We start from the raw sequence: 58,853 nt of genomic DNA, 5'->3' as shown, positions 1-58,853 counted from the left end.
ACACCTATACCCAACTTATGACATATTTACGTACTTGAAATGAGGAAGCTTTGAATTGAGAAATTAAAGAATATAAGAGAGAATGAACGAGAATAAAATCAACTACTCTTCCGAATCAATTTATTACATGGGTTTTCAAGTTTTGAATTACAGACCGTAGGCATGCTTTTTCAAAAAGTAAAAATGAAAACAATTTGTGGGTGTTAACCCGCGTTTTTTTGTCAAAAATACAATTTTTTTATTTTAGCGAAATATTTTCCGTGACCATTAAGGAAATTTGTAACGCATTTGGAAACGGTTTGATAACTTATTGAGCAACAATTGTATATTTAGTTGAATATTTAAACCGAAAACAAAAAAAAAATGAAAAATATAGTAGTGAGTCCCAAAACGTTGTCAAAAAGGGGTTCCACCCTCAAGAATACCAATGGAAAGTCTTACATTAATTTTCAAAACTTCACGGTGAGGCGAAGGTAAAAATAAATATATTGAAGATGATTTAGTACGATCATGAGTGTTAACAAACAATTTTTTTTTTGTCAAAAATACAAATTATTTATTTTTGTGAAATATTTTATTGATCGTTAAGGAAATCTTTATAAGGCATTTGGAAGTGAATTTATGATTTTTTTTTCTTTATTTGTCAAAGAAGTGGATTTATGATTGATTGAGCAACAAATGTATATTTAATAGAATATTTAAGTCAAAAACTAAAAAAAAATACGTGAAAAATATAGTAATGAGGCCCAAAACATTGTCAAATAGGGTTTTACCCTCAAGAATCTCAACGCAAAGTTTTACCTTAATTTTCAAAACTTCACAATAAGGCGAAGGTGAAAATAAATAGATTGAACAATGATTAAAGTACGACTGGCGAGAATTGGTAGCATGGTACTGATCTTTCCCTAAGACTATTTGAGACTATTCTGCTATCGACATAATGATACAATATCAGCCATATCGAAAATGTATTTAATAGTTCTTCATTTAAAACATTGTCTATATTGCTACTTAGTACTACTGTGTGATATTCCTTTTTACTTGCAAATAAGAGATTTTCGGTTTAATTCTCGCCAAAGGCGAATTTGTATTACATTATTGCTAGCATTATTGTGAGACTAAGTTTATCATCTTCTTCTATAATGTAGATAATATCGTTTGTTAAAAAAAAAGAAAAAAAAAAGTCTATATTCATATAATTTGGGCCTCATATTATATTGAACCTTGAAACCTAATCCACCTTGACTCAGTGGGCCATAAAGTAAGTTCCAAGAACCTTCTCGAAGTCGCCCCACCGCCGAAACATCCAAAACGTCCTTCTTCCCGTCTCCGTTATCCATCACACGAAAACCAAAAAATCCCCTCACGGCGTTCCCGTTAACGGTGTTAGTTCCCGCTTCGTATTCGCCAAGTAGTCAACGGCGCAACGTTGACGCCAAACATAACCAACTTTCACGCGGAGTTGGATGTTGGTTGGCTTCGCCACCGATCATTTCTTAAGCGCTAAGAATCAATATTCGGTTTTCTTCCTCCTATAAAACCCTAGTCATCGTCCTCCAAATCTCCAACAAAATTACAGCGAAACCCAATCATTACCTTCAATTTTCAGTTCCAACCAACGAGAAAGAAAAGTATTCGGTTATGGCCCAGGAAGATTTGAGCGTGCAGGTGCAGCAACAGATGGTATGGACCATCAAAATTCTCTTCTTCCTTTTTTTTTTTTTGGTTATGTTATTTCTTTTTTGGTTTTTGGTAGAGATTTGTAGTGTTTGGATTGCCCAGAAAATTTTGGAATTGAAAACATCTTGGGGTTTTGAGATATGATTTTGAGAAATACCCAAGTTCTGAAATTTCCCCTTTTGTCGTTGTAAGCAATTTCTTTGTTCATTTTTGGTAGAGTTTGATAGTGTTTGGCTACACAGAAAATTTTGGAATTTATAATATCATGGGGTTGGGTTTTAAGAAATAACCATGTTTTGTAATTTCTTCGTTCATTTTTTTGGAGTTTGACAGTGTTTGGCTGCCCAGAAATTTGATTGTGGTAAAAGTATTTAGGCTGAGTAGCAGTTGCCATAAACCTTTATGATATTGCTTTGTTCATTTGTGATTGGGATTGGGAGTGTTTGGCTGCCTAGAAAGTTTGGAACAGAAAATATATGCGGATTTTAAGAAATAGTGAATTACCCAAGTTTTGTAATTTGCTCCCTTTGTTCTTATCAATTTCTTAAATAGATAAACAAAGAATTATGTGTTAGTATTTATTGATATGTGTTTGTAATTTTTTAGACTGCGGAGGAGGAACAGAGGCTCAAGTACCTCCAATTTGTTCAAGTGGCTGCAGCTTATGCCGAGGTTTGCTTCACAAACCTTTACGGTTATGGCAAGGAAAGGTCAGGGCCCTTGAAGCCTGGCGTTGAGTCCGTGGAGGGAACAGTGAAGACCGTTGTTGGACCTGTCTACAACAAGTACCATGATATCCCTGCTCACCTCCTCACCTTTGTGGATCGCAAGGTACTTATGATTTTTTCATGTTTCAAGGCTTTTTTGGCGCTATTGTGGCGCTTGAGTTATGTTGGAATTCTTGAACCCAAGAGTTAAGAATAACAATGTTCTTCATTACCTAGAATAGAATAACCACGTAGATACTGAGGTGCTTTTATAAAAAAGTGAGTATAAAAAAAGTTGAGCTCAAAAAGGTGTTTGGTAAACACTTAAAAATAGTTTATTTTCACAATTTTGGGTGAAAAAAAACTGAAAATGTGAAGCAGCAAAAATGAGTTTATTCTCACAGCACAACAGAAGCAATTTTTTTTCAAAGCACAACAATACCAAACCAGCCCGAAAAGTGTTAATTGTATGGATGTGATCCTCATCGTGCATCTTGATCAATTGCATCGTGTCTTTGTAGATTTCAATGTGTCTTATGTTATTCGGATTATTGTGTGGCGCATTCAGTTGTATTGAGTTAATCCAAGTCGGGCTGAGGCATCTGCGTTTTGTTCCTTGATAGGATCAATGGTTGCATCTAATTTTCAGTTTCATACTAGCTTTAGTTAGATTGGTGGTTGTTTTACAAATGTGCGAAGCTTCGTTGTGCAAGTTGCTAATTATGTTGGAATATCTTCAGGTTGATTTGTCTGTTACCAAGCTGGACAGCCGTGTGCCACCAGTGGTTAAGCAGGCCTCATCCAAAGCTCTGTCCGCCGCTCAAAAGGCCCCAGAGGCAGCACGAGTGGTTGCCTCTGAGCTTAAGCGTGCCGGGGTTGTAGACACAGCCTCGAGCTGTGCTAAGTCTGTCTACTCTATGTGCGAACCCACGGCCAAAGACTTGTATGCTAAGTACGAACCAAAAGCCGAGCAGTGTGCTGTTTCTGCATGGCGAAAGGTGAATCAAGTCCTCCCAAAGGCGGTTGATGTTGTTGTACCAACCGCAGCATATTGTTCCGAAAAGTACAACCAGACCGTGCAGAGCACTGCGGAGAAGGGCTACCGGGTCTCCTCCTACCTGCCCTTGGTTCCCACAGAGAAAATCGCCATGGTTTTCGCAGAGAAAGCGCCCGAAGCAGAGCCTTTGGTTGCAAGCCACGGTGAAGCTGATGTTGCCATTCATTGATGGATTTTCAGGGTTGATTATGTTCTACCCTTCGGGTTTGTGATTTTATGTAAGAATTTGGGCCATCCTTTAGGCATGGTTTTTTACTCTCTGTCAAATATTGAATATGTATTACATGTTTACTAATTAGAAAATACATTATTTTTTGTATAAGATGTCACTAGTACTCAAAAAATAGTTATTCTGCATTAATATAAGTGCAGGTTACTTAAAATAACGTTAACTTCCAACAAATTTTCTTGAAAATTTATAACTCGAGGCGATTGATCCAAACATAATTCTGATTAGTAGGCTATTGATCCTTGACCCAGAAATGTAATGTCTAGATTTGGTTTGTAATCACCAACATAATGGTAAACTATAACATTTTAAAAAATTTATATGTTCGGATGATTCATTGAAACGCAACTTTGTTCAAGAGAAACTATAATCTTTCTTTTTCTTTTATTTGATTGAGAATTCGAACTTAAACCCCTTCTAACAATATGAAAAAAGAACAATTTCACTCGACTAACAAACTCGTTTGGAAGTGCTCATAAAATGACTGAAAATGCTTATGGTGAAAATGTTTTTGAGACCAACATTTAGTAAACACACGAGTAAATCTTGAAAAAACACTTTATGTCCTTTAGAATCCAAAAATATTTTGTTTAAAAGTACTTTTGAATCATTTTAAAAACACTTTTAAACAATCATTAATCTGTGCATTAGCCACGCAATCTCTAAGGTGAAAAATGCACGTCAAAAAGCATGTGAGGTGTTCATGGTGCCAAGTATTTTTCTTTTTGGGCCATTTTGTGGGCTCTAAAAGAACTCAACAGTCAACACCAAATTTGTCTGGGCCTGAAAGGGACCCACAAGGCCACAACAACATCCCCCCAACTTCTTCTTCTCCACAGTTCCCATCTCAACCCGAAGCTTCAAGCCCTTCTTCCTTCAACTTCAACGAACCCATCTCAAAACTTTCACTTCAGTTTCTTCACCAAGTTCCTGCAGAGAAAACCCAGAAAAGTACTCTAATGGCGAGCAGTTTGCAGCTGCCAATCTCCATATCGTCAGCTTCTACGTCGTCGTTTAGACCCAGAAATGCTCGGAAGTTCACAGCTTTTTGTTCCGTTAACGCGAAAGCAACGGCCAAAATCCCGATTCCTCCGATAAACCCCAAGGACCCCTTTCTTTCGAGGCTCGCTGCGGTGGCTGCCAAGTCCCCGGAAACCTTGCTGAACCGGCCGCCTCAAAATTCCGACTCTCTCCCGTACTTGGATGTGTTTGATGAACCTATTCTCATGGCCACTCCTGCCCAAGTACCTCTCTCTCTCTCTCTCTCTCTCTCTCTAAGTTTTTACTTAAAGTATGAATTGTTTATGTTTTTGAAGGATTGAAGTGAAATTTATAGATTAATTTGATGGGTACCATTGATATTATGGAAAGAATCTTAGTTTTGTATTGGTTAAGCAGGTTTTTGTTCAAAAATTTTAATTTTCAATTAGTTATTTGCATAGGTTTTAATGATATGGTAGTGCTAGTAGAATTTTCAGGTTTTTTCACTGTAAATTTGACTTGTTATTCTGCTTGAACTAGGTGGAAAGATCGGTTTCTTACAACGAGCATAGGCCCAGGAAGCCACCTCCAGACCTGCCCTCATTGTTACTCCACGGAAGAATAGTTTATATTGGCATGCCTGTAAGTTTTTAATCCAATATTTATGTTGTTGTAGATGCCATCTTATGGAAGTATCAAATTCTGCTGTGTTTTCATACTTATCGTGTTATTGGGGTGATAGTTGGGAGGCCAGAGCATGTCTTCGGGGATGAGATGCAAAATCAAAATGGGGAAGTGTTTTTCTTGGTAAAGTAGTGGTTCCGAGTGTATGCGTTGAGGGTGTTCTCGGGGTAATTCAAAAGGGGAAGATATGACTAAACTATTCATAATAGGTTTCAATCAATCTTATTGTCACTTTGTTCGTGCATTTTGTGAAATCTGTTGAAAATTGCTCTTATGTTTCAGTTAGTGCCAGCAGTAACAGAGCTTATTGTTGCGGAATTGATGTATCTGCAATGGATGGATCCTAAACAACCAATATATATTTATATTAATTCGACGGGAACCACTCGTGATGATGGTGAAACCGTAAGTCTGGTGTTTCTGTTCAAAGTAAGATGCATATGAAATGATGTCCCTACCAATTATCTATATCAATGTATTCCAAATGCTTATTTTTCAGGTTGGCATGGAGTCAGAGGGATTTGCTATCTATGATGCTATGATGCAGTTGAAAAATGAGGTGATTCTCTTTAAGAATTGTTGTACTTTGCATAATTATTTGCTCTAACTTGGTGGTGGCCATGATGTTAGTGTTTTGGGTGTGGGTTTGGAGCTACTTGGGGTGTTTCTTGTTAAGTTGGAGATAATGCCATATGCAAGTGGTGGCACCATAGCAGTGGTGCGATGTGATGCTTTACTAATTGGTGCTTGTGGTGATTATTTGGTGGTGAAAAAGTTGGGATGCAGTGAAAGTGAAAATTGTGGGGATGGTTTATAAATTCTATGTAGTAGTGTATATTGAGTTTTATATGCAGATTTATTGATTTTTTTATGTTCCTCTTCCTACTCTCCGAACTACATGTGCGAAGGGATTTGGACATTGGAAAGTAGGGAAATGATTTGCTTTTGGTTATGATATGAATGTTGTACGTTTTACCTTATTACATACTTGTTCTTGCTTATTCAGATACATACAGTCGCCGTTGGGGCTGCTATAGGTCAAGCTTGTCTATTGCTTTCAGCAGGAACCGAAGGCAAACGATTTATGATGCCACATGCCAAAGGTATGACGCATTTGTTTCCAAAAAAAAAAAAAAAAGGTATGACGCATTTTTCTTTAAAAGGTTGCAATCTCAGATCTTTAAAACTTTCATTAATTTCCTTCAATCCTGCTTCAGCAATGATCCAGCAACCTCGTGTCCCATCATCTGGACTGATGCCTGCTAGTGACGTTCTTATTCGTGCAAAAGAGGTGAATTCCTCTTTCATTTATTTCCACCATTTAATTGTTCTAGTCCTAATCACATATTTGTGCATCGCCTCTTTATCTTGGCCTCTGAACTTATTTGGAGGATTCAAAATAGAAGGGTTTCTTTCATTCACATCTATTTTATCTTTTCATTATGCAAAATATAATGATAGAAACTTTGTCGGGGGCTGTGAATTAAGCTTTCATTTCATTTATACTGTAACAATCTTTTGAATTTAATTTATTCTGTGCATTTTGTGGAAACATTGACATTGTGTGAAGTACTTTGCAGGTAATCACAAATAGGGACATTCTCGTAAAGCTTCTGGCCAAACACACAGGAAATGTAAGCTTTATTTATAAGATTTAATCAGTGTACGAGCAAAAAGTAGGGAACTTATGCTATCGTGTTATTTTGTATTAGTCAGAGGAGGCTGTTGCTAAGGTGATGAGAAGACCATTTTATATGGATTCTACAACTGCTAAACAATTCGGGGTGATTGACAAGGTAAGTCCTTTGACATAGTCTTCATGTACCCTTTTTCTTCAATATTTGTGGAAAGTTGACTGTTCTAGGGCGGCAATACCTGGTGCAGATCCTTTGGCGTGGTCAAGAAAAGATAATGGCAGATGTAGCCTCCCCTGAGGAATGGGATAAGACAGCTGGCGTCAAAGTTGTAGATGAACTTGGTGGTCTGTAAGGGAAGCAATGTGGTCATTATAGGTGAGTTAACCTTTTCTTCAGTATTTAACAACTGTCAGTCATGGCTCAGTAATAATTAGGTGCACGGGCATGGCAGGTCAATCAGTGTTTATTTTAAGTGGGAGATTAGTATACGTTGTAGAGTTTCTCCATTTGTTTAGGGGTAATGGTATGAAGTTATGAACGTCCATGTATTGATTAGAAACCTGAGTCACGATTAGAAGAATGTTGTATTTAATATTTATGCATACATTTTTCTGGGTGTGATCCGAACAGAATTTCCACAGCAGAGATTATACGACAGGCGCAGGCTACAAAGCCATTACCTAGTTGTATCTGGGTATGATTGTTGACGAGATATGCATGGCAGGCTGTTTTGCATTTGAATAAAACGACATGAACAACAGATTAAAGCATGGTTAGAATAGAAAGTTGCAAGACACAGTGCAGATTGTTTTGGTTCCTGTATGTTCATAATGTTTATGGTAGCAAGATCCTTTCGGGTAGATTTCTGATCGGAATGCTTTTCTTGTTGTAGGAGTTATCACATGGATACTGTAGGAGTTTTTACATGGTTGGTTGCTTGTCAGGGGCTCTTAGGTTATGGGTCGAAGCATTAATGTAAAGAGCGCTAAATTGTCTAGCGGGGAGTTTAAAGATGGAAGGAACCAGACAGCGACCTGTTTACGTGCAAGGTTTGGATGGAAGAGATTGAACAGTGATGCCAAATTGAATTGCCTCCAGAACAAATCTGAAGGGTGCAAAAAACATGTACTTTTTGAGAGTTGAAGAATGACGACACTTTCTTATGTTCTATATTATCTTGGTTAAGTTTTTTGCAGGACGGAATGAATCCTCGTCTTTTTTTTCCCTATCAAAAAGAAGAAAGCTGAGTTTTTATGTTTGATGTCTTGATGATGGATGACCTAGTGTTCAAGTGAAAAATTCGACGGACAAAACGCTTGGCAATCCAATTTGTGCCGTGTATAATGTGTCACGTCCAAACGAAGTTTCACATCGAAGAAACTTACGATGGTGAAAATTTGAAGTTATACAAACCAAAGTCTTTTCGATGTGAAACTTCCTGTTAAATTTGTTTTGTTTCTCAAAGAAATGGCAACATTTTTCAAACTTCTGGAAGACATGGTGGTGGAAATCCTGTTGAGGCTGCCTCCGAAATCTCTTATGCGATTCAAATGCGTTCAGAAGTCGTGGCACAATTTGATCAATAGCCCTAGCTTCGTGGCCATGCAGCTTTCCAATTCCTTGACGTCCAGTATCATCGTCAAGCATACTGTCCTCAACAACACGAACATTACCGGTGCGCGGGAAATACGAAATACGATTACCCTCGGCGACACATGCAGTAACGAGTAGGAAATCAGATGACGATGATGGAGTAGATAGGGATCAATGTCGTCGGATGTGGCTATGATAGGACTGTGTTGTCTTATGGCTGCCACTGATGGACGTGTTGTCTGCTATAACATCGATACACGAAAGCTCAGGTATCTTCCCGTTCGTGGCGCGGAAAGTCCAGGTTAATGCTAGCTTCTGTTTATGTGAACAGTAGCGTTTCAGTTAAGGGAGACAAAAAGCTTGAGGGCATTGATATATAATTCCTCCAGATATTGATGAATGCGATATGCAGCGGATTGATGTCCGATAAGGATGACATTCTGTATCCCGATGTTCTCCATGGGGTCTCTCTTCTACTACTCATTTTGTATTACATTTAACCTTCAAAGTGTATAATCAATGTGTGTTAACACACACAAAGTTGCACAGTTCCAACATATTTACATGGAATAAAACATATGGAAGCCGATGGCTTGGCTAAATCGAGTCTCTCCTCTGACTTTGGATGCGGTTGGTTTGAGCATCCACCCCTTGCATCTACTCTATTTTTTTCACATATGATGTTTCTGAGATTTTTGGACATAGAGCTACGTTTCTGTACGTTCTCTCGATTAAGCTGTGAATGAGAGAGTAAATGATGGCATCAGCTCTCTAACGGTTACATAGCAGTGGGAAGGTTCCTATGAGCACAGCCAAGTTAACATTCTAATTTACTTAGGAACCAAAGAATTGCTGGTTTGTCATAGATGTGATTGCCTTTTGTGCTTAAATTTGGAGAAAAATTGTAACTTTTGTGTAGCATGTTGATAAATTGTTGCAGAATGATTGCCAACTGTTCCGAAATCAGTCTTCATTGTGTTTGGTTTTAGTTAATTTGGAGATGGAACTGAGATTATGATGAATTTAAGTAGTGTTTGGATTGTCTTGCTGTTTTCTGTACACTAGTTGTAACTGGAGGATGTTTAGTTTAATGTATTAGGCACTTGATGCTGAAGGGTCGAAAGAGGACCGATGCGAGCTTACTAGAACCCCATATGGGAAACGATTCAAAAGTGCGGTTTGCATTGAAAAGAATGGAACTTCGACTTCTGTCTTTCACAGTGACTAATCAGAAATAAGCTACACTGAAATCCTCCTTTGAGGATTACTAACTTCTTCCTCAAATTTTTAGTTCCTCAGTCATATCAAGCAATTATAATTCGTTATACGTTGTAGCGAAACATTTATGTTACACCTGTTGTTCTAATATCACCTCTTTCAGGGTCGAATGTGACTTATGACGATTCAATGAACTCGCCAAACATCGTCTGGCTGGCTCCATTGCCAAGCAATTCAACTAAAGCTTGGGCAGCACCAGGTAACTTCGCCTACCCAGTTTAAAGAAATTAGCTTCAGTGGTTATCATACAGTTATGTAATGCCGCTTGTTGATTTTCAGGTGTTCTTGTAGCGCTGGATGCCCGTCCAGACGGAATCATATATCGATATCTCATAACCGAATATGTAAATACGCAAGGGCTACATGCGAAGGTGCGAAGATTTAACTTATGAAATGCCAAGTTCCAGAAGATTACGAAAAACAATCTTTCATTCGTCGTCAGATGATCTTGGGGAAGTTGCAGTTGATGTCAACTACTTGGATGTGTCGAATGCGGAATCAACGTTCCAGATTTTCATTTGCCGTTGCTCTTTTCAAGGTTCTTAATCTTACCACATGCTTTCCTTTGGTCGCCTTGTCTGTTCTACAGTACCAAGTAACCGTGTCTCACTTTGCTTTGTTCTGTACAGCATTATACTATAAGTTTTCCTTGGTCGTCTTCTTTTCATGGGGATAGCACTAGCGAGGCATGCAAGAAATTGTTTTGATATATTTCAGAAAATAAGATCCGAGTTTACGCAAGAGATTGCTTTGGTTTCTTCCGGGAGCAGATTGCGAGGCATGCAACCCGACTTTGCTGCTGTTGGAGTACTACTATTTTAAAGCAGTCATTTCAATAGTACCCTGGTTTCAACGCTTTTGGTTTACTTGCTTGTGTAGTAAGAAATCCCTTAAAAGTGCAGCATTTTACCGTTGTGCAAGTAACGAGAGTTCGACTTCTTCTAATCATGATGAGATTCTCGTTCTGCATGAAGCATCACATGAGTGCTTTTGGTTGAGAGCAGTCATGGAACATATTTGAAGCACTAATGGTCGTACTTCCGTCTTCAACCTTCCTACGACCATCTTTGAAGACAATGCAGCATGTATTGAGTAGTTAAAAAAAGGATACATCAAGAGAGACAACACCAAGCACATAGCGCCGAAATTCTTTTATTCTCACCAGCAATAACAACATCAGAACATTGAAGTCAAGCAAATCCGTTCTTAGGATAACTTGGCCGATCTCTTTACTAAGTCATTGCCCAAGTCTACTTTTCAGAAGCTCGTCCAAGGAATCGGTATGCATAAATTTTCTAAGTTGAATTGCTTGTAGTTCTCTTATTTGGAAGTTATATCTAACTTAGGGGGAGTATTCGGAAGCATACTGACACACCCCGATCGAGATCAAGGCATGCTGGCCGTCACGTGGGAGTGACGTAGCCATGTGCACAATGCAGAAGCAATATTGAAAAGAAATATGTGAATAATCAAAAACTGAATTACTAGAGTGCACTACTAAACAAGAAGTGATAGTAGTTAGTTACAACAGTAAACACTACTAAACAGAGCATAAAGTCTAAGTACAGTCCAGTAGGACAAGTATTAGTTATACAGTACCAGGAATGTCCTATTATTATTTAGATAAGTCAGAAATGCCGACGTCCTCAAGCCACCAACAACAAGCTTACTTAAAACCTGGAAAGGCACAAAACAGAAAACGTGAGTGGGCAAAAACAAATGTTTTACAAAATCATTTTCATTATCAACATATTTAACCCCTCGCTGTAAAACATGTATAATTTTTCCCAGAATCAGAATATGAGCATATACATAATATATATATATATATATATATATATATATATATATATATATATATATATATATATATATGAAATCATATCAATTCAATTCATACTTCACATAATCATATTCAAATATAAGTCATGCCAATATATACCAGAGTAAGCAATTCAGGTAAGAATAAATTTATAGGAATATGATATGTTAGCCGGAACCCCTGTGATAGTCTGTACGGCTGAATTCATAGCTCTAAGTCCATCTAACTGGAGTCACTACAATGACCTATACGACAATATACTACACATAAGTCGGAACCACTAAAAAGGTCTGTACGACAAGATTGAGTGTAATATAGTTATGCTCAATTTTACTCTATCATAATAGCCGGGCGATAAATCCCTAGTCATCTACTAGTCGGAACCATAATTAAAGTCTGTACGACAAGACTGTGCACTTAAGTTGGATCCAATATGAGTATAAAGTGCGGGAGGTGACATAAATAAACAGGCTTGTACTTCATATCTCTGGCTAAATCACAATCACCCTAGGTGCAGTTTTATGAGCTCAACATCCATCCATCACATACCACATCATCGATGATTCACATAGCCAAACATAACTTACCTGAACTTACATGTGCCTCCACAGCACCACATTTATATATATATATATATGTAACCATGAATTGCGTATTCAGAATATAAAAGCATTTGGCACATTATTTCAAAGCATACTTTCTTAAAAATAATGCATTTCTGGGAAATATATCAAGTATATAAATTTATACTGAAAACAAAAGCCCACTCACTGGTATGTCGACGGGTCGTAACCCCCGAGTCGCCCGTGGATATGCTCATCCTCAGGATAAGTCTCACCTATATGCGAATTAACTATAAAAACGTTATTTTAAAGCACATAGACAAAACTAGCTAATAACTTCTCATACATAGCTCAAAATGGGTATATGAATATACCACAGTAACCTACACAACCTCATGATCATCCCCAAATTTTTAGATAAATTTTTTGAGCTCCTACGCGCCGACAAGGGCATGGCAAAACACGCGGCCACGCGCAGGGAATCCTGACGGATTCCCTAACTGCCGTTAGAAATATTCCCTGGAATATTCCATTAAGTCCAACGGTAACCGTCCAAACTAACTAATGGTGTCAGAATATTCCATCAAAACTGACGGAATATTCTGTCTTCGTCTCCGGCGAGTTGCCGATCGCCGGAAAACTTGGTAAAACTTTAAACTCACTATTCTCACTCGTTTTTCAACCATTTTTCATGAAATTTGAACCATATGAAAGCTTAGAGTGAGAAGAATGGCGTTATACCTATTTGAAGCTTCAAATCTCACGAAATCACGTCTGGGAAGCTTCGAAATTCCGACCAAAACTGCAACTCTTCATTTTTCACGATCCCGACGTCCAAATTCCTCGAAGAACTACCCCAAGACTCGTGAGGACATCATTAAGCTTCCTATGAGCTTAGATGTCCCTAAAACACAAGGTTTTACATGAGTATGAATAATGCATGAAAATTGGGTTACGGGTTCACGAGTTTTCAAATGGTTCCTTACCTGAAACAGGTACCAAACGATTCGTAGTACCACGAGGAACACAATGGTGACAATTACACCCTCAATCTGCAAGGTTTGGGGTGAGTTGAAGCTTGTCCGTACGAAAGAGGGAAGAGAGAAAGTGAAAACCGAGAGAGAGAGAGAGTACGGGAGTGAGAGAGAGAGAGAGTACGGGAGTGAGAGAGAGAGAGAAGGGATGAGTGATGTGTGTGGTCCAAAACTAGTCAACAACCCAATCAGAACCAAAGCTTCTTAGTTCCTAAGTGGTTCCAAAAACCTAGGAAAAGCTTAATTAATCATTTTCAAAACAAATCATGCACCACACATTTTAACGTCCAAGGGTAAATTAGTCTTTTCACATCAACGATAATCATATATTTGGGACGGGCTGTGACACATACTCACTTGATCTTAATGTACTTTTTTTCTACAATTAGGAGCATTTTTCTCACTGGATTTTTGCTACCTGACGAGGTTTTGATGAGGCACCCATCATGGGATGATCATATTCCGTTGAGTTCACTACTTTTGTCATATTTGAAGTTTGTTTTAGACATTATGCATACTTCTCACTTTTCTCCTTAGTCTATGAGTTTTTACCCACCTTAGGTTTTACTATAGCGAGGTTTTTGTGAGTTTTACTATCAATGCATACTTTCCTTTAAATTTGAGACTCGCATTCACTCGTTGTGCCGAGGACTTCATCAACTGTTCTAGCTCATCTACTGAATACCTGATGCGAAGTTTTGTTTAAGTATGTACATAGTCAAGGGGAAGTGTTGCAGTCCTATTAGATTATAAATGTGATTGTATAAATCCTAGTATATCTAGGGATATCTTGATTATTCCCTTTAGTAGTTAATATCCTATTAGAGTTGTAATCCTATAAGGGTAAGGATTTAACATATCCTAATAGTATAAACAAAGGCACAATAGGGTGATACAACACACACACCTCAGAATTACATCTCTCTCTTGCCGTCGGCCCTCTCCCTTTATGTCCTAAATACAATTCAGTCAAATAGGCTTACAACAATTAGATATTTGTAGGAATTTTTAATTAGTTTTTTAATAATTTCGATAATTTTTTAATATTTTTTAATAATTTAAATTGTGGTTGACGTCATGATGACGCCAGCCTTGCGTCATATAAGCAGGGTGCTAGGCTAGGCAATTATTGTCTTACTTCTCAATTGGGCTTGCCTTGAGCCCAATTGCCCAAATGGGATGGAGTGTTTTGGGGAGGGAAGAAAGTGAATTGAGTTGCCTATTATCAAAGCAATAAGCAACGGTGAAGTTGCTCTAAGACTACTCAAAGAAACCTTTGAGCCTGGCAGTTGAAGTTGTACTAGTCATTCTTTACCTCTTTGTTCATGCACACTTATCTCTTCTCACCTCCTTTAATCCCTTTGCAAAAACACTTTAATATGCTTCCTATATGTCTCACAAACAATGTTCAATCGAAGACCCTAATTTGACACCATTTATTTTGTCTTATTTTTTTCGCTTTAACAATCTTTTATTTGAGGAAATGTGGGAGGATAAAATCCGGTTTCGACTCATGGGCCCATACCGATCGTCCAAAGTGTTGTGCAAGACAAAAAGCCCACAAGGAATATACGTTAGGGAACATGCCTAGATAACTACCCCACTACGGAGGAGAAGTGGGAGAGGAAGGCGGGTCGTGTTGTTTGTTCCCAAAACATACAGTTATAGGACGAATGACCACCAAGGAAGTGGGAGGAGGATTGATTGTGGCACTTGATCCTCAAGTATGCAATCCTATAAATAGGGACAGGAGCCAAAGAACCAGGTACGCAAGAGAACCCGAGAGAATCCAGAGAATAGAAAACCAATTAACTGACTTGAGCGTCGGGGTATCTTTTGCAGGTACTCCGCCTGGGCAAGCTACGGAGGAAGATTATTTTGGGACACCTCAAGGAAGGATTCGGTGAACGTGAGGATTGCGGTCAACAAATCTGTGGAGGTATTTCTTCTCGTAGGAAATCTCGCTCCAACAGGAAAGTTGAAGATGTTTTCTACTATATATTCATCAATTGCCAATCATGAAGTTCATTTTCTCTCAAGGTTTGTGATGATTTATGAGTTCATGAAGGCCACTTTACATATTAAGCGAGTCATGAGATTTGCAGTTGAATGTGGCCTTTTTAGTAGATAAAAGTCATCAAATAAAAACAAGTTGGTGGGTTCCATTTTGGTTGCCCTCTACCTAACTCCATAGCGTGAAGATTCTTCTAGATGTAATTAAGAAGAAAAATACTAAGAAGATTATATTTTGTAGAACATATATAACTTAGTTTTCGAGTAGAGGTAGATTTACATGTATTGTAGACTTCATCACTCATTGTAGAAATGTTCAATAAGTCATCAAGTGACTAAAAAGAATGTATGGTTACTTACCTTTGGGTTATTCATGGTGGATAATAAATGAGCGTACGTTTAATGTTTTAATATCAACTCTTAATATCAAATTTAAGGGTGGATGACCATAATTTCTTGGTTATCAAGTGACCCAAAGAACATAATTTCAATGTATTGCTACATTGCCTTGTGGGATTCTTTATTGCCTTGTGGGATTCTTTAAACTAAATCGTTTAGATTAGTAATGAAGAACTATTCCATGATGAATTTGAGACATTGATACTCATTTCATGCGAGTCTCTCACCCTCGGAAGAGTGTGATGGCACCAGGTCTCCAACCGTCATAATTGCAGAGAGGAATGTACAAATAGAGGGGACCATCACTTTCCCATGTGATCTTCGGAAGCCAAAAGCAAAACATCAAGAAAGTGAAAAATAATAAGATCTTGATGAGTGCGAAATTATGGGATGTTTTAAAGTTGGTTAGTGACTGCTTGTCCCTCTCTCATACTGTATCAGCAGGAAGTTTGGGGTCAGGCGCAGAGGATGAGCCATTAACATGAGAAAAAAGATCATGATCAACAAAAAAAGGGACGCATCTGACACGTCCAATTGAGAAAATTGATCTCTGTAAGCTTGAAAAAGTGAGCCACATTAGGTCCGGAAGGAAGAGATGGAGCGGAAGAGAGAGAGGAAGCCGTTGCCATGGGAGAAGGAGAGAGAAAAAAATTTAGGTTAATACCATTTAGAAATAATAATTCCATTCATAGCACAATATATATACAAGCGTGTGTACTAGACAATTAAAAATCTCTACAAATCAGAAATACAATCAAAATCAAATTACAATATTAATTACTAAACCTTAAGAGATATTATTTCCTTAGACAAGATTCCTTCTCTAAGTAGCTACCATCCTGCATCAAAGACAACAAACACTTCTAATTTACATAGCAGATGGATTATTTACCATAACTAAGCGACACTCTTGAATTACCAACCCAGTAGAGATCAGAAAGCGTCATTGACCTAGTTCATTACCCCAGCCCTAATTGCTACATGCATACAGGGTGTCTCGCCTAGTTAATTACTCTCTCAAGCACACACACCACGGTGGAGTAATCACACTGGTTGTAAATCAATCTCTTGAAAACGCATTGGATCGTTACATGAAAAGGAGCCAGTGGCGATCATGTTCTTGAGAACTGATTTTGTCCTGAAGTATTGAGGCCGCAACCTCTTCACCACCCAAATAAGAAACCGAATAGTGTGAAGTACACCGACTATGACCAGCAACGCAACCCAAGTATAAAAGCAATTCTTGCAAATGATTCTATATGAATCGAAAATGCCGTTAACAGGGATGATCAAGAGCAGCACTTGTAGGTAGGTGAGTGCCAGGAATGTAAGGGTGACGCACATGGACATCGATAAGAGCCACATGCACAACCGATTGTGGAGAGGAAATCCACTAATGAGCAAAAGTGTGACACACAAAGAAGCAAGGAACGAGGTGGTATTGTATTTTATGAAAGTGACGAAGTCGTCTTCCCAAACGTAGCCTAACACTGCAGTTCCAGCAGTACATATATTCTCTGCAGTGCAACCAGCTTCGGTAGAGTTGGTAACATCATTTTGCCAAACACCACCAGGTGGGTTAACTACGGCTTGAAAAGTCATGGTCGAGATCATCGTAGCCACAACCATCAGCATGCCACGTGTCTCGACCAACCAATCACTCGGATATCTCAACCATTTCATCAATTTTATCCCCCACCGCCTTGCTGGCTTTGATCCCTTTTCCGATGATGCTCCTTGTTTGTGAAGCTTCTCTTTCTTCTTTACCCTTCTTGGATTTGGTGATACAACAGCAGCAGCGTCAACATCTGAGTTAGGCTTATCATTTTCATCATTTTCTCTTCTGATTAATCCGGCGTCTATCAGAATCTGTTGAATTTCTAAGCTTCTGCTAAAGTCCTCTCTTGCAATGCTGCTGTACTCTAAGATATCTAACATGGTCAGAGACATCCCATTCATTCCAATTGCTTCTGCTCTTATAGCATCAACGGAAAGCAGGTAACGTATAGTCTGTAAATAATACATACAGTTTATTAATTTGGTGGAAATTATGCTCCTAGGGGAACAAACAACAGAAACGCACACATAAATTTGGGTTAATCTCAATTTACTATTCTGTATTTTCTGTTGTGCTAGGATAGCACCAAACTCGTTGGAACCAACTCAAGCTAACCCACAGAAAATATATCAAATGAAATGCAAGAACAAAATATAAAAGAACACCAAGATTTTAACGAGGTTCCTCAACAGTCAGTATAACTGGAGTACGTCCTCGGAGCAGTAGGAGCTCACCCAATAATCCATTATCAACCAAATAGGAGTTTACAAAGTATTGGCAAGCTCACAACCCAAAAACCCCAATACAACCAATAGCTCTCACACACCAAAGAAACAAATATAGAAAGAAATATAGTGATTAATTTCTTCTCTATACAAAGCTTAAAGCTATTACAACAACAACTACCTTGATAGATGATTACTAACCAAAGAGATGAGCACTTTCTTCTTCTCTTCAAAGAGGGGCAATAGCACTTCTATTTTTTCTTCTCTGTTTTTCTGGTGCACTCTACAACTACAATCAGAAATGCTTTCTATTTTTTGCACCTTTTTCAACTCTCGTTCCATTTCTCTCATTTTCAAAGGCAACAAGTGAGGGGACAAAAGCTGAATTTTCTACCTTTGAAAAAAGCCAAAGTAAAAGGAAACATAATCATTTGTCTCCTTATAATGATGTTCTCATATCATTATGTCTTTCATTTTTTTCTTACATGCACCGAAATTTTTTTGACCACTTGGTCACCAATTCAACATTTTCTTGCTTTTTAACATTTTATACATCAAATTTTTTTTCCTAGTTTGGTACTTAATTAAAGTTATAATTATGGGACTCTTTCAGAGATACGTTAAGTTTTTCATTAGAACGACATGTGGCCCATGTTGACAATGAATAAGCGACACGTGTCAATATAAGCCCACATGGAAATTAAAAATTTTAAAAATAATAAATAATAAAATAATAAAAAATATAAAACTGAAAACCTACAAACCTAAAAACCTAAAAGGGTAAAGATCATTTAAAATAAAAAGGAGGTCGTGCAGCTGACCATGAAGGTCTCCAACGACCACCACGGCAGATTACAGGCCTAACTGATCGACGTTGGCTTCTTTGTGGAGGATCTTGGATGTGCAGAGGACCAAGCTATCGAAACCTCTACGGGAAACACGTCTGGTATTTCGGTCGGGTCCAGATTTCGAGATGCCCATAAAAAACAAACATGAGGTTCCTAACCCATTCGAGACTAAGCTTTCCGCCGGCCGGCCAGCCAACTGAGGTTTTTGGATTAGGCCATGGCGACGATGGGTTGTCTTCGGATTCGGAGTTGGTGACGGCGGAAGACGCCGAATCGATGACCGGTAACGATTCTACTGCTAATACTTCTTGCAATTTTTTGAGACGCAGATGGACAGGGAAGTGAACCCATATGCAGCACAAAAAGGGAGTGGATTCATTCCACCGCCGCCCCATGTGCAGTCGAAGGGAGGGAGATAGAGGCTCAAATTTGCTCTGCAATTCCTCCTCAATGTTGATCAGATAACTTAGTTTTTAATTTTTTTAATATTTTAGTTTTTTTTAATTATTTTTGACATGTGCCACTCGTAGGTGCTATGTCATTAACGGAGATTCTACCGCAACCTTAATAAACATATAAAAGTGTCACATAATTATGATTTTAGATATTAAATTAAGACGAAAAAATTTCTTTATCCCCATAAACTATATATAAAGGGGAACAAACAAAAGAAAATTTACACGTGAACATATATTAATTAATATGGTAAAAACCTAAGAATATCCAGTATAGAAAATGGAAATATATATACGTACCTTAATTTGCCTTAGCATCAATGCTAAGTGCAGGATGGTCACACCACCATCACAGCCGGCTCTTGAGTTGAGGAACTCACCATTGTGGTCGTCTCTTGTAATCAACACTTTCAAGCACTCTAACTGGTTGTGTTTAATACACAAGTGCAAAACTGTTTCTTTCGATCCGTTTTCAACTTTGACATAAATGGACTCAGGATTCTTATCAATCAACTTCTGGAGCACCTCAACTTCTCCTCTCATGGCTGCATAGTGAAGTGGGATTCTTCCATTTTCATCAAAATGCAAGCACGCATCAGCATACACAGATAACAAAGCTTCGACCGTGTCCTTGTGGCCCTCGGCAGAAGCCAAGTGCAGGGGCGTGCGTCTGTCGGCATCCACCCGCTCTGCAAGTTTGGGATTGTGAGTGCAAAGGGCTTTGGTAAATTCAGCGTGGCCGAGCAAAGCTGAAACGTGCAAGGGCGTTCCGGTTTCGCCGGCCTGCAGAGATATTCTCCTTAGAATTTCTGGGTCATTTTCAATCAAAATGTTTAAGTATTCTACACCCCCAGTCCGTGATGCCTTGTACACTTCATCTTCATCATGCCGTGTGATCTCCATTGTGTTTTTTCCCTCTCTTTATGAACTTTGCTTCACTTACAAAATTTTTTAGAGAGCAATGATCTATAATAGCGAACAAGACTCCTTTTTGGTTGTCAGAAGAGCACTTCTAACCCTGTCGTAAAACAATTTTATAAACACCCTGCCTAAGGAGATTACTTTAAGGTGATTCGTGTATGTCCATAGACTTATTCTAACCGTTGAAGCTTGTGTGGAGCTCTCAAATTATTGAAGACCAAGACCAGTCCCCATCCTGCATGTTAGTGCCCAACATCTTATTTGTAATGTAGCAAAAAAATTTATAGTGCCGGAGAAATTTGTATGGACTACAATACACTTTGAAGTACCAAAGAAATCGTGTTGATAAGGGTGGGCACTCGTGGAATCGAAATGTTAACAATACACCAACAATAATTATGTTGATTATAAATAGGTCAATCATGTATTATGATACTCAAATACATTGAAAATAGAAGGAACTAACAAAATCTACCACTACAACTGACACTAGCCACTAGGGATGAGCAAAGTAACCATAAGCACGAATAACCACGGTTATCCACCCATTTAAAACTCATGGTTACGGTTATGAGCTATTTACCCATGAAATTTAAATGGGTAGTCATGGATATTACCTGCGGTTATAAACGGTTACCCATTTACCGTTTATTTTAAACTGTTGTTTTTTACATCCGAATGTCCCTGGATGCTATTATTTGCCGCCATGTACCAGTCATCTTCAACCTCCAACATAGATTTGAAGGAAAATTAATGAAAATGACTTAAAAACTTTAAGTTTTAACGATAATGACAAAATAAATGGTAAAGTGAATAGTATCAGGTTTGACTTTTTGGTGTAAAAATATGATTTTTCGTTAAAGTAAAGAGTATTGCGGGCTTTTCGTTAAAATTCCCTAGATTTGAAGGTGGACAGAGAAACCCATCTCGTTTTGTTCTCGGTGATGTTGGGGGCAGCCGCGGCGGAGGTTGTAGTCCAGGAAACAAGAGTCAATGTCCTCCCTGTCGTCCATCAAAACACAACCGTTCAGCCTCGGCAGCATTCTGAAACGGATTTTCCTTTCCCGGTTTTTCTCGGGAAAGTGACGGAATCAGCAGAAACCGAAGTGGTCGGTTGAGATAGAGAGAAATACAAAAGTGAGAGAGCTTTTAAGGGAGGAAGAAATGGAGGTAGCAGAAGGAAAATGGCATAGCTTTATGGCAAGTTTAAGTAAACTACACAACTTTAACAACTAAACAGGGTAAACGGCTTGAAAAGGGGTGAACGAATAAACGGGTATACAATTACAGTTAAACGAATACACAGTTATGGTTAAATGGGTATGCAGATATGAGTATGGTTAATCGTTTATAAACGATTATGGGTATGAGTATAACCGTTTAGGCTTACCCAATGGATAAGCGGTTATGCGGGTAATATTACCTCTTTTAGGGTCAAATGTGACTTATGACGATTCAATGAACTCGCCATACATCGTCTGGCTGGCTCCATTTCCAAGCAATTCAACTAAAGCTTGGGCAGCACCAGGTAACTTCACCTAACCAGTTTAAAGAAATTAGCTTCAGTGGTTATCATACAGTTATGTAATGCCGCTTGTTGATTTTCAGGTGTTCTTGTAGCGCTGGATGCCCTTACAGACGGAATCATATATCGATATCTCATAACCGAATATGTAAATACGCAAGGGCTACATGCGAAGGTGCGAAGATTTAACTTATGAAATGCCAAGTTCCGGAAGATTACGAAAAACAATCTTTCATTCGTCGTCAGATGATCTTGGGGAAGTTGCAGTTGATGTCAACTACTTGGATGTGTCGAATGCGGAATCAACGTTCCAGATTTTCATTTGCCGATGCTCTTTTCAAGGTTCTTAATCTTACCACATGCTTTCCTTTGGTCACCTCGTCTGTTCTACAGTGCCAAGTAACCATGTCTCACTTTGCTTTGTTCTGTACAGCATTATACTATAAGTTTTCCTTGGTCGTCTTCGTCTTCTTTTCATCGGGATAGCGCTAGCGAGGCATGCAAGAAATTGTTTTGGTATAATTTCAGAGAGTAAGATCCGAGTTTACGCAAGAGATTGCTTTGATTTATTCCGGTGGCAGATTGCAAGGCATGCAACCCGAATTTGCCACTGTTGGAGTAGTACTATTTTCAAGCAGTCATTTCAATGGTACCCTGGTTTGAACGCTTTTGGTTTACTTGCTTGTGTAGTAAGAAATCCCTTAAAAGTGCAGCATTTTACCGTTGTGCAAGTAACGAGAGTTCGACTCTTGCCTCGCCCTCGGTGTCTGCTTAAAGCAAATGCTTTACTTCAAAAGTGCAAGTTCCATAAAATTTAGAAGTCATGCAACAATCACTCTTCGATGGCAAAGTAAAGTGTTTTATTTTCATGAAAAAAACTTTTAATTTTTGGTTTAAAGCTTTAGAAGTGATTTCAGCCTCTTTCACAAGAGAAAAACTTACATGAAATGAGTTCACTGCGTTTTATTCAAATAAAACAATGATATATGCAAGTTTCTCAACACTTAAATTTTATTATTGAATTGAGATGCCACGTGACAATGAACTCGTTTCATATAAGATGTTATCGTTTCTCAAACACACCCAAGTGCGGTGTAATTCAAATTGAAAATTACATTTCAACGCCGGAAAGTCAAGTAATCCAACAACACGGGTCGGGTCCGGGTTCTATCCGGACTCCCAGCCTAAACCCCGGCATAAAAGAGGAGAAAAAACCCAGAGGGGATTATTCGGATTCACCAGTCCACCATTTTTCTCGCCCATTTTTGCACTTTCCTAGCCACCAAACACATAAAAAACCTCCAGTCACCTGATCGAAATCCGTTTAGTGTTTCGTCGGCAAGATTTAATTTTCGAGGTAATTAGTTAACTTTCTCTTCTCTCTCAATTTTCTCAGCAACCAAACACAAACTTGCACTTTAAATTAGCTGAGTGACATTTTTTTATTGCTGTGTTCTTGAATTGCATAGACCCACGACTTTGATTTGGGAAATTTTCGTTTTTTCTTACTCGGGTGCTCTTTTTGTATTTTTCCGATTTGTTTAATTGTGATGCAAAATTTGGTGTTCTAGGGCTTGATTTTGGGATAATTGTCTATTTATTTGCCCCAATAATTTCTTTTTTGGTGAAATTTCCAAATTTAAGTTTTTCTGCATAACTTTTAGAAAGCATTGGATGAAATTATGGATTGAAGAAATGTTTTGTTTATGGTGTGGCCGATGATAAGTGGGATTAGGCATTGATGCACTTGATTAAGTTTTAAACTTTTCCATTACCACCATATTTTGTGGTTAATTTTCTAGTGGATTTCTATTTACCAGTGTTTTCTTTGGTTGGCGTACGACGTTCAAATTCAAGGTTGTGCAAGCTCTAAAGTGAACTGGTTTACAGTCATGGCCTCCGAGGAGCCAAGGGACCCGTTCAAAGGGGTGGATTGGAAAGCTGTTGGCAATGACATGCAGAAGGACCCCGGTGTTAAACCGGGGATTAAGAAGCGGCTTCCCAGGAAGATCAGGCAGATTCCGGATTGCTATTTTCTTCCTCGAAGATCCCTACCCTATAACATTGCGTTTTTTGGAGCGTGCATTGCTGGTGGAATTGGTGCTGGCATGCTGTTGGAGGTCTGGATAAACAAGAAAGTTAGAGGTATGCCCTGTAATTCCGATGTTGGTTTTCTTTCCTTAAGGCAGGGGTTCGACCTCTAGGGCCGAAAACAAGTGTAGGATTGAACGCCTCGTGTTCTGCATAGTGATCACAAGTTCTGGTCTGGTCAAGACAACTATAATTTCCACCTTTGCAAGTTTAGTAATGCTTTTGGTTATCTGCAATGCTAACATTAGACACTGTATCTTTGAGCCTTTTGCATGATGCGGAATTATGCACTTACGGGTTCTTGGTTTGTATTGGACATCTGAACATTAGGAAATCACGAACGATGTTAAAGTAAGAAATATGTGATCAGACTGCTGACATTCACGGCATTGTTTGTTGTAATACATTACCAAGACATGTACAAGCATTTTTTGTTGTATATACGAACACGTTCGATCTCTTTTGATCTGTGCTATCAGTTTTGGCTAATCTTGGTTGTTCTGAACTGGCTTATACATTTCTGATTGTTTTAAGTTCCGTACTTTGGTTTTTAATCATTTCATTTCGTTTATAGAGCTTATGCTAATATGTTCCTGCTTCGGTGTTGCAGAGGATGGAGGCGTTGTATGGGAGTTTGACAAAAAATAGCCTTAGATGGATGGAATTGTGAATGTGACGGCATTAAAAATGCCCCACCTTCTTTCTGTGCCTCTTTTCTCTTTTGGAATTTGCTTAACGAGTCGTAGGCTGTAAAGACATCGGAATTCGGTTTCTACGCTGAGCGGCTGATGTTTGCTCGACATTTTTGTGTCATGACTAATGAGCGTACGATGTTGTTCTCACATCTTCTTACGGTTTGTTTTACACAATGTTCTGCATACAAGGATTCAGATTTATATAACGTCGAACGAACTGAGGGGCAATATACTTGGGCCTGAAATGGGCCGAGTCTTAGGTTTGTTTGATGCTGGACACCCCCAAGCACTAGGCGGAAAGCCGTTTGTGAGTTTGCCCCATGTTTTGGCTATGACTCTTTCGCTCATGTACTAGTTGATCTAGCGACACAATCTCAAATTGATTCTGTAAGCATTCGCTCATGGACTAGTCGATTTAGCAACACAATCTCAATTTGATTAAACGATTCTGAGTTCAAATCTTTTCATATTATTTGATTGATTAGAAAATTATACACCAATAAAAAAATTCAATGATAATTGTTGTTTCAAAATTACAAAATTGGAGTGAGTGAGTTTATGTAAGGGTTAACAAATTGTTATTTTAAATTACTCTAATCTATACAAACAATAATTCCAAATTGAGTATAGGGGTACACCGCGATTAACTGGCTTAATACGTTTGCTTAGAGCACATATCGTTCATTTACGAGCAATCTTAGTTTGAATCCAAAACACATTAAATTAAAAATAAATATTTTATTCACCAAGACAATCCCTCTCTTGATAAGTTTTTTTTTTTTAAAGGCTATTTTATTTAGACTTGGGGAGAAATTTTTGGGATAATGGATAGTTTGGAAAGCGATCCTCTTCGGATCTTTTCCACCAAATCACCTAATCAGGGCATTATAAATTTGATCTAATTAAAATTATTATAATTTTTAAAGATGTCTCCTATTTGTAATTATTGGATAAAATTGCAAGGATCTAGATTGATTGATTTGGTGAATTTGATGGAACGGAGGATCCTCTCCGGATAGTTTAGGTGCGTACTGCGCACCCGAACACATCGTACAATCCAAACACAAAACAAGCTTTGCCGCATGCTACTTTCCTAACTCTCTTTACTCTCTCTCCTCCGTTTCTCTCTCACTTTCTCTTCGATTTCTAATTCAATCTCTGCAATTCATTCTGCGTGCGTGTGTGGATTGTAATGGCTGCTGCGAGGGTTGAGCGTGGCGATCTATGGAAGAGCAAGGCATTATCGGTACAGCTCCGGCTCAGGCAGCGGTTCAGGGTGGAGGTGGATCGCCGCCTCCGTCACCACCCCATTTTTTCCAACGATGGTTACTTCTCCTCCACGTTCCAGCGCTGGCTCCAGCGCTTTCGCGACTTCCGCCGTGACTCCCTCCCTTCTTCCACCACCTTCTATCTCAAACGAGGTCCTTTCCTCCTCTCCTCTCCTTAAATTAATCAACTTTTTTTCTCTTTTTTTTCGTTTTCGATTGATTGAAATTTTGATTGATACGTTTCTGTGAAGGAATTTCAGTTTCTAAATTATATTTATTAAAACGTTGTGTCTTACTGTTAAAAAATGTTAATTAGCTAACATAAGTGGCAAGATTAGTTACGTTTCAAATTAGAGAAATTTAAAGTTGTAGATTGTGGGCAATTTCGAGCTTGTATCAGTATTGGCTTGCATTTCGTTACGAAATTTTACTACTTTTCTATTTTTTTTTTCATTAGTAAACTGAAAATCTTTGAGCTTGAAGAATTTGCAAATGCTTTTAGGGGTAGTTTATTAGTTTGTGCTTTTGTAATCTACCCGTGTGAAAATTTGTGGCGGGTTTTCGGAGAGGACTGTAGTAAAAGGGGGATTTTTGTTTTTTTTTTGGTGCCTGCAGTGGGTAAGGAATTCAATGCTGAAGAAGAATCAATCATTCTACGCATGCTTCAAGCTGTGGCTGTTCCGGTCATTGGCAATGTTTGTCATGTGTTTATGAATGGATTGAATCAGGTTCAGGTAGGTGAGATTGTGTTGAATTGATAATAACCCGAAGATGTTTTTTGATTAGTATTTTGAGGGCTGCAAGAATAATGTGGGTTTTCGGGTGTCGTAGGTGTATGGTGTAGAAAAATTACATGATGCCGTGCTACGCAGACCCAAGGGAAAGCCTCTTATAACGGTATAGCCCCGTCATCCTATTTTACGTGTCTAAAACTTAATGCATATGAATCTATTGGCATCACTACCATTTGCTCCTTCACTATTTCTGATTTCCTGTTGGTAATTATGGCTACTTTTTTATCTGTTCTCATTTCAGGTGAGCAATCATGTTGCTTCTATGGATGACCCGCTTGTCCTCTCCACATTACTTCCTCGACATGTTCTTCTGGATGTTCAGAACTTGAGGTGGACACTTTGCGCGTCTGATCGTTGTTTTTCAAATCCTGTAACTTCAGCATTTTTCCGATCTGTCAAAGTGCTGCCAGTTTCTCGTGGTGATGGGATTTATCAAAAGGTAATCTTTTAAATATGTCACTAAGTTTGTCGAAAGTGTTGGTAGTTTGTTAGGAGTGCTGTCGTGACTCATATAATTGCAAATAAAACCAAACGTCTGCAGCATGTAAGTAGTGTTTTGATGTTTTATTCTTTTTTTTCACCTGTTTATAGAAATGGGTCTTTTTCTTGTCATAATATGATAAATTAAAAGATAAGATGCTCTATCCTTACTTGTTTTGAACATTTCGTATCTACCTTGGGACTACAGAAGGGCTGAAAGCTATGACAGTGTGTGATAACCATGCCACATTCTCATCTTTATTCTTTATTGATTCAGGGAATGGACTTGGCTATTTCAAAGTTGAATCAAGGTGGTTGGGTTCACATCTTCCCAGAAGGTAGTCGTTCTCGAGATGGTGGAAAAACCATTGGGTCTTCCAAGAGAGGTGTTGGGAGGTGCGGGTCTGATCCCCGTTTTCTTGAAAGATATATTTTTGCTAGATGATTTATATTTGGTTGTGGAGAGGAGTAGGATGAGAAGGAAGAGGAGGAGGGGGGAGTGCTCCCATGCTTTTGTCTGTAAGCTTTTTCAGTAAAGAGAGTAGTGTCCTTTTCATTGAAACACTTTTTGGTAACTATTGCATATTCTTACTTGGCAGGTTGGTCCTTGACGCTGACAATATTCCCATGGTTGTTCCATTTGTGCATAGTGGGATGCAGGACATCATGCCTATCGGTGCTAGCATCCCAAGGATTGGTAATACAGTAAGTCCAATACTTGTTATTGTCAATACATGTTCAGTTTTGAGCAGCTCAGTGTCCTTTCAATAGGGTGTAATCCTTCCAGTTAGATACTCTTGATGCTGTAGCAACCATATGAGTGAGCAGATAGACCTTCTCACCCAGTTTTATCTGCTGTAGGATTTGATTGTTGTATTTATCATTACAGTCCGTGACGCCTTTCACACTTTATGCAATGTTTTGTTCTTTTATAATATGTATTGTCCGGCTTACTGTTTTTGGAAAATGTAGGTGACGGTAGTTATTGGCGATCCAATCTACTTTGATGATTTGTTGAATTCTGAAGGAGCTAAGCATGTATCAAGAGGAAAGTTGTACGATGCAGTATCTTCAAGGATTGGTCATAGACTACGCGAACTGAAAGTTCAGGTCGACAAGTTGGCTCAAGTGACTCAGCCACAAAATCTTCCTGTGCAGGACACAGACCGAGCTACAGTGATTCTGCAGCAGGTTGATTGGGAATCATTCGGAATGGGGAACCTTACATATTCCGAAGATGATGGTTCAGCGGTGCAAGAAACTGAGATCCAACTAGCTGCTCCTCCCTATACAGAAGAACCCCAGTCTGCTGATTGGAGTTACAGAGTGGGTTTCTCTCGTGAAGGTGGCATTGCATCACGGATGCGTTGTTTCATGGACCAGAGTGAGTTTATGGGTTTCGCAGCCAGAGGCATATTTATGAACCGTAGAGCCGAAGAACCCTCTCCGAGCGGTAGAGGGGTTGCCCCCTTGAAGGCGTGGAGACGATACTTGGAGGCCAATGTATTACCACAATGGAATTAGATCTAACATAAATATAGCAGAGGCTTATGTAAATTAAAATTTTGGTGTTCATCATATATGAACTGAAATTTTGGTTGAGATTTTTCCTTTTATTTTAATGTATAGACGGAAGATTCTATGATAATTTTACTTGACCTCCGTTTTCTGATTTTCATCTTTTCGACACAAATTCTAATAAAACTCGTTTTTATCAGTTTGTTTCATTTGGATTGGATAATTATTATTTAATTGTTTTTTTGGAGATTTTGAGTAAGGTCGGAAATTTCATATAAAATCTTCTCAAAAATAATAATTAGAGAAGCATATGGTTCTTTCTTTAGGTTCAACCTGAAACAATTTTTTTTTTTTTTGTCAAACGATAGATTTTGTTAGATCAGTCACCTACTGGATTTGAATTCACATCATCATGCAAGAGCTCAACACATTTCCATCATTGTAGTTAAGAGCCGCTTGCCCCCTCTCTCTCTCACTAAGTGGGTATTTTAAACCACTAATTACTAAATTTAGCTTTTTTTCTTCCGCAAAATTTCATTTCTTGCAACAAACCAGCTGACTTCCTCACTACAAGCAATCGCCTTCATTTCGCAGCATCGAAAGAGTCTGAGACGGCAATCTGGAATCTACACGAAACAAACAAGGTAATCGCTTTTTTTGGGTTTTTAGATATTCGTCTGTTGTTTTATTATCATGTTGTTATGATCCATTTTGTTCGTAATAAGTAATTATAATGCTTGTGATGAATGAAAAGAGAGGAGAGAAGCAGAAAATGGCCGGGTTTTGCGAAATGCCGGAAGCAATGGTGCTGCAGATCTTGTCATGGCTCCCTCCGAAATCTCTGATGCGATTCAGATGCGTCCGCAAGTCGTGGTACAAGTTCATCAACAACCCTAGCTTTGTGGACGTGCACCTCTCCAAATCCATCGACAACAGTTTCCAATCCTCCACATGCATCCTTTTCAAGCGTTACGTCCTCAACGATGCAGACAATGGCTCGAAGAAAATTTTGCTGTCACTTATAGATCTTTGCAACGTCAACAACAGTGATGTCTATTACCTTCAAGATCTCAACCTCAATGTTCCAATTTCTCTAGGGCTAAGGCATGAGTATCTAGACATTGCAGGCCACTGTCACGGAATTATCTGCTTAACTGATTACTCCGAGAAAGTTTTTCTATGCAACCCGGCTCTAAAGGAATCGAAGCTTCTTCCCAAGTCGTGCCTTCGTCTACCTCCCCCGAAAGAAATAAACATATTACAGTCCACAGGAATCGCCGTGGGATTTGGCTACGATCGCAAAGCGAAGGATTACAAAGTCGTTAGAATCGTAATGCATTTCGAGGGTTTTTGGATTTTGTTTCACCCTCACACGGCAGAGGTATACACTATGAGTTCTAACTCTTGGAGAGAGATCAAAGTTGATATACCTAGTAGTGTGGTTTGGTGTCCTTCTTCTCAAATGTACTTCAAGGGTTTTTACTATTGGTTTGCCATAGAGCTGGACAAGCAAACCCTAGACGAAAACAAGAAGGTCATCCTTTCATTCAACATGGATGACGAATTATTTTCTGACATACCCGTGCCAGAAAGTTTACAGGATACAAAAGAATGTTACGGAAGCCTTGCAGTATGGAATGGATCTATCGCTCTTTTTTCTGTTCACGTAGAAAGCGGGGTTCGTAAATCGATTGGTATATGGGAAATGAATGATTTGGATGGTTCTTGGACGAAACACTTAACCATCGTGCCGATTGCAGGATTTGGAATGCCATTGACGTTTTGGAACAGTGACGAACTTGTTATGGTTGCCGCAGATGGACGTGTAGTTTCCCACAATTTCGTTACCAAGATGCTTAAAGAACTTCCTGTTAGTGGCGTGTTTTTAGAACGTTTCCAAGCGTTTGTGTATGTGTATAGTCTCGTTTCAGTGAAATGAGAGCTCATCCTCCTGTTTCATTCTTAAAACTATCAATTCAAATTCATCGCAATTAGACTTTTGGACCATGAGATATGTTTAATCACTCAATATCAATTATTGACATGTCATCCGTATTGTTGAGATTATCGATACTAAGATCATAACTCGATATGATCCGTGAAAGTTTTCAATATAAAGTAAATTATGACAAAGTGAAAATTTTAATGGATGGTCGAACAAGATACGAAACTAAATCTCATAATCCAAGACTTATACATGGATTTGCGTCTCAGACTAATAATGCATCATATGCCAAAAAAAAAAACGAAATTGGTTGATTTTCACGTGTAAAAGTTAAAGAAAAATTAACATTGCTTTGTTGGTCATTTATCTTGATAAGGTGTAATGATCGGACGGACCAGATCATATGAATCATTAACCCCACCAAGTTTTGGTGGTTACAAACCCATCCCCACCACTCAAAGTCGTTTCGGACTCAGAGTCACCGCCTCACACCTCCCAAAGCCCCACAAGCGAACCTTTACAGAGCACACCTCAAACGCTATCCTCTACGATGCGTTCCGGTTCTATCAAATCTTGACTGTCAATTTATGTAGGGCCCGTTAAAACGAACGGCTAAGATCCATCCAGTTCTTCGTGCTTCGCTGAAATCACGTTTCCCTCTCCCCCTGTATACCAGTTCATTTCCCATTCAAATCTCAGAGGAGAGAGAGAGAGAGGAGAAAGGAGAGAGAGACTGAAAACAGAAAAATGGCGGACGAAGAAGAAGCAGAGCTAAGCGAGAAGCAGAAGAAGGAGATAGCAAAGTGGTTCCTCCTCAACTCTCCTCCCGGCGAAATCCAATTCGTCGCCAAAGGTCTCACCTTTCACCCCCAAAAACTTCACATTTTTCTCTAATTTCTATTGAGTTTCGTAAAATTTCAAATTTTGATCGATCGCGCGTATCACATTCTGTATTTGATTTTATCTTCTGTGTTGGCAGATGTGAAGGCGGTCATCAACGACGACGTTTTGTACGAGGAGGCTGCGTCGGAGGCGTTCCCACTGTACAACAAATCCCACTTGATTTCCATCGAAATGCCGGGCCGAATCGGAGACGTAAGTTTTCTTTTTCTGACGAAATATCGGCATTTCGATGAATTTCTCGGGTTCCCAATTGTGAAATTTGCAAACTTTCATTGCTTCTTGATGTACTTTTTGTTCTGGAATCTGACAATGTATGGGGTTTTGCTTCTGTTTGTGTGAGCAGGTTATAGTTACATCATATGGTGAGCTCGCTAAGAACGAGTTCATTGATCCCAGAACGGCTCAAGTTGCTGTAGTTGACCACATCAAACAGGCAAGTGCTTTATTTTTCTTCTGCTATATGAATCCGATGATACCGAAAATGGTGGTGAAGAAGAGAGTTTCTTTTATTTTATTTTTAGAAGATTGGTAATTGTTGATACGAGCGATATTAGGGGAGGGTCGAATTGAACTGGGGAGACTCAGGTGCGAGGGTGAACGCCCTTGACCAACTGAGCTACAAGACCCTTTCTAGGATAATGGTAATTAAGTATTAGCAAAGCATGAACCTTGAAAAGGGAATAGGCTGATCTTCTTTACAGGGAACACGCTGATGATAGAAATCAAGCATCCATGCATTTGTTCCATTACAATATTTTGAGACAATTGATGGGCAAGCACATGAGTGCATTCTTTTCATGTATCCTATTTTTCTCAGTCATTCACCATCTGGACTTGTCCATGCATGTATGAAATGACGTGCCTGTTACTTTCCTTGATTGTTACCCTTTATTAGCATTTTCATTTAAATTGTTACCAATTATTTCATTAAAATGTGCTAAAATTGGTTCAGGTTTGTACAGAGGTGAGACCTGCACTGGATGAGGAACTGCCATCTGCATATGTTGAGGAATTTCGGTATGCCTTATTTGCCACGAAACTTTGCATACGTTTTTTCACTCCTACTGAAATGAGCATTTGCTTGCTCCAAGATATTTGGCTTAATATTAGGGGTTTTAAGTGTCGCACGGGAAAAGTTTCACATTAGCTTCTCTTGAGTAAACTATTCAGCCCTGTAGGATTTACTTTATCTGTTAATTTTAAAGTAACAAACCAGTATTTACTTTACTACAGAATGTTGATATTTAAGAATGCCCTTTCCATAATGGCCGAGAGAGAACGATGAAACAAATGTGTCACTTCTCATCTAGTTATCTTTTGAGGATGCTCGTTTAGGAACTATACAAGACAGAAAATCATTGGCAGCTTGCGGAAGCACCACACAAGTAGAATTACAGTTGTTTTATATATGTGCAATGCATACATTTGTGTGTTTGTGTCTGTGGGAGTTTGGCGGGCTTGTGTATAAGTCAATATTCTTTCCTTTCAGGTGTGCTATGGATGCAGAAATACTTAAATATGTTGGTGAAGCTTATCCAAAAGGAGTCTGCTCAGTGTACTGTGGTAATGGTAAAGATGTGGAGGGCCCAGGATTTGACTTTGAGCTTGTAGTGGTGATTTCAGCTGCTAGACATAGCCCACAAAATTTCTGGTATGTGAAGTTAGTTTTGTGCCCTACCCACGAGCTTGTTTATTGCTCCTGAGCATTGTATTTCAGTTGGAACAGATGTATATATAGTGTATATACTATCCAAAAACCTGTCCTGTTATTATACCAGGTCCTTTCTTAGTTGCATAAAAGAAGAAAAAGTTGATTTTCTTTTTCTTGCCTCTTTTTATGTGGGCATCTTGTGATATAAGTTAATTTTTCATGTTGCATAGCAACGGTAGTTGGCGTTCAGTATGGAGCATTGAGTTCAAAGATGAAATACAAATGCTGGAATTAAAAGGCAAACTGCAGGTATTTCTTATGTTCTCTGCGTTCAGTATGGAGCATTGAGTTCATAATATAAGAACCTAATCAAGAACTAACTGTTTCTCATCCATGTCCTCCTGTTCTTCACCGTCTTTCAGGTGGGTGCCCACTATTTCGAGGAGGGCAATGTGCAGTTAGATGCCAAGCATGAATGCAAAGATACAACAATTTTTCAGGTTAATGTTACGATAGGACTATCTCCATTTATTATCATTGTTATTTTGGTATTGCATAGGATGATCTATCATGCAAGATCATTGTACCTTCTCTTATTTAGACCCTTAGGCCGCGTTTGATAGAGAGGATTGGCTGGGGTAGGACTTTTCACTATATTGAAGGCATTTTAAAGGAACAAATGGATGACAAATTCCTTAGTATGTCCAAGTTGAAGGTTACTCATGAAGAAAAGATTCCCCTACTAATGCTCACAAAAATGGTAGGATTAAAAGGGACGACTATTCTTCATGAGTAACCTTCAACTTGGACAAAATAAGGAATTTGTCATTCATTTCTTTCTTTAAAATACCTTTAATATAGTGAGTAGTCTTATCTAAGCCAATCTTTTCTATCAAACGAGGCCTTAATATATTGGTTTTAGTATAACTTTCTACATAAACTTTTAAAACGAGGGTATTAATCATAACATGTGAACATAGGCACTATATATGACTCTTTTTTTCTAGTAGGTATAGCTAAAGTTGGTAAATAGTAAAAAGTTTATGTATGGATTAGCTAACTTTTCGGTGTGATATTCTTAGTCATCTGACACTTTTTGTGTTTAGAAACAGAAAAGCTATAGTTGAATCTTACGAGATCCCGTGTCATGTTAATGATACATTATCGATAAAACATTTCCTGTGGCTGTATGAACTTTTTTGTTTTTTGTATCTTAACATTGCCTATGATTCATATTTGTTGCAGTCCTCTGAAGATAGTGCGATTGCCATTAGCAACATTATTCGTCAACATGAGACAGAGTACTTAACATCTCTTGAGGTTCAAAATACATCAATTTCTCTAGTTAATAGCTGATGTTTTTCACTTTCTGAGCTCTTCACTAACAAATTTACTTCTGCAGGCATCTTATTCAAATTTGCCCGATACCACTTTTAAGGTACTATTGACTTCCATCGAGAATTGAACTTTTGTATATTTGTACAGTTCAACATATTCGAACATGTTCAATATAAACATGAAACACATTTGCAGAAGAAAATTGTTTCTTTACTGTGCTTAACCCGAACCCAATCCAGTTTTTCACTTTGTTGAATTATTATTATTCTTGATTCCAGTACTAACCTTCAAAACTTAATGAATGTGATACAGGATCTTCGAAGAAAGCTTCCAGTTACTCGCACCCTATTTCCATGGCAGAACACCTTGCAGTTTAGCTTGACAAGAGACATTACAAAAGAACTTGGGATCGGAAAGTGAATTCACCCATTCAACCGAAGGTGTTCAGCCGAGAATGAGTTTCTTCCCATGTGACCCATAGCATGAGTATGTCGCTTGTACTTGGGGTCGACTTTCTGTGGTTCTTCCCTTTTGCTCGTCTCCATACTGAGTCGTGTCTCCGCCATTGGAGCTTCTCTCCCTCAGTTTTGGTACACTGTAATATAATCGCTGTTTATGTTGTGTATAGTAAAAGGGTTGTGGCTGTTTCTCATTGTGTTATGAACTTGTCACTGTGGACGACGTTGCGGAGTTTGTATTTGTATGTGTTATGAAGCGTGGCTTAATTTGTGCCCTTCCTTCTTTTTATCAAATCGAAGATGTTCGTTTCAACAGTACATCAAAGATGTGTATAAAAGTCTCGATAAGACTATTAGAGCAACAGCCTGAAAAGGAAAAACTAAAATGATAAAAAGCTGCACAAATCACATCACGAAATCTAACATAAGCTGTATTCAAGTTTATGTTGTCTAGGCTCTCACATGGAATGACAATATGGGGCTCATTTTATTAAAAAAAATTTTGAAATGAATCATTTGTAAAAATTCAAGTGGATTCTAAAAAACGTTTTAAGTGCTGCCTATAAGAAGGATCATATCACATATATGAGCACTTAAAATGTTTTTGGGACCAAAAATCAATTTTACCAAATCGCTTTCAGTTATTTTAAAAACACTTCCAATCATTTTAAAATCACTTTCAAATGAGTTCATAGTCTACTGCTCGAGAAGGATAAAAATTTCACATGGAAGCTTTCACACAAAATGACACCAGCATGGGTCAGTGGGACCATAATGCAAGAGTTTATGGTTGTGAGAGGTGCCCTATGAATTATATAATCCGATGTCATTACTCAAGTTTTTCTCATCAAGTAATTATCGAGTTATACCTACACGCATTGAGCAGTATCACATAATTTATAAGAAGTTTTTCTTCTCTCTTTTAGGAGAACAACTTACATAAAAATGAGTTTACCATCACATGGTGTCTCAATATATTAGAACAATGATATGTGTTAGAAAAAACTTATACATCTGATTATTTTATTGAAACAAAATGTCATTCCGTGAATCCGTTACATATAAATTATTCTCTTGGCGCAAACCAGCACTCTATAAAAATCATCACTTATTAGTTGTTAGTGAGCATTTGAAAACATTTTCTCGCCGCAATGCTTTTCTTGTTCATAAACTTCCCCTATGATTATTCTCCCTGATGAATGGTGGTGGATGACGATTGGGTTGCATGGCAGTTTGCATTTGCTAGCCTTTCTCACTTTATGGCTTAGAAATTGGTATGCGAGTATTTGCTCTGATTTTAGGGATACGGTTTTGTATTTGATTCTCTATATTCTCACTCAAATTTTGAAACTTTCGTCTTGTATTTGTGCTGAAACTGTTATAGCTGTTTTGTTGGTTTGATTGCAGCTTCCATTTTCTCTGCTTAAACTAATGCAGGGCCATCATGTGATTAGTAAAGTCAAGATCTTTCTCTCAATTTCTGTTTGGTTGCTGAGAAAATGTAGGGGGAAAAGAGAAATCAGGTGCATTTCATTGTTTTGGAGCACTGCAGATAAATACAATATACAATCAAATTAGGAAAAGATAAAGGAATATACTTGATGACTGATTGGTTTAGCTGAGGTTAGTGTTAGACATCATATAGATTTCAGAACAAGATTCATCAGATCTGAGAATGTAACATATTTATATATATACACACATATACAAATTTATATGTAGCAATTAACTAGCATTCAGTTTAACAGCGAGGTTTTCATTAGGAAGCAAAAACCACAGGGGATTACGGTTTAGTTGGCGGATTGGTAGTCTTATTTGTGCTGGAGATCAAGGTTTTCCGGTCTTTTACAATTATTGGTTGTACGTAAGGGTAGATGATAATGTTGGGTGGAGATAGTTTTCAGAGAATGCTGGAGTTACATTCGTAGGAGTACATTCAAGTCGTTTTCTGTCCCTGATGAGGTATTTGTTACCCCTCATAGTTTCGTTCTTGACCATATTCTTCGTTGATAAAATGTTTCCTTCAGCATCTTCTTTGAATTGTCCTTTATGTTTGATCCAGTTTTGACTTTCCCTATCTTTGTGTGCATGTACTGGTTTGAATTTATGTCTTTTTGTGTATGCGTGATTTGTTTCTCTGGGATGATGCAAATTAGCCAAATCATATGTTGATGTGCTCCATGAGGCAATTTTTCCGAAGCACTTTAACAGTCTCGTCTATAGACTTGGCAAGGTTTTCGATGAATTTTCCTTTCGTAGAAGCGTGTCTATCTGATGATACAATAGAGATAGGGTTCCCTGCTGACCAGAATTTGTGTCTATCTGATGATACAATAGAGATAGGGTTCCCTGCTGACCAGAATTTTCCTCTCTTTCTTTGTATTCTGTTTGTTTTGTGTTCAATGGTTTTTAGTTTTCCTTTTGTCAGTTTAAGTACTTAAAACAACTGTATCTATCGGTATTGCAGTGTGAACTAGAGCTCGTCGCCATCACCATAGCCATCGGAACTGCTCTTTGAAACGAGGCAGAAGTTGATGCGTTGAAGATTCAAAAGCTTTGAGCGTTGTTTGACAGATGGTGCCACTGAAAGACATAGTGCCAGCAGCACAGAACAACATAAACACAAGGTTCATACTTTTGGACAAAGGCATCGTCAAGACTACAACTACTACTTTATCACAAGCCCAAAACAAGACGTGCTTGGCGCTAGTGGCAGACGAGACTGCGGCGGTTCACTTCCAGCTGTGGGGGAACGAGTGCGACGCCTTTGAGTCCGGTGACATCGTGGAGTTGAGCAATGGCATCTTCTCTTACTGCAGGAACAACCTTTTGCTCAGGGCAGGCAAGAGAGGCAAAATTGAGAAGGTTGGGGAATTTATGATGGCGTACGTTGAGACCCCAAATTTGAGTGAGATTCGTTGGGTTCCTGACCCTAACAATCCCAAGAAGTACATTCAGGAGGCTGTGATTTCCCCACATTCTCGTATATTTCCACCCAAATACTGATCCATGAAGGTGAAGTTGACGCGAGCGTAGTCACATTGGTTCCCTTCGGGTTCACTTGTATTAACGAAAAAAGTATAAAGTCATCGTTTTGATGCGCTGATGTGAAACTGCTGAAAATATTAGAACTCGTTGTCCTTCTCTAACAGAAATAACATTAATTTGCACTATCTGAAACGGATTTTCTGTGAATACAGATGAAATTACAAGCAAACAACTATTTTCTTTTTAACGTTTTTATTACCACCCCTCAAAGTTTTCGTCTTTTTAACGTTATCCTTAATTTTTCCTTGCACTCGAGGTCTCAAGTTCGATTATGATTTCCTTATCCCGTACATCTCTAGTTTAAAGAAAAAACCAACAAAATTGAACATCAAGTGGCATTAGAGTTATTGATCGGTGATGGAGCGTAAGCTACCTAAAGCATCTCCAATGAAGTAGGCAAATAGGTAGTCGAACCCATTGTGATGAATTATGTAAGCAAAAACATGCTCCAATGGTGTAGTTAATTCAGCAGACGAAGTTTGCCTATACCTACAAAGTAGGCAATATTGTCTGCTTTCGACATTATAGGCAAATGGGGTCACACGTCTCTATTTATAGTAAAATATTCCATGTGGAGGAAGAAGACAAAAATTAAGGATAAAAGTAAATGTTAAAGATGAAAATTTGCCTACTTGGTTTTTGTATTTCATCGGTGTGACATACTTTTTATATGAGACAATTGAGTAGACAACTTGTCACGTCAACCATTATAGTATAATTTTGCCTATTTTTTTTTCCTACACCATTAAAGATGCTCTAAATAAGTATGTCGATTGAAATATGTTCCCACCGGTTGGTGTCTTCCCCCACCAGGGGGGATCAACTCTTCAAAGCTATATGAGTATTTTAGTTTGCTGACCTAACGCATAATTGCATTAATTGTCTTGTTTTTTATCCGGATTGAGATTAGAATTTATTAATGGAATTGAATGGGGAATTCGATCCCAAATTAGGTTACCCATTGTATGACTTAGCCGAACTTCCTCTTTTCTTAATGTGAAAATATCGATGTACTTAAAAAAAAATATTAAAAAAAAAAGCATCTTCGTTCCGACTTCGATTCCATTGCTTCATCAATCTCTTGTTGTTTTGGGCCGGGCCCAACAGCTTTTGAGGCCCAACATTACATAAACAAAAACCTTTCTTTCTTTTTCTCAAGAACCTTTCTTTAAGAACAAGCAGAGAAGCATTCTTCGTCCCACCAACATTCCTGCAGCTGAAAACTCTTGATTTCTGAGAAGAAAAAGTAGGACTAAACGGAATCCGATGGCGAACGTCATGGTAGAAGACACGACCTTTGAAGATGATCAGCTCGCCGCGATGACCATCGAAGACATCGTCAGAGCCACTCGTCTTCTTGACAACAAGATCCGAATACTCAAGGTCCCTTCTTTTTCTCTCTCGCACACTGTTTATGGTTGCGTACTACTAATCGGTGCACAATTGGGATGAAAGACTTGATTTTGATTTTAGGGTTTATTTGTTATTTGAGGTTCGGATTGATTTGCTTGGGAAATTTTGAATTTTTAGTTCTGTACGTTACTTGATGCCTTTGCTCGTGTGTGGGTTTTTCGGAATTTTGGGGATTTGGGATTTTAATATGTGAATGTTTGTGTTTTTTCTGATTTTTGTTTGTGGGATTGAAGGAAGAAATGTCAAGAACGAATTTGGAGCTGGACTCGTACAAGGACAAGATTAAGGAGAATCAGGAAAAGATTAAGCTCAATAAGCAGTTGCCTTACTTGGTGGGCAACATTGTTGAGGTATGTGTGTTTTCATGTATTCTTAATTGTTTTTGTTCGAAATGTCCGTTGCATAAACAAAATTTTGGAGAAAAGTATTGATTTCGTATTGTTAGAGTGAAGTTGAGGTCAGTAAAGTAACTCTCTTTAATGAAAAATAGAATTCGCTGAATATGAGAACCGAAATTGGCATAAGATCTTGTGTTATAGTTTGGGTTTTGCCTTGTTTGAGTTCAGAGTTTGCGGTGCAAGCAAGTTTGATAAGGGAGTGACCCTGCCTTAATATCTCGGAAACAGAAGTAGTAATGATGACTGTTACTAAAGTGCATTGAATTGGAGGACTTGGCTCCTTATGCTTGCCATTTAAACAACACACCTATTTATGGGGAACCCTTATTTTCTAATTTTAGTAATATGATGAGTCTACGAAGATGTGATTTAGATTGTTAGTGGTTAGTCAGTCGTTATGTTTTATTAATGTTGATAGACGATGTTGAGAACTTTAGTCTTGGATGGTGTGTGGACTTAGTTGTTCTGTTAGCCTTACGTTCTTATTGTATTTTTCTATTTTCTCTTTCAGATTCTTGAAATGAACCCAGAAGATGAGGCCGAGGAGGATGGTGCAAATATTGATCTTGACTCCCAAAGAAAGGGAAAATGTGTTGTGTTAAAGACATCTACTCGCCAGGTAAGCCAGCAACTAATGCTATGCACTTATTCTCTTATATCACCAGCAAAGCAAATGACTGCAGTTATCTGCATCATTGCTTTTCTTTTATATTCACGAATTTTAATTTTGTGATATATGTGTCTACGGCTAAAAGAGACTAGTGTGAAAATAATATTTGATGCATTATTCAAAAGCCAAATTATGGGGTTTTGCTTTACTGCAGACAATCTTTCTGCCAGTTGTTGGGCTTGTTGATCCTGATAACTTGAAACCTGGGGATCTTGTTGGTGTGAACAAAGATAGTTACCTGATCTTGGATACTCTACCGTCTGAGTATGATTCTCGGGTGAAGGCTATGGAGGTTGATGAAAAGCCAACTGAAGACTACAATGACATTGGAGGGCTGGAGAAGCAGGCAAGTTTCATACTTTGGACATGCTCTTTTTTGAGGCATTCATGGTTCTTAGATACCAAACATTTGGATTTTGTACCCTAATTTGTTTCTAATGCAACAGATTCAAGAACTAGTTGAGGCGATTGTTTTGCCCATGACCCACAAGGAGCGTTTTCAGAAATTGGGGGTTCGTCCACCAAAGGGAGTGCTACTGTATGGACCTCCGGGAACTGGTAAAACTTTGATGGCCCGGGCTTGTGCTGCGCAGACAAATGCCACTTTTCTGAAACTAGCTGGTCCACAACTGGTTCAGGTACGGTATAATTCGATTTGATTATTACTGGTACCATTTTTTTTTTCATTCAATTGAGAATGTATGTACATGTTGAGCATGAGTAGGTGTTTTTTTAATGGTTTTGAGAATCGCTCTAACTTACTCTTTTAATTTTGACATACTAGTGCATAATAAATTTGTTTGTAAACTTTGGGGTTCATTGATTTAAATTAGTTGTTCCACCTGTTTCTGATTAGGAGGAACTGATCTTTTTTGGTAGAGTAAATAGTCTCTGTATTAACAAGCTCTCTGTATAAATATGCTCAACGATTGTAACTTCAGATTTATAACTGCGTCCTTAATAAAGTAATTGTACTTGAATGGATGTAGATGTTCATTGGGGATGGAGCAAAACTTGTTCGTGATGCCTTTCAGCTCGCAAAAGAGAAATCCCCCTGCATCATTTTCATAGATGAAATTGATGCAATCGGCACAAAGCGGTTTGATAGGTATGCTGTACTTCTTGAATTCAATTTCATAATGGATATCCAATTTGATCGTTGCATTCTTTCTTGATTGAAATATATCCTCTCATTTATGGTTACAGTGAAGTGAGTGGAGATAGGGAGGTGCAGCGTACAATGCTTGAGTTGCTTAATCAGCTTGATGGCTTTAGTAGCGATGATCGAATTAAGGTTTGTTTCCTTGTCTACAAGTCTATTTGCTTTTCCTGCAACTATGATGGATTTGGAAATACATCATAGATGATCCAGTTCCAGTACTTGGTTGGAATCTTAAATGCAGGTGATAGTAACAACCAATCGTGCTGACATAACCAACTTTATTGTCTTAAATGCAGGTGATAGCAGCAACCAATCGAGCTGACATCCTCGACCCTGCTCTTATGCGTTCTGGTAGGTTGGATCGAAAAATTGAGTTTCCACATCCCACTGAAGAAGCAAGAGCTCGAATTTTGCAGGTTTGTCTCTTACAATTGCATGGGTTTTGTGATTACTTTTGCACTACAACATTCCAGTCTGTTAATATTTTTTTTTCTTAATTTTGTAGATTCACTCAAGAAAGATGAATGTTCATCCGGATGTCAATTTCGAAGAATTAGCTCGCTCAACCGATGACTTCAACGGAGCACAGCTAAAAGCTGTATGTGTGGAGGCAGGCATGCTTGCCCTTCGTCGTGATGCCACAGAGGTGCTTCTCTCTCTCTATTAAACTGTTCATACTGAAAAAGGGTTTTCACTCCTGTTTTCTCCTTTTGCACTCCGTTTGTTTCTGTCCCTTTAATTTCACATTATTGCTAGCCCATTATGAGGTTTAGCCCGTATGTTTCTCTCTCTATTAAACTTTGTGTGTATGCTTAGAAATGCTTTAGGAAGTGTACTAATCTTTGAGTATTTGTTTTGATTCTACTCCAGGTGAACCACGAGGACTTTAACGAGGGCATTATCCAAGTTCAGGCAAAGAAAAAAGCCAGCCTCAATTATTATGCCTAGATTGAATCACGGCAAGTTTTCGGTCGGAAATTCGACCATCTGTGATTTGTTTCTCATTTTTTCTTCGACAGACTTGTATAATTTGTATTTTGAGTCGTCGTATTTCTGCATTTGTTTTTCCCTTTCTGTATCAAGTAACGGATAGGCCGCTGCACCAAGGCGTTCAGCAGTGAATACTTGAAATTTAGTGAAAAGATATTACATCCTTTTTCTCGACTCTCTCCCTCCCCCGGTTTCAAGCTTCTTTCCCGAGCCTCGTCTTCCTTTCCGTCACCTGTATCGCGATGACGATGCAGTAACAGCAAGAACAACTGACGATGACGCCCCTTCATTTGATCTACAAGGAAACGGTGAAGGGACGAACGATGTCGCCCTTTCATTTGATATGCTTTGAGGAGTTATTTCGTGATATACCATTTCCAGGCAACTCCTATGGAAGAAGGGATTGGCATAGGAGCCTTAAGGTTTGGAACGAATCCTTTGCTCTTTGTTATCTCTCATAACCTACTCACAGAGAAAATTAAGTCCCTCCCAAATGGAATTGGATCTCTCTTGAGCAGGAGCAGGAGATCAGGATCCTTCTGACCTAATAACACGGGATGTTGGATTTTGATTTAACGGCTATAAACAGAGAGTCTCTCTAAAAGTTATAATAATAATAGTCGTTGGATTAAAATTCAACGGTCTATGTTAGTGGATCATGAGGATCCTGATCTCCTGTTCAGGAGAGGATCCAATTCCCTCCCAAATGATGATTCAAAGAGTTGGGTATGTACATGGCATTGATCTGGGGCCAAACTAAGTCTGATTATTTTAGTCCGAGTCCTTTTAGCCCTTCTATTGGTGGTGGATTTTGTCATTTTTAAGACAAATATGGCATATAGCCCTTAACTGAAGATGGTGTTGATGGAAGATTAATTTACGAATCATTTGGATATGCTTTTAAAATAATTAAAATTAAAAGTGTTTTTAAAGAAAATATTTTTAGATTTCAAAAGCACTTAAAGTACATTCTGGAAGAAGTATCAGTTATGTGCTTCTTTCAGAGTTTTTTTTTATAGGATTTACTTGTATCTTTACTAATCATTGGTTTTAAAAATATTTTTATTAAAAATACCTTCAGTTATTTTAAAAACACATTCAAACAAGTTCTTGGTAAATTTTAAGACCAAATGTGACTTTAAACCTTGACTGGAGATGGTAAACTTGGTACGATCAGGATTCAAATTGACTGACATCGAGAAGGGTCCCAAGATTCTCAGTGTCAGGGCAATGTTCATAATACTGTTGCATTGGATCAGATGACGTCCTTATCTGGGCCCCTCGTGTGCTCTTGTAGATTGATCACAGCCGTTCACTGGAGCATGGGCATGGAGGACAGTACTGGGGTTCCATGATATGACAAGTGGTGGTCCTCATCTTGAGCCACAGATCATGGGGCTGCAGAGTCCCCAATATGGTAACTTCAGTTTCACTTTCAGTATTTTGGTTAGGATGGTAAGACTAGTTTAAGGGAAGTTTTTCTTAGAGTTCTTTTTTTTTCTTTTTTTTTTTATTTTGATCATCAGATTAAATAAATTAAAACAAAAAACAACAGTTAAGTTTATACATTATTATATGTGAAGATTTAGACACTACAAGTTAGATAGAGCAGGATGAGATTCACAAAAAAGTACTCATGCCGACACGTATTTATTTTAGTGACTTAAACTAAGCGACTAAAGACTGTTTTTAGTTAAAGACCAACACTGAATTTCTTGTAGGTGCACAAAAACAGAATAATGCTTGGCTTCTCAAGAATTAGGCGTATTTCCTCTTCAAAACATTTCATAGCTTATTTATAAAACTGATCATATTATAAATCATTATGTTAAAATTATCTCAGCACAAAGCAATAAAAATTAAAATGATTGAATCAATCAATTGAATCAAATAAAAGGTTGGTAATATTTTCACACATTCGGACAATTTTGGCTTCCAAACACTTCATAGCTTATTTATATAACTGATCATATTATAAATCATTATGTTAAAATTATCTCAGCACAAAGCAATAAAAATTAAAATGATTGAATCAATCAATTGAATCAAATAAAAGGTTGGTAATATTTTCACAGATTCGGACAATTTTGGTCGAAGGTATAGTTTGCTGACTAAATCATCTGTAACTTTACTATTTTTTTTCAGAGATGACAATTTGGTTGAGGTGGCACATATTTTGACAAGTTGATGGAGACAGATAAGAACAAGAACAGTTGGGTTTGCAATGATAGGACTGATGAGAATATAATATATGTTAGTGCAGAGGCAACAGCAGAATTATGATTTGTAATTAGGGTTTCCAATGTCCTGGCATGATGAACAACGCGTGTTGTTTTATGAGCAATTTAGGTCAAAACGCGTGCCATGACAAATCATCCACTTGGCAATTGCAGGGTTTATCGATGCTTGCAAGCAACACAATGGATTTGGATCCTCTATGAGGCAACTGGTCAGGATCTTCTGATCAGTGTTAGTGGATCGTCGGATAAAATCCAACGATTATAAATAAAATGATTTTTTTAAAATTATAATAATTATAACCGTTGGATAAAAATCCAACGATCCACTGACACTGATCAGGAGGATCCTGACCAGTTGTCACGGAGAGATCAAAATCCAAACACAATGACAACATTAAGTTAAGTTTAGGAGATAATTATATTATATAAAAGACTAATATAATGACAGAAAGTCTTGAATAAGTTGAGTTAGCTAACTGTATCTGCCAACTACCTCAATTGTTTATTATTTCATTAACCATGGAAAAGGTTTAAGGTGAAGCATAAGTACCAACTTTTAACCTAAATCTTACTTTTTTTTTCTTTTAAAATGAGGATTAGATTAGATGATGCTTTCGCTATGTTTATTTTTGAGGTCGAAAAGACTCATATAAGTATATTGGCTATCTTCGTGTGATTAACAAGTGCCAAAAATCAAATCCAAAATATATCATTTGAAATACGAACCTGAAATTCGTCCCTAACAACACCTCATGGTGGTTTAACCAAATTCTTACTTGGATCTACACATTTTCTAGGCATCACCAATTTAATTTCAAGGTGTCCATTGTTTTTCTTTTTATTGCAAAATTCATTGAGAATTTTATTAATTTCTTATCAACTAGCCACTTAGTACTACAATTTAATGGTATTCTTCTTAACTTGTAAGTGAGATGTCTTAAATTCAATTCTCGCCAAAGATGAATTTGAATCACATTATTGCTACCACTTGTGCAGGCTTAGCCCACCACTCACCCTTTAATATAAATAATATCGTTTGTTTAAAAATAATTTTAATTTGTTATCAACTCAGTTATAACATGAAAGATCATCATCTAACCTTTAAAAAGTTTACAAATGGAAAAGCAAACCCTTATGCACTTTAAGATAATTAAAAAAATATGTATATTATGCAACCAAATACAAGTATTAGATTTCGTCAAAATTTTAGAAAGACAATTCAATGACTCACTACTAATCATACAAATAATATCTATCAACTTGCGTCTTATATTACATGCACATTACAGAACGTGCAAGAATTTCATCATAAAAAAGCCTTAATGGTATTCAAATACAATCATTCCTTATATGTTGTATATCAATTTTTCGACGTGAGATTCATAAACTATAAACTTTTTAGTAGATTTATAATGAGTCAAAAGCCGTTAGTATAAACACATTATGCATGTGCAATTTATAGAGTCATAAGGGTGACATAATAGCATCAAATATTATGCATACGTGTGCAATTTATACAATTTGTCATCAAATCCTAACATACCAAAAATAATACATCGTCAAACATGGTGCACACCATCTGCACAAACTCACACGGAAGTTTTTTCAACAAGAAAAAAAAATGCACATTTTAGGCAATGCATTGATTGTGAATGAGTTGTAAAGAGCATGGAAGAAAAAAATTGAGTTGTACTTCTCGATCCTCTCCAAATCTTTGTGTCGAGATTGGATGAATTCGTAAATCTGAATCATTCATTTTAAATCATGTTGTCCTTATTAGTCTATTCTGCTTGCTTACCTCAGTCAAATCAAAGGTCCAAATCTCTTTTTCTCTCTTTAATGACCCAAACCTCCAAGTCTTTGAACTCCAAATACAGAAATTTGGAGAGAATCTCCACTCGTACTTCTAAATAGCAACAACATCTTTCCTAACTTAAAGCTCAAGAAAACTATAACATTAAAATACAAAAAAAAAAGAATCCAAACATGGTATTTAACGGAGATTAGTTTGTTGAGTTTTTTAATCTTGGTCGTTTTGTTTTAATGCATTCTGTACATCGGAACATGATAAAATTTTAAATGAATTGGACTGTTATGATGGCTCAATACACAGTTTACCAACCCTTTTTTTTGTCCACAATTACCAAACCTTCTAACCGATAAAGTAGAAACAAAATCTTATCTAACACCAAAACATAAAAAATAAAAATGAAAAACAAAAACAAAAAAGAAATTGAGACAAAACAACAATCGAACCGCAGAAGATCTCCAGAGTGAATATGAGCCGTTGATTTGGTTTTATTTGGACAGCGGTTAACTCGCGAAGTCCAACATCTCCCTAATCCAACGGCCCGTGACGCACGACACGTAGATAGAGAGCTGAGCGACAGCAAAATTTTCATTTCTCGATTGTCCGTCTAAAATCAAAACTTTTTCTCTTCCCAGAACACCGTCTCCGACGACTGACCGTCTTCCTCCGTCTCTGCTTCGATCCTAACGACGTCGTCTTGGTCTCGTCGTGATTCGCCATACCAAAACGCTGTGTTCTGCCGGATTTACTTCGCCTCGGTGTTTATATGTGAGAAAAAAACAGAGAGAAAGAGAGAGGGGAATTGACCGTTGAAACGCCAGCGTCTCGGGATTTGGGGCTTTGAGGGCTCGGTTTGGGGATTTCTATGGGGCTCGGAAGCGATGAAGAGGTTGGGGTTGAAGAAAGCGATGGTGTTGGCGGTGGCGGTGGTTGTGGAGGCAACTCGTACGGAGGTTCTGTTTCCTGCTCGATTTGCCTTGAAGTCGTCGCCGATAATGGGGATAGATCTCGGGCCAAGCTGCAATGCGGGCATGAATTTCATCTAGGTGAGTCAAAATTGAATCTAATTTGGGTTGGAAGTTTCAATTTTTCCCGACTGCAATTTCAAAGGTCCGGGTTCAAATTTGGTTTCTGATTTCGCAATTCTGTTGGATTTTGATTTTCCGGTGATGGGTTGTTTGATTGGTCAAGACAATGAAGAAAGATAAGAAATTGAAGAAATAAATTACGAAATTTAAACTGAATTGTGCTTCATTTAATTAAAGCTTTGGTTTTGTTGGGTTGTCATTGTTTTAGACTTACATATACATATATATACATATATATACATATATAGTTTCACTTCAACTACATTAATAATCTGTTGCTTATGCAAGATATGATGATTAGATCTTTCATGTAGTTGGATTTGTACATTTCGCTTTGTTGTAGTTGTTTGATTCAATGGTTAGAACCATAATTTGTACTGGAAGATGCGAAATTTGATAGAACCTATCAATGAAAATGAAGAATTGCTGTGCATGAGGGTTTCTTGAATCATTTTATTTCCTCAAAACCAGTGGACGGCATTGAAAGTGAACACTTTTGGAGATTTGGAATCTCTGTGAGTCATCAATTAAGTGAACTATATATAATAGGTTTCTGCACTCCCAGTGTCGAAAGTGTGGTGTTGACAACCCGAACTTGTACATCATTGAGACCCTATAAGGTCTAAATTTAGTCAAGGTTCAGTAGATCGTTCTTCAGATTACTTTGATAAAAAATTTCGTCAGTAAATTATTCCGAATATAGTGTTATTTGATTTTAAATCATCTCATATCAGTAAATGGAGTTGCATGTTTACTGAGGCATAGTTATATGGTTCTTATAAGGGCATAAGTTTAGTTATGCCTTTTCAGTAAAGATGATACAGAGCTTTCATGTTCCTTTATTTTTTTGTTTTCATTCTTTCAGATTGCATTGGTTCAGCCTTCAATGTAAAGGGGGCAATGCAATGCCCTAATTGTAGGAAAATCGAGAAAGGTCAATGGCTTTATTCTAATGGATGCCGTTCACTTCCGGAATTGAACATGGAAGACTGGACACATGATGAGGATCTCTATGATTTAAGTTATTCTGAAATGGTATATAGTTTAGATACTTGTTGAATTTTAACTTCTATTTTTCAGTTCCTTTTTTGTGAATATTCAATTTAGTCAAATGCAAACTCTGGTTAATGGTTTTCTATATGCCGACACTATGGTTATGGCCCTTTGTTCCTGTTTAGATATGTCTGTGTGGGTTCAACTTGTGACAAATTTTAAGGTTATAAACAATAAATAAAGTTAACTTACCAAAATGGAATCAATATAGCACCAAAAGGAAGTTCTGCTTCAAAGGCTAGGATAACCCATGCCTTATTAAAGAGTGCATTCCCTTCAAGCCAAAAGCCATGCGTCTAGATTTTCCTTATATGTATGATATTTATTGCTACTCTTAACACGTGGGCAAAATCTCAGTTTTCTCTCTTGCTAGTGGTGAACCCATCACCTCAGCTTATAGGTGCAGGTAATCTACTTTCTGCCTCAGGATATGAATGTCTATTTTGAGTGTAAGCATAATTGGTTGGCTGGTGTGGATGATTTTTGTCAAATGTAAGTTGATGATATTTAGGAGCACACTCTAAAATTGGTTCATAGGTAGAGCCCAGTAAGCTGACAATTATTGAGGAGAAAGAGCTTGAACAGATTAGCGTAAGATTTTAGTATGTAGAACTATCATTAAAAGATTCAGTTGAAGGGTTTATATCAATTATAAGGCTCTCCATTACCTTCAAATTTGGAAAGGAACAAAGTGGAATGGAAGAGAACCAAGGGCGGCCCTTATTGTTTGTTGGTTGTTTATTTTTCTTCCCATTACATTTCAATTGAAGAGTGGAACCTTATGAAGAGTAAATGGATGAATAATTGTAGGTAAAACCTAACTAGAGTCCTTCATGTGAAGTAGTAGTACCAATGAAGAAGTTCGGTACTGCGGTATTTATTTCGTCTCATGAGTAGCTTCCCACATAATTACAAGGACAATGTAATGTCTTCTGCATGTTATTCTGTGTTGGATAGTATTAAATCGAAGTGACATATTTTGACTTTGAACTTCTATGTCCTGTGTATGTATAGATAACGACTTTGATAAACTGATGTGCTCTATAGACTACAATTTAGAAAAATGTTTGTCATTTTGATATATTATTTGTATATAAATGATTTTTGCAGTCCTTTGGTGTGCACTGGTGTCCATTTGGTAGCTTAGCACGACTTCCTTCGTCATTTGAGTAAGTGATCTCATTTGCTAAAGCTCATGCTTAAATTATGTTTGCTGTAGTTAGCGTCTAGTGTCTTGGGTTCAAAAGATAACCAGTTTCCTTAGGCTTTTAGGCTATTAATAAAAGTGATTTTGGCCCGTGTCAATAGCTTGCCAAAATTGAGATTTGAGTTGAGATATGGGTTGAGACGGGGATTCAAGATCTCAACCCACATCTTGATTCACATAGACCACAGCTTGGTCCTTTCAAGTTTAAAGCAGGTGAAGTTTTCTAGTTTGTTTAAAAGAGGTTAGTTTTCCAATGGGCCCCTGCAAAGGGGTATCTTGATCGCAACTTCTTTATGTTTGTTAAATTTGCAAGTTTGAATGGAAAAACATTCGTTTGGTCTTCACAATAAATTATCCCTCCTGATATGTGCAAGGAGAGGATATTTTCAAAAAATGAAAACCAAGGTGATTATAAAGAGTTAGAAAGAAGTAGCATGTGGCTAAGTGGTTCTTTTCTTAATAATTTAACTTCAGTGATGCTGCTAATTTTGCCTACTGGCTGGGTTAAGTAAATCATGTGGAATCATATAGACAAAGTATTAGTGCCAGTGGACCTTTATTGATCTTTTGCACATTTTTGGGCGCAGTTGCATTTTCCTGGGAAGTTACAAGAAAGCACTGAGCACCATCATCTGACTATTTTCTATCTATAGTCTTTTATTATCCTTCTCCTGTGGTCACAGTTATGTGTGGTTACTCTATTTATATTTTTCTTCCCTATTCCTATATGTTTATAAGTTTCCGAAAAAAATTGAGAATTTGGTATTCGACTGGGTGCTTGCTATTTGGACTTCATAATGTATTTGTTGCATCATTTTACCCTTTCATCATTATGTCTTTCAAATTTTTAAATGAAGTTTAAATTTTCCAGAAAAAATAAAGTAGAAGAATTGCAAGCAAATGTTGGATTTCAAATAGAATCACCTCTAATCAACGTTTTATTGCATGCAGACTTTTGTTTTTCATTTTACTTGCGATTCAAGTTTAATACTTTCTCCTATGTGTTGAACTTTTTTTTTTCACAATTAACAGGGAAGGGGAGTTTTCACCAACCTCGTGTAAGACTTTCTTCTTTTCATTTAAGTTGTGATATTCTATTCTGGCTTTGTGGAGGATTATAATATAATGTGTGGTATTCATATGATTAATGTTGTTGTGCAGATCACGAAATACTTGGACAGCATGCTATCTTCGCTGAGCATACAGCTGTATCATCTGCTGCCCATCCTTGCCCGTATATCGCTTACTTTGGACCAATTCACCCTTCATCCTCAAACTCCAGTGGAACTGTGTCAGATGCTTCCAACTTCAACCATCATTGGAGTGGCACATCTGTACCGAGTGAAATGCCCAACTCCTATGCTTTTCCTGCCATGGATCTCCATTATCACAGTTGGGAGCACCATTCCCCGCCTTCATTCTCTACAACCAACAATCATATTGGTGGCGCTGACCAGGCTTCAATTCCATCTGTTACTCAAAGATCTGCTAGGCCAAGCGCAGAAATAGCAAGATCGGGATCTTTTATGCATCCATTCCTTGTCGGTCACAGGTATGCCTTGACAAAATTTCAAGGTGGTTTTTAGATACTTTCCATCCTTGCTTATACTTTTAATTTCTAGAAAAGTTATCACACCAGCAAAATCATCCATGGTTCTCGTATTTTTCATTGAATTTGTTTAATGATACGAGAGTACAAAAAATCTATCTCGATACGGTGGTTGATGACAAGCTGCATAACTTGCTTATAGATAACAGATATGTTATGTTTATTGAATCATTAGTGTTTGCTATCTGCAGCTCTAGTGCTAGAGCTGGCAGCTCAGTGACATCGTCAATGATTCCTCCTTATCCTGGCAGCAATGCACGGACCCGCGACAGAGTCCAAGCTCTTCAGGCATACTATCAACAGCAACAGCCTAGTAATTCACCAACCATGCGTACGCCCATAGTTCACGGAGCCCGAAGATCCAGCAGTCAAAGAGGGGTGGCTCAAGTAGGGCCAGTGGCTTCATCATCAGACCAAAATGGTGGTTTTTATATTTTCCCGTTCGGTTCATCAGGTCGTAACTACCAAGAAGCTGAAAGTCCGTTACCTAGTCGTTTTCATCCATGGGAAAGAGATCACTTGCCTTCATTCTCGATGAATCAGGTTGACCGAGATCAAGGTTGGCCTGCTTTTAACCAAGGTGGCGGTGGGTCAGACTCAGCGATCAGAGGGAGCAGCTTCCGGCAAAGACATGGGTCTGAGAGGTCATCTTCACAAAACCGGTTATAGGCTTTTCTCCCTATCCTTTTGTTGGTGAAGCAAACAACCACTATCTATAACTGAAATCAAAAGCTATGTATGCTTGAAAACGATATATAACGCTTGGCGTCTTGTCATGTATCATGACAAGGCGCCAAAATACTCTGTCGAGTGGCTCTGAAAACGGTCTTTTTGCAGCCACATGGTGGTGTGATGGACATAACATTCGTCTAGTTTCTTCGCCTTAAAGTTAAAATTTGAGCGCCTGCTTGGCCGTGTTTTATGATTTTCGGGTCATCCGAAAATGTCCCGGTTTTTAACCGGATGACAAAAACCAACTGTTCTTGAGGATAAGTAATCTGTGGGTCATTTATTTATGTCCAGCAACATATATTCCTGCAGTGCCTTGGTTCCTTTTGAACAATTTGTTGGATGTACAAGAAATCAAATGTTTACTCTCCCGCCAAGTGCTTGTATAAGCCATGCAACTAAAACAAATAATTCTGTTTTGCACTTAAGATTAAAGTTAATTATATGTTTAGCATGGAGGATAAATTTGGAACGGAACACTTTCTGAGTTCCAAGGCATATTGAAAGTAGATGAGAACGATTTTTCATTTTGAAGGAACCTTCTTTGTCAAATCCATCTATTAGAATGATTCAGTTTTTTTACGAGTACTGCTCGGAAGACTAATTATTTAAGTCGAATTTTTGTAAATTATATAACGTGATTGTTGATTAGATTATTATATAATTATTGATTCACATGTTTATTTTATTAGTGATAACATCACATAATTTGTAAACTTAATTTAAAAAGTTAATCTATCAAACATTACTCTGTTTTTTGAGCAACTCATCTTTTACCTACTATATTTTTTTTTGTCACAAATTTTGAAAAAAAATGCTTTTGAAAAAAAAAAAGCAATATTATAATGTTTGGTAAACTTTTATGTAAAACAAAGGTGAAAAAAACCCAGTTTTTCAAAACTAGGTTTTGCAGTTTTGTGTTTTTGGCTTTTTTTTTTCACCCAAAACTGTGAAAAAAAACTGAAGCTGAATGATTACCAAACACAAAAAAGCTCTCAAAATACCCACTTTTTTTTTTTCAGAATCACCTCAGTACCAAACCAGGCCTAAGACCTCTCATTCACAAGTAAAAAGTAAAGAAAAATACTACTAAACCGTAAACTAAATGACAAATGATAAGACTAATTCTAAATGGTTTATAACAACTTTTCTTACCATCCACACGAAAAATACCGTGAGGGATCTGTGAACACGGAAAATTCCTGAAACGAAAGAGACAAGAACAACGCGCACAAACAAATATTTGTATTTGATGATTTTGGGTTACAATCTCTCTCTCTTTTGATCCTCTGATTCAATCTCCGTAAGGTGTTGATTGGTGGATGTTTTGTTGATCCAAAGGCCGTTGATGCTTGATCTTGGATGAATTGTTGGAAGTTTCTTCAAAGGGCCGTGGGCTTGATCTTTGAAGGTGGATTTGAGCGGATCTTCAAGGAGCCATTGGGACTTGATCTTGAAGAACAGTGATGAACGGATCTTCAAGGGCTTTTGGGCTTGATCTTGAAGAACAGTGATGAACGGATCTTCAAGGGCTTTTGGGCTTAATCTTGAAGAACGGTTGGATGTGTGTGGATTTGTCGACGTTGTTGATCCAAAGGGTCGTTGGGGCTTGATCTTGGATGAACAGATGATGAACGATGGTGCTTTCCTCAAGGGCCGTCGGGGCTTGATCTTGAATTGGTGGAAGTTCTTCAAGGGCCGTTGGGGCTTGATCTTGGAAGAACGATGAACGAAGAACACTTTCTTCAAGGGCCGTCGGGGCTTGATCTTGAAGGTGGATGGTTGTTGATCCAAAGGGCCGTTGGGGCTTGATCTTGGATGAACGGATGATGAACGATGGTGCTTTCTTCAAGGGCCGTCGGGGCTTGATCTTGAAAGAGCGATGAACGAAGAACGAAGAAGGCTTTCTTGATTCTTCGGGAACCTGGATGCTTGAGAGCTTCGGAGTTTCAGAGCTTCAGAGCTTCAAGGTGTAATATGAATTGGTTCCCCCAAATGAATGAAATGGGCTTGTATTTATAGAATTTTCCAAAGCCTAATTTTGAATATAATATCCCAGATGAAATAAGTCGTTTCTGCCAGGTGTTGACACGTGTCCTATTTGATGACTTTTCCAACTCATTTCAATTTTCGTTGAGTCACACGTTACCTGTAAAATTTATGTAATACATGAGCGTTGACACTTTGATTTATCGGTCAACATTTATTTACCGAAATTTCGATGTCTACAAATGCCCCCACTTCAAGGCGCGTCGTATACATGTGCTTGTCACGTGTAAGAGATGCGTTTTAAAGTCCCTTACTGTAGATGTCGATCCAAGGGCCGTCGAGGCTTGATCTTGAATTGGGCTGGAGATTTCTTCAAGGGCCGTTGAGGCTTGATCTTGAATTTTTGTTTGAAATTTCTTCAAGGGCCGTCTTGATCTTGAAGGTTGAATTTGGACCACAAGGAGTTTCATGTGGTAGATGATCTTTGGCTTTGGTAGTGGGTGAATCGGCACGTATTTTGTTGCGCTTGTTGACTTTCCACAGCTTTGATCTTGAACTGGGTTGGAGGGTTTTCTGGATTCCTCCAATTGTTGATTTTCCACAGCTTATTCTTGAACTAGGTTTTGATTCGAGAGTGGTAGACACTTGATCTTGAATCGGACTTGTGATTTCTTCCAGGGCCGTCAAGGCTTGATTTTGAATTTGGCTGGAAGCTTCTTCAAGGGCCGTTGAGGCTTGATTCTTGAAGGTTAACTCGAACACATGGCAAGCAGGCACGAGGTGAAGGTGACGACTTATTGCTCTGTTCAATCTTTCTAATTCACACCTGAGCAGTTTGGTCAACGGTATGATCTTCAAGATTGACGGGCTATTCTTCCAGTTGGTGACTTGATCTTTTAAGGATTTGATTCAAGGGTGGTGAATCGGCACGTGCAGCCCACAACGCCTAGTAAACCGACCCAAGAATTTAAGGGTCAAAACGAATTCACCGTCAGAGTGATTGCAACTTTGATGATATGAGATACTCTTGCTTTTGAAGAAGTAGCGGATGAATCAGCACGTGCTTGGTTGCACTTGTCTCCACATGCTTCAAGGTATCATCTTCATTTCCTTTATCTGTTCCTCAGGCAGATGTGGCATCTTCTCGAGTTCTTCATCTCAGACTCTTTCTGCCGAGTTGACTGAGCATGTTGCATTCTTCTCCGCTTGTTTCTTCAGGCAGATATGGCAGCTTCTCGAGTTCTTCAGCTCGGACTCTTTCTGCTGAGTTGACTGTGCAGACTACATTCTTCTCTGCTTGTTCCTTCTGCACCTTGTCTCCACATGCTGCAAGGTATCATTTTCATTTGCCTTATCTGTTCTCTAGGCAGATGTGGCAGCTTTTTTGGAAGTACAGCAGCAGTGGGAAACGAGTACTCGAGAGCAGTGCTAGGTAGGCAATCAGGGAAGGGTTCCAAGCAGTCGGTTCCTTACCCGAGTTTGAGTGGAAGTTCCGGCATATTGTTTTCTTTATCCTTGTCTTTGTAGGTAAGAACAAGGACAAAGGAAAGGACAGGGAGAACGCATGATATGAGATACTCTTGCTTTCTACCCTGGTGATATGAGATACTTTTGCTTTGGAGTCATTGGCTTGCAGAGGTACCCCAAGGAATAAGGAACATTGAGTGACTCGAGAGGCTTCGTTGGGAAGGCATTCTCGGAGATGAAGAAAGGTTCCGTACGTCTGCCTTGCTATGGAGGGTGAAGGTGGACAGTTATAGGGAGTTCCTTAATACCTGTAGAGGTACTGTTCTTTCACTCGTGTCATTAGCCAATGCGTGATTGATCAGTATGGCTTCACGTGCTTTCTTCTTTATCAGCAATCTTCGATAAATTGTCCGTAATTTCCGCCAAGCTGAGTGTGCATGTGACAGGTGCTGATGTGTCTGGAAAAGACTGGCGTCTCCTCGATATCTGGGATCGGCGCTTCGACAAATCACCCGTGATTTCCGCAAAGCTGAGTTTGCGTGTGATGGGTGCTGACGCGTCTGGAAAAGCAGGATGTCTCTCCGATTTCTGAGCTTGCCTCTTCGATTTTTGAATTGGCCTCTTCGAATTCTGAGCTTGCCTCTTCGATCTCTGAAAGCCCGCTGAGTGCTGATTTTTATAGAGGCACGCAGTTCGTTTCAAAGCACACTTGAATTTTCGCTTGCAGAAACTCCCTTCTTGCACTTCTAAGATTTTGATCTGTCTGACCTCTTCTTTCTTCAACACCTTTGAAAATGTTTGGACCCTCCGACCGTCGTTTCGATTTGAACCTTGGTGAAGAGGCAGTCCCGCCTTCTCCTGACAACATATGGCGCCCATCATTCATATCCCCTACTGGTCCTCTTACCGTTGGGGATTCGGTGATGAAGAATGATATGACCGCTGCGGTGGTGGCCCGGAACCTTGTCACTCCTAAAGATAGCAGACTGCTTTCCAAGCGGTCTGATGAGTTGGCTGTTAAGGAGTCTCTGGCCCTTAGTGTGCAGTGTGCGGGTTCTGTGTCCAACATGGCCCAACGCCTATTTGCTCGAACCCGTCAAGTTGAATCGTTGGCGGCTGAAGTGATGAGTCTCAAACAAGAGATTAGAGGGCTCAAGCATGAGAATAAACAGTTGCACAGGCTCGCACACGACTATGCCACAAACATGAAGAGGAAAATTGACCAGATGCAGGAATCTGATGGTCAGATTTTACTTGATCATCGGAGGTTTGTGGGTTTGTTCCAACAGCATTTGCCTTCGTCTTCTGGGGCCGTACCGCGTAGCGAAGCTCTGAATGACCAACCTCCGACACCTCCTCCTTCTGTGGCCCCGCCGACTGCTGAGGCTCCGCCCGAGCAAACTTCGTGAAGGCTCTCTCGTTTGTTTATTTTTTTTTTATTTATGTATATGTACATATTTGTAATTTATCGAAAACATTAATAAATGAGCTTTATTTCACTTAGTGTCTATATGTACATCTTTTCTTTATTTTTATTTATTTTATTTTATTTTATTTTATTTTATTTATTTATTTTACCAACTCTCTCTGTCTCTTGGCAGACAAAATGAACCGTAATAAATATATATATTTTTTTTAATATTATTATTATTATTATTATTATTATTATTTTTTATCTCTTTTCCTTTTCCTTTTCACTTTTGCTTTGCACCTCTGCCTTTGCTTTTCTTCAGATTTCGAGCGTTTTGAGTGATGTCCGATCTCCCTTTGTCTGACCACTCAGAAAGTATGAACAGATAAGGGAAAATGGATGCATGACCTGGAAATGTATGCCATGGAGGTGGCGGACCCAGGAACAGCGTCAGCACGCATCATTTGAATACGACCTCTTCAACATACTTAATCCCTGTGTCGGTGAGCTTGGTGCCGTCACCGTCAGCATCATTCTTAAGCGACAGCGACGCCGTCAGCACGTCCACGTGCTTCTCGTTCGTCTAAGATGGTGAGCGCCTTCTCGAACAGATGCTCCTCATGTCCATGTCGTAACAAAGAAGTATCTATGCCGTCGGTTTGTAGCTCAGGCAGTATGGCCTTGCCTTGTGTATCGTCTGCTTGATCCTTGAATCTGGTTGTTTTGATCTTGTCGTCCAGATCAGGATAAGAGGCCACTGAGGCCAAAAGATCAACACACGATGTGCTGACACCAAGCGGCCATTAGATATCTGACGGTAGGAAGATGACCTACGTGGTGATTATTCAATCTCAAACATACAGCTAAAGCTGTATGTCTTTGTTTTTTCCCCAAATATGCTGCTTGCTGGCAGGTAAATATGGGCGTTTAAAGCTTTTCCAGCTTTAACAAAAGATTGCTGCATGTGAGTATCATCATTCGCGGCATGTGTTCTGTAATGTTGGTCTGTTTTGGGGTGTATAAGTAAGCCTTCCCGTAAGGCTTTTAGGCACCAAAGCTTGCTGCTTCGTATTTGCGCAGGTTTGCTTGCTTCTCTGAACACCCCAACTACGCAACAATTTCACGGCCGATTGTGCAGCTACTGCATGCTCGCTGCCTCTTACTGTTACTGCCGAGCCATTGCACAACCACCATCCTTGCCCTTATCATTGAGCACAGCCGCCATTCTCTAAGCACTCGTATCTGACTGAGCAGATCATCACTGGTTTGTTTGTTTTTTTTTTTTTTTTTTTTTTTTTTTTTTTTTTGGCATTTGTTGAAGGACCGTGGACCGTGCCCCCTTCCTCTTCCTCATTTTCATTTGAACTTTTTGCAGCCGCTGCTACTTTCAGCCACAGAGACCAGAGAGAAAGAGAAAACACCCATTGGAGACAACATCAAGTTTCTTCTGATCCTCTCCTTGGATATTAACTGCACCCTGAACCCCAATCAAGTTGGAAATGTTGGCCCTCTGCAGCAGGGAGACGATCCGTTTGCATTCCAACGAAATGCTAGGGAGCATGTGATCGTAGGTTAGATTGGGCTTGCAGGCTGTTCTTGATCGAGAGGCCGGTCGTGAGGACGACAGCGTGGATTCGTTTGAGTTGGTTTGGGTGCGCATAGCAGGATTACAGGAGGGCGTGAGCATGGTTGCAGGCCGTTCTTGATCGAGATCCCCTT

The 58,853-nt window shown here is 38.5% G+C and overlaps 9 protein-coding genes and 1 non-coding gene across 15 annotated transcripts; 9 read left to right on the top strand and 1 right to left on the bottom strand.

The window, feature by feature from the left end:
• Nucleotides 1-1,338: 1,338 nt before the first annotated feature.
• On the top strand, nucleotides 1,339-3,766 carry LOC103423550 (REF/SRPP-like protein At3g05500). The gene is made up of 3 exons (XM_008361637.4): nucleotides 1,339-1,683; nucleotides 2,287-2,511; nucleotides 3,128-3,766. The coding sequence occupies exons 1-3, from the start codon at nucleotides 1,642-1,644 to the stop codon at nucleotides 3,611-3,613; spliced, it is 753 nt and encodes a 250-aa protein (XP_008359859.2). The 5' UTR covers nucleotides 1,339-1,641; the 3' UTR covers nucleotides 3,614-3,766.
• Nucleotides 3,767-4,419: 653 nt separating this feature from the next.
• On the top strand, nucleotides 4,420-8,229 carry LOC103423551 (ATP-dependent Clp protease proteolytic subunit-related protein 3, chloroplastic-like). Its single transcript, XM_008361638.4, has 10 exons — nucleotides 4,420-4,917; nucleotides 5,195-5,296; nucleotides 5,621-5,743; nucleotides 5,838-5,897; nucleotides 6,345-6,441; nucleotides 6,556-6,629; nucleotides 6,919-6,972; nucleotides 7,051-7,134; nucleotides 7,223-7,350; nucleotides 7,868-8,229. Exons 1-9 carry the CDS (start codon nucleotides 4,633-4,635, stop codon nucleotides 7,325-7,327), a joined length of 984 nt encoding a protein of 327 aa, XP_008359860.3. The 5' UTR covers nucleotides 4,420-4,632; the 3' UTR covers nucleotides 7,328-7,350; nucleotides 7,868-8,229.
• Nucleotides 8,230-16,343: 8,114 nt separating this feature from the next.
• On the bottom strand, nucleotides 16,344-20,318 carry LOC103423552 (ankyrin repeat-containing protein ITN1-like). Its single transcript, XM_008361640.4, has 2 exons — nucleotides 19,564-20,318; nucleotides 16,344-17,687 (listed from the first exon to the last, which is right to left on the bottom strand). The coding sequence occupies exons 1-2, from the start codon at nucleotides 20,164-20,166 to the stop codon at nucleotides 16,722-16,724; spliced, it is 1,569 nt and encodes a 522-aa protein (XP_008359862.2). The 5' UTR covers nucleotides 20,167-20,318; the 3' UTR covers nucleotides 16,344-16,721.
• Nucleotides 20,319-25,542: 5,224 nt separating this feature from the next.
• Nucleotides 25,543-28,710, top strand: LOC103413954 (uncharacterized). The gene is made up of 7 exons (XM_008352384.4): nucleotides 25,543-25,916; nucleotides 26,379-26,497; nucleotides 26,595-26,660; nucleotides 26,799-26,996; nucleotides 27,315-27,433; nucleotides 27,637-27,742; nucleotides 28,010-28,710. Exons 1-7 carry the CDS (start codon nucleotides 25,688-25,690, stop codon nucleotides 28,559-28,561), a joined length of 1,389 nt encoding a protein of 462 aa, XP_008350606.2. The 5' UTR covers nucleotides 25,543-25,687; the 3' UTR covers nucleotides 28,562-28,710.
• A 406-nt stretch (nucleotides 28,711-29,116) lies between these two features.
• Nucleotides 29,117-30,562, top strand: LOC103451305 (F-box/kelch-repeat protein At3g06240-like). The gene is made up of 2 exons (XM_008390723.3): nucleotides 29,117-29,199; nucleotides 29,310-30,562. Exon 2 carries the CDS (start codon nucleotides 29,328-29,330, stop codon nucleotides 30,492-30,494), a length of 1,167 nt encoding a protein of 388 aa, XP_008388945.2. The 5' UTR covers nucleotides 29,117-29,199; nucleotides 29,310-29,327; the 3' UTR covers nucleotides 30,495-30,562.
• A 404-nt stretch (nucleotides 30,563-30,966) lies between these two features.
• Nucleotides 30,967-35,125, top strand: LOC103413955 (F-actin-capping protein subunit alpha-like). Of its 2 annotated transcripts, none has more exons than XM_008352385.4 (10): nucleotides 30,967-31,353; nucleotides 31,480-31,595; nucleotides 31,747-31,836; nucleotides 32,356-32,420; nucleotides 32,893-33,054; nucleotides 33,285-33,363; nucleotides 33,477-33,554; nucleotides 34,300-34,374; nucleotides 34,457-34,492; nucleotides 34,705-35,125. In XM_008352385.4, the coding sequence occupies exons 1-10, from the start codon at nucleotides 31,248-31,250 to the stop codon at nucleotides 34,810-34,812; spliced, it is 915 nt and encodes a 304-aa protein (XP_008350607.2). In that variant the 5' UTR covers nucleotides 30,967-31,247; the 3' UTR covers nucleotides 34,813-35,125. The 2 variants fall into 2 exon arrangements, with proteins under 2 accessions (XP_008350607.2, XP_028945820.1); XM_029089987.2 differs by having other exon boundaries at nucleotides 30,969-31,353; nucleotides 34,300-34,355.
• An 820-nt stretch (nucleotides 35,126-35,945) lies between these two features.
• LOC103413957 (uncharacterized) lies at nucleotides 35,946-38,023 on the top strand. 4 transcript variants are annotated; one of them, XR_011574123.1, is made up of 3 exons: nucleotides 35,946-36,124; nucleotides 36,258-36,812; nucleotides 37,318-38,023. XR_011574123.1 is itself a non-coding variant. In XM_008352387.4 (3 exons), exon 3 carries the CDS (start codon nucleotides 37,425-37,427, stop codon nucleotides 37,854-37,856), a length of 432 nt encoding a protein of 143 aa, XP_008350609.1. In that variant the 5' UTR covers nucleotides 35,946-36,124; nucleotides 36,258-36,373; nucleotides 37,318-37,424; the 3' UTR covers nucleotides 37,857-38,023. The 4 variants fall into 4 exon arrangements, 3 of the variants coding, with proteins under 3 accessions (XP_008350609.1, XP_008350608.1, XP_028945818.1); XM_008352387.4 differs by having other exon boundaries at nucleotides 36,258-36,373; XM_008352386.4 differs by lacking the exon at nucleotides 36,258-36,812 and having other exon boundaries at nucleotides 35,983-36,124.
• Nucleotides 36,988-37,160, top strand: LOC114820303 (small nucleolar RNA snoR127). Its single transcript, XR_003767794.1, has one exon. It is a non-coding gene; the product is annotated as a small nucleolar RNA snoR127 (small nucleolar RNA).
• Nucleotides 38,024-39,043: 1,020 nt separating the features above from the next.
• LOC103450906 (26S proteasome regulatory subunit 6A homolog) lies at nucleotides 39,044-42,705 on the top strand. The gene is made up of 10 exons (XM_008390312.4): nucleotides 39,044-39,281; nucleotides 39,545-39,661; nucleotides 40,221-40,328; nucleotides 40,534-40,725; nucleotides 40,826-41,017; nucleotides 41,369-41,487; nucleotides 41,586-41,673; nucleotides 41,838-41,957; nucleotides 42,047-42,187; nucleotides 42,412-42,705. The coding sequence occupies exons 1-10, from the start codon at nucleotides 39,165-39,167 to the stop codon at nucleotides 42,487-42,489; spliced, it is 1,272 nt and encodes a 423-aa protein (XP_008388534.1). The 5' UTR covers nucleotides 39,044-39,164; the 3' UTR covers nucleotides 42,490-42,705.
• A 4,433-nt stretch (nucleotides 42,706-47,138) lies between these two features.
• On the top strand, nucleotides 47,139-52,644 carry LOC103450907 (E3 ubiquitin-protein ligase RFI2-like). 2 transcript variants are annotated; one of them, XM_008390313.4, is made up of 6 exons: nucleotides 47,139-47,627; nucleotides 48,535-48,704; nucleotides 49,833-49,891; nucleotides 50,962-50,987; nucleotides 51,091-51,481; nucleotides 51,730-52,644. In XM_008390313.4, exons 1-6 carry the CDS (start codon nucleotides 47,447-47,449, stop codon nucleotides 52,205-52,207), a joined length of 1,305 nt encoding a protein of 434 aa, XP_008388535.2. In that variant the 5' UTR covers nucleotides 47,139-47,446; the 3' UTR covers nucleotides 52,208-52,644. The 2 variants fall into 2 exon arrangements, with proteins under 2 accessions (XP_008388535.2, XP_008388536.2); XM_008390314.4 differs by having other exon boundaries at nucleotides 47,152-47,627; nucleotides 51,790-52,644.
• The last annotated feature ends 6,209 nt before the right edge of the window (nucleotides 52,645-58,853 follow it).

This window comes from Malus domestica, chromosome 12 (assembly GCF_042453785.1).
Source record: "Malus domestica chromosome 12, GDT2T_hap1".
Lineage (NCBI taxonomy): Eukaryota > Viridiplantae > Streptophyta > Magnoliopsida > Rosales > Rosaceae > Malus > Malus domestica.
This window is presented reverse-complemented; position numbering and strand designations above follow the sequence as displayed.

Bases quoted from the DNA above. Each gene is read 5' to 3' on its own strand.
- LOC103413955 (XM_008352385.4), top strand. From the start codon at position 31,248: ATGGCGGACGAAGAAGAAGCAGAGCTAAGCGAGAAGCAGAAGAAGGAG. The intron at 31,596-31,746 runs GTAAGTTTTCTT...TTGTGTGAGCAG, and splicing joins TGCCGGGCCGAATCGGAGAC to GTTATAGTTACATCATATGG. The intron at 32,421-32,892 runs GTATGCCTTATT...CTTTCCTTTCAG, and splicing joins GCATATGTTGAGGAATTTCG to GTGTGCTATGGATGCAGAAA.
- LOC103423550 (XM_008361637.4), top strand. From the start codon at position 1,642: ATGGCCCAGGAAGATTTGAGCGTGCAGGTGCAGCAACAGATG. The intron at 1,684-2,286 runs GTATGGACCATC...GTAATTTTTTAG, and splicing joins TGCAGGTGCAGCAACAGATG to ACTGCGGAGGAGGAACAGAG. The intron at 2,512-3,127 runs GTACTTATGATT...GAATATCTTCAG, and splicing joins TCACCTTTGTGGATCGCAAG to GTTGATTTGTCTGTTACCAA.
- LOC103450906 (XM_008390312.4), top strand. From the start codon at position 39,165: ATGGCGAACGTCATGGTAGAAGACACGACCTTTGAAGATGATCAGCTC. The intron at 41,674-41,837 runs GTTTGTTTCCTT...TCTTAAATGCAG, and splicing joins GTAGCGATGATCGAATTAAG to GTGATAGCAGCAACCAATCG. The intron at 41,958-42,046 runs GTTTGTCTCTTA...TTAATTTTGTAG, and splicing joins CAAGAGCTCGAATTTTGCAG to ATTCACTCAAGAAAGATGAA.
- LOC103423551 (XM_008361638.4), top strand. From the start codon at position 4,633: ATGGCGAGCAGTTTGCAGCTGCCAATCTCCATATCGTCAGCTTCTACG. The intron at 5,898-6,344 runs GTGATTCTCTTT...TTGCTTATTCAG, and splicing joins TGATGCAGTTGAAAAATGAG to ATACATACAGTCGCCGTTGG. The intron at 7,135-7,222 runs GTAAGTCCTTTG...TACCTGGTGCAG, and splicing joins AATTCGGGGTGATTGACAAG to ATCCTTTGGCGTGGTCAAGA.
- LOC103423552 (XM_008361640.4), bottom strand. From the start codon at position 20,166: ATGGAGATCACACGGCATGATGAAGATGAAGTGTACAAGGCATCACGG. The intron at 17,688-19,563 runs GTACGTATATAT...TATTATTTACAG, and splicing joins TGATGCTAAGGCAAATTAAG to ACTATACGTTACCTGCTTTC.
- LOC103413957 (XM_008352387.4), top strand. From the start codon at position 37,425: ATGGTGCCACTGAAAGACATAGTGCCAGCAGCACAGAACAACATAAAC.
- LOC103450907 (XM_008390313.4), top strand. From the start codon at position 47,447: ATGGGGCTCGGAAGCGATGAAGAGGTTGGGGTTGAAGAAAGCGATGGT. The intron at 47,628-48,534 runs GTGAGTCAAAAT...TCATTCTTTCAG, and splicing joins CGGGCATGAATTTCATCTAG to ATTGCATTGGTTCAGCCTTC. The intron at 50,988-51,090 runs GTAAGACTTTCT...GTTGTTGTGCAG, and splicing joins GGAGTTTTCACCAACCTCGT to ATCACGAAATACTTGGACAG.
- LOC103451305 (XM_008390723.3), top strand. From the start codon at position 29,328: ATGGCCGGGTTTTGCGAAATGCCGGAAGCAATGGTGCTGCAGATCTTG.
- LOC103413954 (XM_008352384.4), top strand. From the start codon at position 25,688: ATGGCTGCTGCGAGGGTTGAGCGTGGCGATCTATGGAAGAGCAAGGCA. The intron at 26,498-26,594 runs GTAGGTGAGATT...CGGGTGTCGTAG, and splicing joins ATGGATTGAATCAGGTTCAG to GTGTATGGTGTAGAAAAATT. The intron at 27,743-28,009 runs GTAAGTCCAATA...TGGAAAATGTAG, and splicing joins TCCCAAGGATTGGTAATACA to GTGACGGTAGTTATTGGCGA.